The 71,732-nt window shown below is 39.9% G+C and overlaps 2 protein-coding genes and 1 long non-coding RNA gene across 7 annotated transcripts; 1 reads left to right on the forward strand and 2 right to left on the reverse strand.

The window, feature by feature from the left end:
- Positions 1-1,939: 1,939 nt before the first annotated feature.
- On the reverse strand, positions 1,940-3,858 carry LOC124243718 (uncharacterized). The gene is made up of 2 exons (XR_006889761.1): positions 3,540-3,858; positions 1,940-2,292 (listed from the first exon to the last, which is right to left on the reverse strand). It is a non-coding gene; the product is annotated as an uncharacterized LOC124243718 (long non-coding RNA).
- On the forward strand, positions 2,504-21,170 carry CBLL1 (Cbl proto-oncogene like 1). Of its 5 annotated transcripts, none has more exons than XM_046669625.1 (6): positions 2,504-3,319; positions 9,077-9,244; positions 12,954-13,054; positions 13,415-13,498; positions 14,563-14,636; positions 17,650-21,170. In XM_046669625.1, exons 1-6 carry the CDS (start codon positions 3,271-3,273, stop codon positions 18,683-18,685), a joined length of 1,512 nt encoding a protein of 503 aa, XP_046525581.1. In that variant the 5' UTR covers positions 2,504-3,270; the 3' UTR covers positions 18,686-21,170. The 5 variants fall into 5 exon arrangements, with proteins under 5 accessions (XP_046525581.1, XP_046525582.1, XP_046525583.1 ...); XM_046669626.1 differs by lacking the exon at positions 2,504-3,319 and adding an exon at positions 3,876-4,231; XM_046669627.1 differs by lacking the exon at positions 2,504-3,319 and adding an exon at positions 3,876-4,231 and having other exon boundaries at positions 12,957-13,054.
- A 6,444-nt stretch (positions 21,171-27,614) lies between these two features.
- On the reverse strand, positions 27,615-53,724 carry SLC26A3 (solute carrier family 26 member 3). The gene is made up of 20 exons (XM_046669024.1): positions 53,594-53,724; positions 52,951-53,090; positions 51,624-51,734; positions 51,199-51,371; positions 49,724-49,888; positions 47,862-48,014; positions 47,395-47,477; positions 43,826-43,973; positions 43,605-43,718; positions 43,422-43,499; positions 40,105-40,200; positions 38,755-38,861; positions 37,539-37,608; positions 37,356-37,448; positions 35,683-35,778; positions 34,866-35,099; positions 33,262-33,316; positions 29,620-29,762; positions 29,424-29,489; positions 27,615-27,638 (listed from the first exon to the last, which is right to left on the reverse strand). Exons 1-20 carry the CDS (start codon positions 53,722-53,724, stop codon positions 27,615-27,617), a joined length of 2,280 nt encoding a protein of 759 aa, XP_046524980.1.
- Between the last annotated feature and the right edge of the window lie 18,008 nt (positions 53,725-71,732).

Below are 71,732 nucleotides of genomic sequence, written 5' to 3' on the forward strand. Positions count from 1 at the left end.
TTCTCTAGACCAGGAAACAGTGTCATAGACTGCTTGCTTACAGCAGGGCAATACCTTAAGCATTCTTTCAGGAGTGAGCTGAAGACAAGAGTAAAGCGAAGAAACCGGGCAGTTGTCTCTTGGCAGAGGAGCTGTAGGGAGAAAAGCAGGCCTCTCAAGCTCAAAGGAGACCCACTGCAATATGTCCTCCTCAGAGGAGAAGGCAGGCCACATGCCCTCTCTAAAGCAAAGGACTCCTGTCTGGATGAGAGTGTATACTGACAGGCCGCAAGAATAAGAGTGGGGAAATGTCTTCAGTCTGCGATGTTCAGTCCTTGTGGTCTTTACTTCCTTCTTGTTCCCTGAATCCGTCTCTGGCCCAGTTTCTGGTGGTGTTTGGAGAGGTGGCTGCCATACTTGACAAGGCTGGGCTATGGTAACAGGTTAGGGACGTTTCCAGAGCTGGGAGGGAGAGGAGGAAGCTGGGACTGTGCGGGGCTAGTCACCCCAGGCTAACTCAGATTGAGGGCAGATCACCCAATTGACTCCAACATACAGAAGTCAAAGAGCCTTGCTTTGAGTGTGCATCAATATGGCAACAGACCAAAGCGGCCCGAGGGACCCCACCTTCAGAACCTACCTCCAATCCGTTTCCATAGGGAATAATAATGAAACTGTCGCTCACATTTAATACTCATTTAATAATGTGCCAGCTGCTACAATGTTATCTCAGTTAATTTTCACTATCACCTCAAGAAGCAATGAATACAGGAACCCCCATTTAATGCGGGCCTATTGTGTGCGAGAGGGTGCAGGTGCCTTAGACAGATGATAACATTTATTTCTCACACCAGCCTGAAGGTAGAGACCATTCTCCCCATTTTACAAACAACGTCAGCCACAGAGGTTAGGTAATCTGCCTGAAGTCTGGTAAATGGCAGTGCTGGGCTTGGAACCCACAGTCTTTAACTCCCAAGTCCGTGTATCTAATCACTGTATTCCACCGCCCTTCCCATCCATTTCTACTCCTCGAACTGTTAATGAATAGTGGACACATTCCTGATCAGTTCTTCTCTGAGTAACAGTTCATTCATACTTGCTGGTGTTTTGGCCATCACAGGGTCTCTGGCTTCTTGGTCAATTGCTCTTCTCTTAGGTTAACAGTATTGAGCCACTTTATTCCGCTGATTTAAGTTTTGCTCACTGGTTTTGAATATATCTTGCTGAATTATGTTGTTTATACGAATATATGGTGCTAGGTTTTGTTTATATGCTCTTTCTTAACTGTTACTCTGAAATCTTACTTTTCAGGGTTCTCTATAATCGTGCCTTATTTTATTTTTTAATACTCCCAAACATGGATCAACAGGACAGTCAAGCTGATCACTGTCCTTGACGGAAGCGCTACCCGTTCCCCACCCGTGCCCTTGCTGTTTCCTGTGTGACAGGCCTCTTCCCCTGCTCTCCACCTCTCCAAATCCTATCCATTCACCAAGGCTCAGCTTAAATCCCTCCGGAAAGCCCACCTAACTACTCTTAGTCCTATGGCTCTTTACTTTCTCTGAATGCAGGTAGCCCCGCATTCCCTCGGAACACTTACAACTTAATTCTATGTGTTTTTAATTATTTCTACAAATGCTAGCCCGTATGATCGTTCAGGTAGGGACCATTACTTTCCTCATAGTGTGAAGAGTGCTACGTAAATAGAAAGCTAGTAAGACATCTCGAAGACCATGAGCTTATCATTCATAGGCTAGCAGACGGTCTATGAGCAAGATGAAACTATGCACCTCAGGGCTTCAGATGACCCATTACAATGACCTTACATTTTTAGAAACCTTAAGACAGTACCATGCTATAAAATAAATACAAAAGTCGACTTTCAGTAAAGAAATTGTGACTGAGTGCAGCACACAGGTCACCGACAACGGATTATCAGAGTGCAGTAACAAAACACAAGTCTATGTCCAGGTTCATTTATCAACTAGGCAAAGGGATTAGCTTGTCACACTGCTACTGCACTGGCAAAGTGGGGCGCTACAGCTAAGGGGAAGTGAATACAGAGCACAGACGCTAAAGCAACGCTGAAAGCAAGAGGTGTCCAATCAAATAACTCAACAAATGTTTAGCTATCATTTCATCAACAGGAAATCTAAAATAAGGGTGTTTTCCCTCAGTACATTCTCAGAACTTGCACCATAAAACGCTGACAAGGGCCAGCCCTGGTGGCCTAGTGGTTAAGTGTGGAGGGCTCCTCTTCAGCAGCTCGATTCGGTTCCTGGGAGGGGACTGACACCAATCTGTTAGCAGCCTCTAAAAAACAGGAAGATTGGTATGGATGTTAGCTCAGGGCGAATCTTCCTCAAGCAAAAAAAAAAAAAAAAAAGCTGACAAAACTTGTGATTTACAGATTAAATTATGTAGAACACAGTTTGAAGAGATTTAAAATTCGAATTCTTTAAATATTAGCATCAGCAGACACCAAAAATATTATTCTGAACCTGAATTTGCATTAATCGCAAGTATGGCTGATAGACTAAATATGAGGATAGAAAGAATAAAAAGAGTACTTTCTTCCTTCTTTTACACCGCAAATTGGTGAACAAATTCCCAATGGTGTCAACACTGCCTTTAGAGAAATAGGGAGGTATGGGAGAAAGGTTAAGCTTCCCGCAACCTCCAAAACAAAAATTAAGCCCAGCAATTGAAAAGATCTTGAAAACCACTTAGTAATCCAGAAATTTACATTTTGACAAGAGCAGGGATAACTCTGGTTCACAGTTGGCCTTAGTTACGAATCTACCTAAAAACTTGTTAATAAAGCTGCAGATAGAGTGGGAAAATCTTCTAAAGGATTCCAGTAAAACATTCACCAAACAACACAGAACACTAATAGCGCTGATCACATTATTCATAGCTGTCACTCTACAACTACACAGACACAGCGCTTCGCTGCACATACTTTATTCGGAATTCAGTACCATGAAAACGCTTCTCTAAGAGGTCAATGCAATAATCTCTTATGGATCTAGGAACACTGGCACTCAAAGTGTGGATAACCCAAGGTAATGATGTCGTCACCAAGGGACGACAAGAATAGAACCCAAATCCCTTGACTCCCAAGCTCGTGTTTTCCACTAATTGTGCTCCTTTCTACTCATCCGAGAGCACCAAGTGGAAAGGGCTGGAGAAGGGAGCGGGCGCAAATGAGCCCAGTCTGCGAGCTGGAGGCTGCACGGAGGGGCCCCAGGATTCACTCTCGGCACTTTCCTTTTGTTTGGGCTGAGGACGATGACAGCAGCAGCCACCACAAACCCCTGGGACCAAGAACTGGAACTAGGTACTGCGCGCTGCGGTAACTCTCCCTTCCTGGTTTCGGGCCTCTCCCTCCCGGTAGCCCCGTGCTCCGCACCCTCCCCGCGGCCGCCCGCCCCTGCCCCTCCGTCCGGCCCCGGCACGGGGCTTCTGGGGGTCCCTAGCGCCCCACGCGTTTCCTCTAGAAGCGTTATAAACACGTTTCAACGGTGAGAAACTTCTGCGTTGGGAGCGGGGGCAGATACCAAGGCTGCGCTGCGTGGGTCTGTGCAGCTCGTCACGACAAAGCAAAGCTGAGCCTTTCTCTCGAGCGGGGAGCTCCATGCAGCTCCGCCATCCCCCGGGTAACCTCCCCCGGGAGGCCGCCCTCCGCAGCGCGCGTGTTTACACTCTTTCCACCGGCGGGGAGGAGACAGCCGCCTGCGGTCCCGGGGGATTCCAAACGGTTACTCCGCCCGCCGGGGTGGGGCCAGCCCAACGGCCGAGCCTGCGCAGTGGGCCTGGCCGGCTCCAGGGCGCCAGCGTACTACAAGTCCCAGAAGGCAACGCGCCGTGGGGGCGGGCGGCCGCCTTACCTTCCGCGAGCTTATTTCTCCGGCTACTACCGCTCTCCCCCTCCCCCGTTCCCGTCGGTCTCTCTCCATAGTTAAAGGCTGCTTTGTCTCGAAGCACGTGAAGAGAAGCCTTAGCGACCTCCGCGTCAAAGCTCTTCGCGTACTCGCTCTCTCTCCTTCTGCCCGAACTATGCGTGACTCCCTCACCGGAGTTGGGTAGCGGACGCGAAAGAAGGAAGCCCCGGGAAGCCAAAGCCCGGGCAAGCTGGTCATACTTCCGCCTCCCGGGCTCCGGAAGGTAGCGCGCACGCGCTCCCTGCGACTCCGGCGCAGTTGACTTCCGCTCCCACTGTGCCCTGCGAACCGAATCATGGATCACACTGGTAAGGAGGCGGAGGCAGTGGGGGTCTCGGTTCCATGCCCCCTTGGCCAGCCTGGGACGGGTAGTCTAGCAGGCGTGGAGGGGTTGCGCTCGCCCTACAGCACTGGGGGGTGGCGGTGAGAAAGAAACCTCACGGAGCCCTCCCCGTGCCCGGCAAGGGCCTGCTGCTTCCCGGCCTACCCTCCGGCGTGATACCGACAGCCTCGGTGCCGGCAACAGCCTCCTCTTCTCTGGTTCCGCTGAGCTCCGAGCCGGGACGGCGGGCGGCGCGGGCCCGTGGGGAGGAGAGAGCTGGCTCTTTTCGTCCCCATTCCGGGTCTCTGCCCTGCGTTGTGGGGACTGGCGGGTAGATTCCACTCTCGGAATCGGGGAAGCCTCCTCAGGCTGGGAGTCGATGCGTGAGAGTGGGTTGGAGACTTCCTGCTGTCTCAGTCAGCTTTGGGCGGGTGCAGCGCTGGTCGCCGCCGGTCTTTATTGTCTCTCCGGTCCTCTGTGGACTAGAGATGGGAGCGTGGAGTCGAATATGGTTTTCGGAATCTTTCTGCCTAAGCACAAAGCGTGCCCCGCGCTTCGGCTATGGTTCTTGCTCATTATTGGGGACATTTACAAAGGAGAGCCTAAAATCAAGATATTCTCATTCCTTTCTGCAAGTAAGAATGGCTCCGCTCTTCGTTTTGTGCTTTTTAGCTTTTGCTTTCTTGTGGTTTTTGGATATTGAGTGCGCTTGGAGTTAGAAAGTGCTCCGTACGGTTATATCAGCCATATCACAAGTAGGGAAAAAAGGCTTTTTCCTGTCTTAAGTATTTGTTAAGATGTCCTCAATCATAAAATAGCTACTAGTTGTATAATTATATCCATGTAATGAGTGCTAGTCAACATATTACATTAAAAAAATAAACGGGTGCTGTGGTAAAGACTAATAGGAGGAAGCTTAAGCGAGAGTAGTCAGGGGAGGTTTTTCTGCAAAGGTAACACTTATGACATCTGATGGATGAGAAGAATCTAGTCATGGAATAAATCAGGAGGAAAGCATTTCCAGCAAGTATAGTCATTCCTCGTTTTATCCTCGGGGGATTGGTTCCAGGACCCCCCGCAGATACCAAAATCCGCGGACACTCAAGACCCTTCGTCAGCCCTTGTTTCCTGAAATTCTGCGTCTGCCGATTCAACCAACATAAGCATGTACAGGATCCACAGTTGGTTGAATCTGCGGGTGCGGAATTCGCAGATAGGAAGGGCCGGCTGTACAAAGACTCTGAGGTAGGAAAACGTAGAAAAGACCAGTCGGCTACAGCTTTAATTAGCAAGAGGGAAAGAACCTTAAGATGAGATTGGAAAGGAAGGCAGGAATCAGGTTGTGCAAGACTTTGAAGGCCATGGTAAAGTTTCGAATGTTAAGTGCTATATGAAGCCATTGAACAGAAGTAGAGGAGGAACATAATCTCTTCAAAAAATATAATAGGTTGTTCTATGGAGAATGGTGTAAGAGAGGGAGGAAAGAATAATAGAAAATACACAGTTTTGGAGGTGATTGTGGTAGACCAGAGGGGAGGTTTGGCTTAGTGAAGGTGACTTGGTTTAGTGAAAAGGGGACTGGGCAGATTCAATAAATATTTTGGTGGTAGAACTCAAAACACATGCTGATGGGTTGGTTCAGAAGTATGTGAAAGACAGGAGAGATGCCTGAGTTTCTGGTTTGAGCAGCTAGGTTAGTGCTCTTTTCTGAGTTGGAGAAAACTTGGGGGAGAAAAAGAGACTTTTTTTTAAGGTGTAGAGGTGAGACATGGGAATTGAGGAACAAGATTTTGAACTGCCAAGTATGAGAGGTGTATTGAGACATACAAGGGGAGATGTCAAGTGGCGATCAAAGGAAAGGTCTGGCTGAAAAATACATGTTTGGGATATAGTACCACATAGCCGATATTTAAAGGCATGAGGATGGATGATGAGATCACTTAAGGAAAGGGAATACGGAAGAGAAGAGGGCCTGCAACCAGGCTCTAAGAACTCTGGTGTTTGGAAATTTTATAGATGAAACTGTGCAGTCCTGATGTTAGAGTAGCAAAGATTCAACGTTAGCGGAATATTTCTCATTTGAGCCTATTACGGAGGTGGGAGTCAGGCCCCTTCCACAGTTTAGAGGATGTTACATTAGGAAATTATAATATGGGTGGGTATGTATCTGAGTCTTTAGCATCCTACTTCTCTAAGTTAAAAGGTTGCCTAAAAGTAAAAGTCATCCTAACGTGAAAATATTCACTAATGAGCTGATCGCTTAAAAAATTAGTTCCTGCTCAGAGATCCCTGCTGCTTAATGCTAGCGTCTTTTCTATTCATAGTTAATTTCGTATGTCAGTGTCTTTCGTGTTTCATATCAGGAAATGGTATCAAATGCTGTACATTGATTGTGATTACAAACCTTACAAAAGATTCAAGATTTCATGAAATTCATAAACGTGAATTTGATAACTATTTAAATCACAAAATCATTGGCAAGTAAGGAAATTCCAGTTAGCCAGTTAGTGGAAGGTATTATGACAGGATAGGCATCTTGAAAAAGTGATTTTAATACCAAAGGATTAAGAGAGACCCTTAGGGAAATTGACAGAACCCTTGAATCTTCTGCAAAAATGACTGATTTTATGATCATGCTGAAAAAGTCAAACATGAAATGAGGGCTATCCTGTGATGTTCTAATAGAATTTTGCCAGGAAAATTACTCCAAGCAACTCCCAGTTAACACTTGATTCATTCTTTGGTGATTCTGAGAATTAGCGCTTAGTTGTAACTGTAACCTAAATTTTGTAAAATATTTCTTGGTTCCTTTAATTCAAGATAAAATTCTAAATAAGTCTTTTAAAAAACTCTCATAAAGTGTTCCTTTTTAAAGTGGATTCACCTTAAATGGCCACTTATATCCTTAGTTCTTACTTTCTGTGTAATATCCAAGGACTTTTGTTACAGGCTTTATGTTTTTAGTTGGCATATCCAAAAGGAAATTGTGCCATATGTTCTGATTTTTAATTAAAAAAAAAAAAATCCAAGACAAACCAAGAATGGTGTCACTATTCAGTGCTGTACTTTGTTTATGAACTTGCAACCCGAGGCAGGTGGCAAGGTGCTAAGGGACAGCAGGCTCTTGAAAATACTGCTGGGCTACACGAGCAACAGTAGTGAGCTCAAGTGTTCAGGGTGGTGAGAAAAGGACTTGTAGTAATGAAGTGTTGGTACTGTGATCATTCACCAAGGTAAAACTGTGGAGTCCTTTTAATATCTGAAGGACAACACTGAACGGTTAACGAACCTGTCTGCAACAACTTGCTTTTTTAAGTTCATTGGAAAATCAGGAATACCTTTTGAGCAAAAAAAAAATTTGTCGTGTCATATCTGTCTTTTGGCCTCTATGTTGCTTGTAGGTACTTTTATGTAAATAAGCAACTAGAGTGAAAGCAGATGAAATACATCATTCCGTTGGTTAATACGTTTGGTAAAGTGTTGAAAGTTGATCAGGTTGGGTTTATCCTAACTCAGGATTTTGGCTGTCCATGTAATCCTTTTTCCATGAATTTTTTAAAGGATTAGCTATTAGAAGAGTAATAGTATAAATTAGATTGAAAGATATTTAAATTAATTATTAAGGACCCATTTGAATTTTGTTCTATGTAGTGATCAGAAAGAGTGCAAATCATTGTGAGTTTAACATATATCTGTAATCCTGGTAGCCTTGGAGGTCGTTAGTACCAGGTTATTACTTTCAAATTTGGCTTTACTGATTTCATGTGGACGGTTTGGCTGTCGCTCTTGATTGTACTATCTCCTGCAGGGGTGGTTACACAGCCTTGTTCAATAACGTGACATGTTTAAAACATTACTGTTTAAAAAAATTATTTGCATTTCCTATTTTAGGGCATTTCCTTTTGTCTTTAGTTGGTAAGTGAATATTTTCTATATTGTAATATCTTGTCATAGACTTGAAAAGAGGTGACTTTTAAGCTTCAAATGGAGTCACTTCTATGAAATAATGCTCCTGTTACTCATGGAGTCAATTAATTTATTTCATAACTAATAACAAGCAGGGACTTAGAAAGTGTCAGTTCTTTAGACCTACTTGAAGTACAGAAACCTTGCATCCTCCTAAACTATAATTTTCCATTACAATGCTAAGAATCGCACACTTACGTGTGTATATCTAGAAATGTTATAGCGCTGGTACAAGATGGCATGTTTTTACTACTAAGTAATGTAATAATTTTTGCTATATTCCTGAATGCTTTTTAGAAGAACTGTTTGCACTTAAGGGAATAATTTCCTTAAAACTAAAATTATTTAGTTCTGCCATTGTTGGTGTTAGTTTTGTGTTTCCAGTGTTATTGATTGTCCTGCTATAGATTCCATTTACTAAATTAGTGAGTGCCTACTTTGCCTGCTTGATGGAGATTGGGGTAGTTTTCTTTCTTTTCTCTGCATCCTCCCTCTTACTCTTCTTTTTCTTCTTTTTCAAAAGCTCTTATAGTTACTTCAAGATATGGGTTCCTATCTCATGAAGGATTTTGTGTTTCTGTAAACCCCTCTGGAATCATATGGAAGATTTTATTGTCCCCTCTTTAAGGACAGGTTCTATAACTTCTCTCACCTTTTTAAAGGGTTCCATGTCTCTAAAAGCATTGCTTTAATGGTTTATCCACAATAGAGAAAATTAGCAAACAAACTTAAGTAACACAATATTTAAAATCAGAACCCAGATAGTCAACCTTTGATGATATTGGGTGTGTTGTTTTAATACTTGTGGCAGAATAATCCTCAAAGCGAAAAACTAAAAGAAATTACAACTTTTTTCCTAACATAGACAATGAGTTACAAGGCACTAATAGTTCCGGATCGTTGGGTGGTCTTGATGTGCGAAGACGAATTCCTATAAAACTCATCTCCAAACAAGGGGGCAAAGCCAAAGCTGCACCGCGGACTCCGAGAACTATAAACAGGATGCCTGCAAAGGCTCCACCTGGGGACGAAGGTAATTTGTTTGAACTAACAGATCCAAAAGTCTTTCTGTTGTAGCTGCTTCCACCAAATAACCCATGTGATCTTCTTTACTTATACCTACCTTTTTTTAAAAAAAATCTTACTTACGTGCTCTCTTTGTTCTTCAGTCTTTTTGTTTGACTTCTCAGTTTGGAGTGTTGTACTTTTCTCTCTCATTATAAATGGTTTTGGTTTAGTTTCTTTTGTTGTTGAAAGTAACACTGCCTGTTGTTAAAAAAAGAAAGAGTAAACAATATAGCAGAAAGCATAATATTAAAAGTAAAATTTGTCTGTCTCCCTCCACAATCCTTCTCCCCCAAAATAATCTGTTATCACTTTTTTATACTTTTTTGTGTATAACTACACTGTTGTCATGTAAGATGCATTTGAAGTTTTGCCTTATCAGTATGTACAGATGTACCTCATTTAAGAAGATAGGTTTAGGTATTTCATTTATGAATACGCCATAATTTATTTAACAGTTTTTCTGATTTTTTGCTGTTAAAAACAATGTTGCTTAGATACAGAGAACAGATTGGTGGTTACCAGAGGGGAAGGAGGTGGGAGAAGGGTGAAAGGGGTAAAGGGGCACACGTGTACGGTGACGGATGGCAACTAGACCTTGGTGGTAGTAAACACAATGTAGTCTATACAGGAGTCAAAATATAATGATATACACCTGTAATTTATATAATATTATAAACCAGTGTCACCTCAATAAAAAACAAACTCCCCCCCCAAACCCAATATTGCAGTAAATATCCTTGTACATATAGCTTAGTATGTATACTTCATAGGATTTAAACTTTGCATGAATTTGGGCATTTAAAAACTTGATGAATACACTGCATTTAGAATTTAACATACTGTCAAATGGCTCTTCAAAAAAAGTAAGTCAGTGTATACTCCCACACACCAATATTGGTACTATTAGCTGTTAAAAATTTTTCCTTTGATATACATTTCTTTAATTATAAGTAGGATTGCATATCTTTTCATAGTATTAATCATTTCTTATGCCTAAGGTCTACCTGTTCATATCCTTTTCCCTTTTTTCCTGTTTGGTTGTCTTTCTCTTGATTTTTATGAGTTTTTTGTAAATTAATAAAATTAGCCCTTTGTCATATATCGTGTGTATTCCCCATTTGTCTTTTGAATTTTATATAGAAAATTTTTCTTGTAGAGAAGCTTGAAGATTCTGTGTAGTCAAATATCCAGTCTTTTATGACTTCTGGGTTTTATGACATTCTTAGAAAGGCCTTTCCCCTATTCCCTGAGTATGAAAGTTTTCCCATCTTCCCGTTTAGTACAGGGTCAGCAAATCTGGCCCTGTTTTGTAAATCAAGTTTTATTGGAACACAGCCATGCCCATTCATGAAAGTATCGTTTATGTCTGCTTTCACACTGTGATGGCATATTTGAGTAATTGAGAGAAGCCATATGGCCTGCACAGCCTAAAATATTTACTTATCTGGCCTTTTACAGAAGAAGTTTCCTGAGCCCTATTTTGGAACATTTATGGCTTTGTATTTGGTTATTAAACAAAAAAACAGTGGAGTCTGGCTCTTATTTATTTTTTTCTCTAAGACACCTTGCTGTTTGTCCCAGCCATTGAGTAATCTGTCTTTCCCTTGTTTTCCTTGTTAAATAGGAATCCCACCATTATCTTTTTTTTTGAGGAAGATTAGCCCTGAGCTAACTACTGCCAATCCTCCTCTTTTTGCTGAGGAAGACTGGCCCTGAGCTAACATCCGTGCCCATCTTCCTCTACTTTATATGTGGGACACCTACCACAGCATGGCTTGACAAGCAGTGCATAGGTCTGCACCCGGGATCCGAACCAGTGAACCCTGGGCCCCCACAGTGGAACATGATGACTTAACCACTGCGCCACCAGGCTGGCCCCCGACCATTACCTATTTTAAAGTTCTAAAAGTATTTGTGTTTATTTCTAGATTTTCTTTCTATTCCAGCAATTTGTTTATATTTCTTTTTCAGAATCAAACTGTTTTAATTATACCGTATGTTATGGTTCCTTTTATTGTTGGGTATCTCTCTCTACCTAAACAAGTACATTTGAAGTTAAATGTTATAAATTGTGGTAGCGGCAACTTAGGGCTGCTGCAGCACTATCTGTAACCTAGGTTCCCCCTCTTTGGCCTTTTTGTTTTTTAAATAATTTTTAAACACTATACAGTCACATACAAATAAATTCTTGTTGTAAGAATCCAAACAGTGCAAAAAAGCTAAAACCCTCCTTCCATCGTTTTCCTCTGCAGTGTTCCCTCGTCTCCTCCCCAGCCCAGGCCCTTTCCTAGAGGAACTGCTGCTGCCAGCCTCTCTCTAATAGAGCAAACTAAGGCGGAGGATAATTTTCGGATACTTTACATTCACCTCTTTGGTGTAAAGAAAAAATGTTTTCTTTCCCCTTAACATTTGAGTTTTGGGTGCAGTTTGAATGAGTCTGAAAAATAGTGATCCTAATTTCCTTGGCTGCTGTTCTGATCAATAATTTTCTGAGTTTTAGATAAATAAGAAAAATTGCTTTTCATTATTTTGAGTTTTAAATGACACCAGCCTTTATAAGGTATAAATGGACCGTATAAGAGCCTAGGGTCACTCATTTGTAACTTATAAGAGCATTCTATGAACTCGGCGTTTGTATTGGAGGTGATTAGATAGCAGTACACTGGAGTATCTGTATCAGCTTCGAAAACTTCCTGCATCACCGTGTGTGTGTGTGTGTCCATGTCCATGTGTCCATCCGTACACAGGTGCTGTAATTTAGTTATGGGGGTAGAGTTAAAACTTGTGTGCTTTGGTCCTTTGTTTACCAATTCTAGGGCCAGAAATGTCTTGAGAAGCCTGGCACTGTGGAGGGGTAGATTGTCTTCTCAGCTTTACTTTAGGTAATTGGACTCTCCCTAGGCTCCCCATCAGACTTTCACAAGTTTACTTCTTTTGCGTGAGATGAGGGGATTATCATCAACTTTTTAATTAGGTCAGAGAAATTGAGCCCATTTGATCTTCTTATTGTCTTAAGTTTTTTGGGATTGATGTATGCAGTGTAGGGGGAACCCTTGTAAGTAGATTTGCTGTGGCTTCTGCTGTTTGGGTGATTAACCAGGGAGAGGTTGTAATTGAAAGGATGAACTGTGAATGTGTTGTTTCTAAACTCAGGCTCTGTTTAAGGCTGAAGGAGAGGTTACCTGATTTACTAAGTCGTAAGAAAATCTGCAGAATTCTTTATGTTTCCATTATATTCTTTCAGTAGTAAAATCAACCTCTTGCAGCATGATACCACTTTTCTAGATAGATTAGAATTAATGGTTATCAGTGTCTTAAAGATTTGTGCGAGAAGCACGTAATTAAAGTTTTATACTAGAGATTGTCTGGTGAATTAAGAGTAATTGAATGGGAGTGAAGAGGTCTGAGGTCTGTTTGTGGCTCTGCCACTGATCTGTGTGTTAGGTGATGGGTCTGCAGACTGCAGTATTCTCGGTTAGGGAGTAAGGGTTGGACTAGATGATTGCTGAGAGCAGTTCTGGTGATGTTTTAAATGAGTCTTGATTGTCTTGTTGGAAGAGCTCTGAAAGGCATCGGGGGGCTTTTCAGTGAACAGGCCTGTTTGCCGTGTATGTGTGCTCCTGAAACGAAATTGAAGATTTGAAAAGGTAATAGGTAACACTTTCTTTCCTCAGAAGGATTTGATTATAATGAAGAAGAGCGGTATGACTGTAAAGGGGGCGAGCTGTTTGGAAATCAGCGAAGATTTCCTGGACACCTTTTTTGGGACTTTCAGGTATAACTAAAAATAAAACATTTTATTAGAACAATTCAGAATACATAAAGAATGGTATGAACTTCTATTATAGCTGTGCCTTACAGCACACACGAATCATTTGTTTATTAATGTTCTATTTTCACTATTTCCAGAAATAATTTGAAGTAATTTTCAGTAAAGTCAAGTAAAATCGGTGACTCAAACAAACTAATGGTGGTACACCTGATGGGGTGGAATATGTGGAGATTATACCAAGAAAGCTTCATTTCTAATTGTTTAAACAACTTTTATAAAATACTGACCAACTCATTATGTAAAGTATAGATATAATTTTTAGAAATGCCTAAAAGTGAAATTTTAATTATATCATTTCAACAGATAAACATCATAGGTGAAAAGGATGATACACCAGTTCATTTCTGTGACAAATGTGGATTGCCTATTAAAATCTATGGGCGAATGGTAAGTATAACTAAATTAAATTCTATTTTGTAAATATAAACCTTTGCGTAGAAGTAGGATTCTGAAATTTAAGTAGATAGGTTTATTATTGTGTAATGACTAAGTTTGTGACATTTTAAATAAGTCTGAAATAGCTAAGCGAAATTTTGGGATAATATGCATTTAATATAATTATCTTGACAAATTCTTGAATTGCTTCTAAAATATGTATTAAGGAAACGAACTTCTGAAAACTAATTCTTTGGACTGTTTGCTGTTTACCTTTATTCTAGTTTATTAAGGAAAAATGTTTTTTTCTTGTTTAAGAGAATAAAATAAGTTATTTATTTCTGAAGGCTGTAATTTTTAATATAAAACTGAATTAAAAATATAATTTCTGAGAATTGAATTATAATTATTAAAAAATTACAACTCTAACTATAATTTTATAGTAATTTTGACGCATCCTCCTTTAAAAAAAGATAGTTTTGCATTTGGAAAAAATTGAATTAAATAATATATCTGCGATGGTAGAAAGCATAGATTGTGCACTATTGCTTTGCTGTGCAACATAGCTAAATAACAGTAACAGGCTATGAATTTTAAAATGGTCTAACATCATTTTACTATGTACTTCTGATTTATTTTTAGATTTTTATAAGTTTATTAACTTAAGAGTACCAGGGAAAATGCTACTTATATTGACTGTAGGAGATAGTCGTTATGTTATTGCTTTGGAGTTGTGTCAGGAGGAACAGGGTAATAAAACCTGGCTTCAGTGTTCTTTGGGAGCCTTTAACCTATAGAGACCTTGGAGGAAATTCCTAGGTTTATCCCTCCAGAATGTGCAAGCCAAGGTGCATGTATACATTTATGGGGGAAAGGGCCAGAGCTTTCCTCCCATTCTCAAAGGGCTTTGTGACAGAAAAAGGTCAACTGTTGCTTTTTTATGATTAGTACTTAATAAATGTTCATCTTAACAGTTCTCAAGTACCTTCTACATCTGGGTTTCTGTGCTTACTGTTATTTTTATGGAAATGTTTTCAATTGTTCTGTGCTTACCTGTAATATGCTTTTGTTCACAGATTCCATGCAAGCATGTTTTTTGCTATGACTGTGCTATTTTACATGAAAAAAAGGGAGATAAGATGTGTCCAGGGTAAGATCGTCATTACATTTTTAAATGAGAAGTTTGTGATGTAGTGATTTATAGTCTAGGTTAAAGGTCAGGGTGTGGTGTAAGCAGCAGGTTACCAAAAGTGTCGACACGGCTAGTCTTTCTCTGTGAGCCCAGAGTTGGCCTGAGCCTTCTCCTTGGGATAGGGCTATGTAGTGATTATCAGTCAGTTCCAATTGGCCAAAATGACAAAATATATTTGCCATCACAAAATTAGTGTTATAAACCAAAACCAGTCATTTTCTTTTTTTGATGGGACACTGGAGAGGTAGTATCATGTAGTGGTTGAGGCAGACTCTAGAATGAGAATTCCTGTGTTCAAATTCCTGTTCTGCCATTTCTTAGCTATGTGATACAGGCTGTTTCTTCATCTGTAAAATAGAGCTAATACTAGTCCCCACCTCCCTGGGTTATTATCAGAATTAAATGAGTTACTGTATACAGCTAGCATGGAGTGAGTGCTCTGTAAGTATAGGCTCTTATTTATTGCCTTCAGATCTGATTATGATGTCTTGAGTATATTTTAGAACACCATCATGGCATCAACACACAAGTTATGAAGATCTAGAGATATTGGTTGATACTGATTCATTTTGGAAGAGCCTTGAAGGATCCAGAATAAATCATTTTAGAACCCCTGAAAGTAGGCTTGAGAAAAGCTTTGAGAGAAACTTCCCTGGAACAGCTGTAGGCTTCCCGGATTCCTTATAACCCGTGTCAGCAGCTCTCCCAAGATTTGGGAGATTGGTGATAGTAAAGCTATGGATGATTGTAAGGGATGATTTCCTTTTATGGTGTAGAAGCTTGGCTCGTTGAGAGGGAAAGGATGATTCATAACAACTAATTCTCTTGGCATATTTTTATTAGCCCTTTATTTATTTATTTATTTATTTATTTATTTATTTATTTATTTATTTAAAGATTGGCACCTGAGCTAACATCTGTTGCCCGTGTTTTTTTTTCGAGGGAAAGGATGATTCATAACAACTAATTCTCTTGGCATATTTTTATTAGCCCTTTATTTATTTATTTATTTATTTATTTATTTAAAGATTGGCACCTGAGCTAACATCTGTTGCCCATGGTTTTTTTTCCCTTCTTCTTCTCCCCAACACCCCCAGTACATAGTTGTATATTCTAGTTGTGGGTCCTTCTAGTTGTGCTGTGTGGGATGCTGCCTCAGCATGGCCTGACGAGCAGTGCCATGTCCGCGCCCAGGATCTGAACCGGCGAAACCCTGGGCCACCAAAGTGGAGCACGTGAACTTAACCACTCGGCCATGGGGCCAGCCCCTATTAGCCCTTTAGAGTAACAGATTATAAAATCTGTAGTGTGTGTTTAAACAATATTTTTTCCCTAGAATTATAATTCAGAGAGTTAGGAAGTTAAAAGTGCATATTCATTTGTTTGCCTAATTTTCCCATACAGTGTACATTCACTTTAAATTATATAGTAAATTTGATTGCTTCATGGAAAAAAGGATTTTAGATGTTATAAAACACTATGTAGAGGACATTAAAAGGTTTTCTTTTTCTTTTATGTAAGTGTTCTAATGATAATATTTAAGAGGGAATTTAGTTTTGAGGTATTAAATGTAACTCCGGTAGGCACCTTACTGGTTGACCCTTAGCTGTTTTAGAATATAAGCCTATCTGGATTAGCAGACCCAGATCAGGAATGGAGAAATGGCAACCCAAGTTAATGTAAATATTATACATTACTGCCTTTAATCACCCAAAAGAAAGTGCCTCGCATCCTGTTACTGTGGAGATATTTCTGAGCTTGCAGCGAATTAGCAGAAAATGTTAGAAGTGTGCCAAATGGCCACTAAAGGGAAGCCTACTAGTATCAAGAAGGATTGCCAGCCTTACAGCAAAGATGGAAATATAGACACAACTTAAAATCAAGAATATAGAGCCATTTAAATAGTCTCAAATGATTTGACACACATATTCAATGATAATAGCTTGTATCTGTGCATAGATAGTGCTTAACTAGTGATTAAACACTGTCACTGTCAATGTTCCGTTTATCTTAAGGATACTCTTAAGTAGGGTGAAGTCCATATAAAAACATTGTGAGTTAGGTAAAGCAGGTGTTTAACCCCATTTTACAGATGAGGAAAGAATCAAAAAGAGTGAATGACTTCTTCAGGATTACAGAGCCATTACTAGATCTCAGTTCTTCTGATTCCTAGTTCAGTCCTCTTTCCACTTTTTCAAGAAGACTCTAAAGATTCTAAAGGCAAGAGTGGATTAAATATAGTGAATGAAGACTGGTTATCATTTTGACCCTGACTCATTAAGAAAATGTTGAGTTAAATTTAATGCTTACCATTTAGAAGGGCAGGAGTGTGTGATATTGTTGAGTAGTAAATTTGTCTGACAATTCACAGAGATGCCTTTCTTCAGGGATTCAAGTCAGGGATTCAGTAAGGGTTTGAATTTAAATTGATTATGTTGTTTAATGTTAGGAATCCTGACGATTAGGATGATCTTAGTCATTTTTGTAGTCCTTGCAGCATCTTCCACCTAATGTCTTCCTCTTAGTATTAAGTATTTGTTCCGCAGATACTTATTGCTGAATAAACACTGTGTAAATTTGAATTCCAGGATTGTGACAGATCCTTTTTTTTTGCCCTTCTTGGTATTTTTTGCAAATGGATGCAAAGCATAGAGGAGTTGTTTGAGAAAGTCAGATAAATTCTATGTCTTGGGAAGAAGAAGATCTTTTCCTAAAATATGTTCTGTTTCATAAACACTTAATTTTTCTTGTATTAAGAATTCTGAGGTTGGTAGAAATGCTGATGCTTAATAGCAAACAGACTACAAAGTGGGAAAGATGAAAGGTTCACTTACAGTAACTGTAACTTTTAATTGTAAACTTTGCAATATTTTCCATAACAAATTTTAAAAATAGGCATATCTTTGAAATTAAGTGTGTTATTTTTATAGTCTGTTTTTAGTAAATGAATTTTTTTCCCCTTCTGATTTAGCTGTAGTGATCCTGTGCAGCGAATTGAGCAGTGTACACGAGGTTCTCTCTTCATGTGTAGCATTGTTCAAGGGTGCAAGAGAACATACTTGTCTCAGAGAGACTTACAGGCTCACATCAACCACCGCCACATGAGAGCTGGAAAACCTGTCACCCGTGCTTCCATCGAGAATGTTCATCCTCCTATTGCCCCACCACCAGCTGAAATCCCTGAGCGTTTTATAATGCCGCCAGACAAGCACCATATGAGCCATATTCCGCCAAAGCAGCACATCATGATGCCGCCACCTCCTTTGCAACACGTGCCACATGAGCACTATAATCAGCCTCATGAGGATATTCGTGCTCCTCCAGCAGAATTGTCCATGGCTCCACCTCCACCTCGTTCGGTCAGTCAGGAAACCTTTCGTATTTCAACAAGAAAACACAGCAATTTAATAACTGTCCCTATTCAGGATGACTCAAATTCAGGTGCTAGAGAACCACCACCTCCTGCCCCAGCACCTGCTCACCATCATCCTGAATATCAGGGTCAACCAGTGGTATCGCACCCTCATCATATTATGCCTCCACAGCAACATTATGCACCACCCCCACCTCCTCCACCACCAATAAGCCATCCAATGCCACATCCTCCCCAGGCCGCAGGTACTCCTCACTTGGTTTATAGCCAAGCTCCACCTCCACCAATGACCTCTGCTCCACCACCAATAACCCCTCCCCCTGGACATATTATTGCCCAGATGCCACCTTATATGAATCATCCTCCTCCAGGACCTCCCCCACCTCAACATGGTGGTCCACCTGTAACTGCACCCCCTCCTCACCATTATAATCCTAACTCTTTACCCCAGTTCACTGAAGATCAAGGAACTCTGAGCCCTCCATTTACACAACCAGGGGGAATGAGTCCTGGTATATGGCCTGCACCAAGAGGGCCACCTCCTCCTCCACGAATGCAGGGTCCGCCTTCTCAAACCCCACTTCCTGGACCACATCATCCAGATCAGACAAGATATAGACCGTATTACCAATGATAATAGTATTTTGAACTGAAGTATGATGAGGAGAAAAACTCATGTATAGTCAATCTTTTAATTAAGCTTTGACTGTTTGGGGAAGGGAAAGCACCTCTTACTGAGGTGGCTGTAAAACACTTAGGGTCTTGGCTCTTAAAATGGTTTTAAATCCTGACCTTAGGATCGATCGCAAGTACTATACTGTAGTGCAGATAAGCGGCTCAGTTGAGCACAGCTATATTTTAACACCTTTGTTCCCTTAGTGTGGTAAATTGACCCAGAGGTGACCATTTGTAAAAAATTTGAAAAAAATTTTTCATTGTTCCACTTTCAGAAGAATTGCTTTTGTTAAACCCAATGTTTAGTTTTTCTTGTGATACATTTTGTTAACCTGTGTAAAAGGATTAAATTTCAATATGGTTGTAAAAATGCTATTTTTATGTGAATTTAAGTGCAGCCACATACTGTTTTTTAAAACCATATGTTTTACCACTAATTCCCGAAAGTTACAATAAAATCCTGAAAGTAAAAATCTACTAGAAGTTACTGTAAGGCAGACTGTTAAATGGTAGAGAATTATTTCACATTTTAGGCACTGAAATTTTGAGGTATATTAAGTAAACAATGCACTTCACTTGGATGCCTTTTCATTTTTAGGCGGCCTCAGGAGCACCAAAATACATTGGAGTTCTAGTCCTAAGATATATTTATGTTTGTGATATTAAAAGGCATTACTGAGTATTTGGAAAGATATGGCCAAGTAATCGACTCTACAGGCTCCATGCTGTTGGGGATGCTGTTACTCATTAATGCTTTTTACTGAATGGTTGGAATCACATGATGCACCACATTTATTAATCTTAAGTAGCGTTATTTTATAGAACTGTTTCAATGGTGTTATTTAGATGAAGTGTGTTCTACTCTGCTCATTGTCTTAAACTAAATATTTAGGGCTGAATAGGCTTTATATAATTCCTCATTTCATGGTAGAGCTTGATCCTGTACTTAAGTGGGTTCTTGTTTATTGGGTTTTGAACTACAATTTGAATGCCGTGGAGGAATTTGAATACTGTATTAATGAAGGACATTCTTGTAATCACAGATTTGCATTGCTCAGGTTTCATTGCTGTGTGGTAAGGGTTTTTTCTCTGACTTGAAATTTAAAGGCTATTAATCATCTCCTATTCCTTTTATTGGTTAAACAGTCTAGAACTTGCAACATTTTAGCATGGTGTCAACAGTGAAGACTACCAGATGACTTTGTATTGGAGAAGAGAAAAGTAATGACTAAATTGTGAATTTCAGTGCTTTATAAGGTGCCTTTAGAGTCAGCTTTTGCATTATAGGGGGCTTGTTACAGTCCAGCTAAGATGACCACTTACAGTTTATACAGAACTCATATGTATAAATCAGCATTCTTAGGATATTATTATATGTCCTTTGAATAAACCCCTGTGAATTATTTCCTCTCCCCTAAAATGGTGCATAATATAAACATGAAATGTGTAGAATGCAGATATCATTTATTAAATAGTTTGTAGTGTATAAATTTAGGACATATTTCTTTTTGACAAAGGGTGAACTGATTGCTAATTTACCATTTAATTCTGTCAGGTACAGGAAAGACAACTTCTCATCTTGCATAATCGGATGCAAAGTCATCTATGAACTTAGAGCTGAAGTTAGAAATATTATAAACGGCCGTTTCAACCTTGACCAGCCGAAAATAACGAATACACTTTTTTTTTAAGTTAAGTGATTTTTCACAGCTAGCAGTTTGAGAGTCAGTGTTACTGCAATATTTCTAGTGAGCAGTTCTTGTTATTAGAAGCATGGGAGTGAAATAGTGTGAGATGGTGGTGGTAAGTGCTTCTGTCATATTACTGTAGGTACTCAGACTGGCGCGAACTTGATTCCCTTTCACGCCCTCGTTTAGGAACTGTTAAAATATGACTGTTGAAAATCCAATACCGTTCTTTGTTTCATGTAATAAGAAAATAGCCAAATTCACTTTAGAGCTTCTCAACTATTTATGAAGAGCTCTCCTGTTTTTATTGAAATTCACTAGAGTTCACTGTGGTATGAAACCACTTAGTCTATGTATCAGACGAAAAAATTAGTATCATAAAATTCCACATGTTAAGAGAATTCTCGTAGGCTTTTAAAAAAATGATTTATTTTCAGTTAGGTTTAAGAAATACATGTTATGCAGGGAGGCACATCAGATGAATGTGTTGTAGCAGACAAAATTTTTAAATGGTGTTAGACTTGAATTCATCCAGTTTGAATGAGGGTGGGTGGGTAGAAAGACGGCAAAGTTCCTGTTAGTGTTTCTTTCCTTAAGGAAAAAGATGTGAATCCCAGCCTTATTTCAGGGAAGCCTTTGAAGCTATGATGGACATAAGTCTAAATTAAATGTATGTATGTTTCATTATATTGCTCTTAAGACTACTGAGGTGGCAGTTTAATTCTTAAAAACAATAAAATGGAAGCATAAATACTATTTTGCCTAGGTGAATTTTTACCTAATGGTGATACCTTTGGGAGAATACAGAATTTTCCGTGTTTATGTTGATAAAACGTTTACAGTACAATTAGATTCACTTTTTTAGACATTAAAACCAGCACGTTGAATGTTAATATTTCTTCAGTGGCATGCTTGTTCAGAGTATAATAGAGTATTTGGGGAAATATGGTTGCAAAGACCATAAAAAACTACTTTATTCTGTTTTGCTCTGTAAAAGCCACTTACTCAAAATTGTGTAAATACTGATACCACTGAAATATAAATGGAAAGATACTTGAACATATTTTTAATCTCACAGTAAGTGATTTTCCTATGAGAGGCATGCAGAGCAGCTTCAGGCTTTGTTCTGCCTCATGTACTGGGCGAGTATCATACATCTTTTTGAAAAAGCCTTCTAGTCCTATCTTTATGAAAAAGCCTTATAAGTACATGGAAAAAAACTCACAAGTACCTAAAACAAAAATATACTTTTCTAATTAGTAGATTAGCGTCAAATGAATACATTGATGTTAATTGAGGTTTGACATAGTCATACGTGAAGATACTATATTCTGAGTGGATTCATTTTTCTTTATTGGTTTGTAACTAATCTGTTAAGTTGTGGCCTAGAAACCAAGTAGAACTTACTTCCTACAATATGTGCACAATCTAATACAGCAGTATTGGATATACTAGGGCTTAAAGGGGTGAGAGAAGCCAGTTAAAGTAGTTGGTAGCGATACTAAGAAAAACAGTTGGATTGTAAAACAGTTTTTGTTTTGATTCATGCCCCTTCAATTTTCCATTATTGAGGGAAAAAGAGTTAAGGCAGAATTCTTAAAGCAACATTTTAGTGTTAAAGTTTAATTTTCCCATCTCCCTATCTTTAAGAATTATGAATTTTTAAGCATTACAGAATCACAGGATTGACATGAACAATTATAATAAGGTCATGAGTGTAGCTCTTACACTTGAGCAGGACCATGTCTTTTTAAAAATCTAGCATTTTGAAATGTTAATCTATGAATTCAGAAAATCCCATTTCTATTCTAAGTAGTTGTAAGCACCAATTTTCATATTGCATTTAAACCCATTTCCTATTAATCTACCTTTAAAATTGTTCTCCCTTTGCCTTCCTTCATATTGAAAAGTCCTGCTCCCTTTTAGTTTTTTTCTGTGTTACTTTCAAAACCTTTAATTTTTTTGTTTTAAAATTTGTACTCAATTACATAAGCAATAAATCTTGGGGAAAAAATATGATTTTACAAGTAAAGCTGAAGATCGCCTTGACCACTACCGCAATGAACATTTCCCTTCCAGAGGATAAGTACTGTATGACTTTGGTGTGTATCATTTTCATTACAGCACTCACAACTAAGTAGGCTCCGTGCTCTGGCTAAGCATCCTAACTGGTGATAAATGTAGTATTTCATGACCTATACTCGATATATACATACGGAGCACCTACCATGTGGGATAGAAAGATTCATTCTCGTATTAAGTGCTAGATACCATTCTAAGCACTTGGGATGCACAAGTCTTTAGAGATGGTCGATCAGTAAATTTAATCAAATATATAAATGTTAGAAGTGGGATAAAATCCTGTGGAATAAAGAAAAAGGATAATCAGGTGGTAGTAGGGTGGCAATCTGAAATAGAGTGGTCTGGGTAGAACTCATTGAAAAGATGACATTTGAGCAAAGATTTGAAGTAGGTGAGTGTTGGCCATGTAGATAACCCGGGGCAGAGCTTTCCAAGCAGAGGACACAGTATGTAAAGGCCTTAAAGGGGGTTGCACCTGGCATATTTGAGGACCAGCAAGGAGACTGGAGTGGAATGAGAGAGACGAGTAGTAAGAGGAGGTCAGAGAGGTACTAACAGGGAATGGGGAGGTCACAGGCCACCTAGGTCATCCGAAAGACTCTGACCTCACTCCGTCGTGGGAAGTCATTAGGGGGTTCTGAGCAATGGAGTGGAATGATTGGGCTCTTTTTAGAATGATTATTCTGGCTGTGTGTTGAGAAGAGAGGAGGGGGGCAAAGAGAGAAAGAGACCAGGTGGAAGGTGATTTTAATAATTTATACAAGACATGATGGTGGTAGCATTATTTGTATCAAGAAGTGGGTGACTTGTAGGAGGATATATACAAAATAATATAAATATGCATAATATATAAAGTATAATAAATTTATATATATATAAATTAAGCACTTATTCTATGCTAGACATGAGTAAATAAAGATGAGCAAAAGAGATATGGTCCCTGCCCTATAGGAGCTTACATTCTAACTGATCTAGGAATTGTTCTTGATAGTCATTCCAAATTTTCCTCAAAAAAATTTCTCATATTGTTTTTCAAAGTGCAGTGGCCAGTTAAAAAACATTACATTTAAAGATGTATTACTAAAACACACACACACAAACCCATAATGAGAGAGAAATATTATTTAATTCTGGATGTTAACAAATATTTCCTATTAGCTTTTCTGGGTACATTTAATTGAGCAATGCTAAGTTAGCAACTTTGGAACAAATGTGTAGAATGTACCTATACTGTTGCTGAGTTTAGTCCTGCCTTGTGCTAGATGAGTTTTCAGACAGGTTTCAATTTCTTGGGGGAGGTAATATTTCCCAATGATTAAGAGCCTGGGCTCTAGTTGAACTGTCTAGACGGAATTCTGGCTCTACTACCTGCAACTATATAAATTAGACTAATTATTTATCCTCTTTGAGCCTTGATTTATTTTGTTTTTCTAAAAGATAGGGATAAACATGGTACCTTATGGGGGCTATTTTGAGAATTAAATGAATTGCTTCTAGATATATTTTGTAGAGTCCACAGAATTTCCTGACAGATTTCTCAGCCCGAGCAGCTGGAAGGATGGAGTTGGTATTAACCAAGGTGGAGAAGATGCTGGTAGAGCAGACTAGGGGGAGATCAGTAGACCAGTTTTGACACGTAGATGTCCAGATGAAGATGGCAGAAAAATGAATTAAATATTCCTCTTCTCTGTTCTTGTTTATGCACTGTAAGGTTAAGTTTGCATTTGAAACATTTCATTTACATTTCTAAGTTACTGTGTTTAAACAAGAATATGTACTAAATGCTTAAATAATTATTAGAAAATGGCTTTTAAGACAAACTGCTCAATGTGGACTAGCTTCAACCTTTCTTCGGTAATGTGTCTGTCTCTTAGCTGTTCTGTCTCCCAGGGGCATCACTGGGTGTCCTCTGCCCTTCAGTCTTGCTCTTGTTTACACAAGTTTTGTTTTTATCTTCCAACGCAATCTCTCGGTCTCTTCCTAAATCAGGGATCAGATTTTTGTACCAGTCAACTTCCAATGTTTGCTCTGAGGCAGGCGAGTAGAGGCCCAGCCCCACGTATCCCCATTACCCAAAGCGTGTCCACCGGAGAGGCCTCGGAGAAAAACCATTCAAGGGTGAGGATAACTGAACCTCTGAGATATGAAGGTTGAGCAGATTGTGATGGGGGCACAATGACTGGAGTGCTTGTTCCCACTGTATGTTATTTTGGTTGGCAAGAAGAATGTAGAGGGCATCTTTACTTTGGAAGATGCAGATATCAGCGGCAAAATCCTGTATAAGGGTTTTGCCCCACCCCCAAACCAAATGATCAATTCAATAGGTCCATGTTTTCAATTTCTATTCCCTGTCCTCTATAAAGAAGGAGCTCTTAACCTAAGATTTGTAGGGCATCATATGTAAATGTATATGTGTTTGTATATTTTTGTTTCCTAAAGTCCGTTGGGTACGTGGGGCTCCATAAAGTGTCCATGACTAAAAACTTTAAGAAACATTGCTATGAAGAGTGCTGATATTCCACCCTTTAATTAAGAGTAGCTATATAAATAAACTTTTACCTTTCTGTAATTGGTTTTAGTCCAATAGACAAGCCCTCTCGGTAAAGACCCTAATAAAGGATGGAAGGCTACTTTGACAATAAATTTAGAGGTGAGACCTAAGATGACCGGGACAACTTTTCCCATCGACAAAGTGGTTCAATATTGAAGAGAAGGCGCTGAATCTTTTTCGGTTGGTGCTGATGCTTAATGTCTAAGTATTACATGAAATAAATACAAATTTACGTCAAGAACAGTGCCAGTGAAAAAGAGAAGCACGTGTACTGAATCTCAGTCTTCAGCTACACTGAGCTCTAGAGCTGTTCTTCTGCTCTGTGAGTTATAATGACCAGCAGTGAAGAAAGAGTCATACTTTCTTCTACTATCTTTTTTTCCCTCCCAGTAGGACTGGGGAGAACTGGCTTCCCATCATGTTTTCTCTTTACCTTTTGCCTTGTTGCTTTTTCATTTTACGTTTTCCATTAGCGTAGAAAATTTTCATACTAGGAGGTGGAAAAATTAAGGATTTGCTTCAAAATCTAGTTATAGATATGGCGCTAGAAGGATTGTGTCTAAATCTAGATTGGACGTTGGATGCTTTAAAAAGCTATAGTGATATTCATAAAATCTGGGCAAAGAAGACTCATTGCGGGCGGTTTAGAAGCTCCTCGTGTAGGTTTTCAGCCAGACCACTATAAAGGGGACCCACGGCATGCACGTTTCAGAAAGCCAACAAAACATTTAATAAAATAAGACACATCTATGTACAATCGAATTTTTAAAAATGGAGATATATTAGTATGAACAGCATAAATTACACGATTCAAAGCAGTGGTGTAAATATACTGCAAAGCGTATGCACAAAGGTGAGTGACTTTGGTGGAAATCTGTCTGTGCTATAAAAATATATATAAACAAAATAATTTTCTTCCTTTGGTAAATCTACAAGGTACAAAATTAAGAGTATTTACACAATTTTATATTAAATATGTGAAAAATACCAAGCTAGAACGATCTTGTTCCAAAGTTTGAAACATAATTCTGTCAAACAAAAATATTCTTCATACAATGTATGAATTTATCAATAACTTTCTGGGTATAATGTTGTTCTTTATGTGACAGTCAGATGAGGATCCCTCTGAATTTTATGTATATATATATATATATTTAATTTTTTAAAGTTCATAATAGTTTACATCATTGTGAAGTTTCAGTTGTACATTATTTCCTGTCTGTCCCCATATAAGTGCTCCCCTTCAGCCCCTGTGCCCACCCCCCACCCCCTTCCCCTGGTAACCACTGAGCTGTTCTCTTTGTCCGTGTGTTTATCTTCCACATATGAGTGAAATTATATGGTGTTTGTCTTTCTCTGAGTGGCTTATTTCGCTTAGCATAATACCCTCAAGGTCCATCCATGTTGTTGCAAATGGGATGATTTTTTCTTTTTTATGGCTGAGTAGTATTCCATTGTATATATATATATACCACATCTTTTTTATCCAATCATCAGTCGATGGGCACTTGGGTTGCTTCCATGTCTTGGCTATTGTGAATAGTGCTGCAGTGAACATAGGGGTACGCAGGTCACTTTGGATTGTTGATTTCAAGTTGTTTGGATAGATACCCAGTAGTGGGATAGCTAGGTCATATGGTATTTCTATTTTTAGTTTTTTGAGGAATCTCCATACTGTTTTCCATAGCGGCTGCACCAGTTTGCATTCCCACCAGTGGTGTATGAGGGTTCCCTTTTCTTCGCACCCTCTCCAACATTTGTTATTTTTAGTATTAGTGATTATAACCATTTTAACAGGCGTAAGGTGGTATCTGAGTGTAGTTTTGATTTGCATTTCCCTGATGATTAGTGATGTTGAACATCTTTTCATGTGCTTATTAGCCATCTGTATATCTTCTTTGGCAAAATGTCTGTTCATAGCCTCCACCCATTTTTTGATCTGGCTGTTTGTTTTTTTTGTTGTTCAGTTGTGTGCGTTCTTTATATATTATGGAGAATAACCTCTTGTTGGATATATGATTTGCAAATATTTCCTCCCAATTGGTGGGGTGTCTTTTTGTTTTGATCATAGTTTCTTTTGCCATGTAGAAGCTCTTTAGTCTGATGAAGTCCCACTTGTTTATTTTTTCTTCTGTTTCCCTTGTCTGAGAAGACATGGTATTTCAAAAGATTCTTTTAAGTTTGATGTCACAGAGCGTACCACCTATATTTTCTTCCAGAAGTTTTATGGTTTCAGGACTTATCTTTAAGTCTTTGATCCACTTTGAGTTTATTTTTGTGTATGGCATGAGATAATGGTCTACTTTCCTTCTTTTGCAAGTGGTTGTCCAGATTTCCCAACACCATTTGTTGAAGAGACTATCTTTTCTCCCTTGTATGTTCTTGGTGCCTTTGTCGAAGATTAGCTGTCCGTAGATGTGTGGTTTTATTTCTGGGCTTTCAGTTTTGCTCCATTGGTCTGTGTGCCTGTTTTTGTACCAGTATGATGCTGTTTTGATTACTATGGCTTTGTAGTACATTTTGAAGTCAGGAATTGTGATGCCTCCAAACTCTGAATTATATTTTGATTAGAATTTTGTTTCAAGTGGTACCTGGAAGAAGACAGAAAGTTCTTGTTTTAAGGCTTGTTAAGTTCTATCCCTTTCAGTAATCATATCTTGTATTTAAAAAGAGTATATGTGATCAGTCCAATTAACATTAGGAGCTAGAATTTACCAGAGTTGTCAACACATTTTTTGTCTTGAAGTTTAATGATCAAATACCTTCCACTGCTACTTGGTAAACATAGACCCATGTGATACCATGTTGTAATATAAGTGTACCTTTTGAAGGCCTTATTTAACTTAAGATAACAATACAATGTGTTGTAGCAATATATTTCCTTATATTTGTTTCAGAGGCCACATAAGCTCCAAAGGACTAAGTGTGCTGGTCAGGCACATTCAGCTTTTACATGGTCACCCCTGGTGGCCTATCCACAACTGCAGATTTATCTTCCTCTAAGTAATGCAAGGAGCTGATGTTAAATGTTTCTTTTCTCTTCTTTTCTTTTTAATATGCAGAAACAGGTACAGGATGGTGCTGACTATGTTCTGTTAGACAATTGGTTCTAAGCTTTGATCAGACATGAGGTTTAAATTCTGTTCCTATACTTTATCCTCTAAAACTTGGTGACAATTCTGAATCCAACTGCTGGGCAGTGGGTTTCTGGTAATTCTCTCCCTGTGGAGGACTCAGGCAAGGTGCCAGATTTGGTTTCTCTGGAATCCAGCCCTGGGAAACAGAATCACGGTGTTCTGCTAGGCTCTTGTCTCACCTCAGATCTATCTAACTTTCTGGAATGGCATTTTCATCTAACCTTTTCCTATTTGATATAACTCTTAATAATGGCCCAGGGTTATCTTATGCTATACATTTCTTCTTCATTTCTAATCTAAACTCCTTTTTTCTCTTCTTCTTGGACCTTTCTTCCAATCAGAGAAATCCCACTAGCCACCTCCCATACTTGAAGATGATCACTAGGTTCTTTCTCAAGACCCTCAATTCCATTAATCTTTCACCAAAGGATAGAGCTGGTACAGTACAGGGAACAGAGCACAGGTCTTGGCATCAGACAGATCTTGGTTCACATCCTCCTGTTGTCACTTTGGCTTGTGACCTTAAGCAAAGTTAGTTAAGCTCTCTGCGCCCTTCCTAATTTCCTCATTTGTGAAATGAGGATATCTTCTTTGCATATCGTTGTAAGGATTGAGATAATGAACATAACGTACTTATCATCCACTTGACCTACAGCAGTTACCCATGTTGATTTGTGGTTCTGCTTTTCCCAATCTAGAAACATTCCCTTAAAGGACTGAATGTTCTAGAAATGAATGTTCCAGAATGCAATGAAACTATCTATTTAAATGATGATTTGGCAACTCTTTCTAGTAAGGAAAGAAATGAACTTAAGTTTCATTGCTGGGCTAGGCACTGTGTTAGGGACTTCCCACGCACCGAGGAGTCAGGAGGCGTGTTTCAGCTTCTCAGCTCCATCACTAATTCACCCATAAATGGAAATAATAATACTTTCCCTGACTCATGGATTGTTACAAGGCCAGAATAAGATCTTGGTTGTAAGTACTTTGGAAACATAAAACGTTCTCTCTCTCTCTGCTCAATACAGTATCATTATTTTCCATCCCTTTTTGTGCTGGTCTGAGTTTATTTTCCCCCAAAGTCCCTATGAGATTGGCGTTGCTTCAGTTTTCTAGGGATGAGGCACAGAGGCTCAAACAAGTGCTGAGCTTTTTGCAGCAAGCTGGGAGAGGCCTCACCACTGTGAAGTTTTTTGTTGTCATGTCTAGATAAAGACAAGCCTGCGTAAAGAATCTTACCTGGCATTCCCGATTACGTAATCCTCCATTTGTATTTACGATAAAATCAGTTTTTACTTCTTTTTCCTGAGAAAACCAGAATGGAATTATGGATTAGGAACAATTTTTTTTTTTTTTAACGTGGAAAAATAAAGAGGAGCTTAAGCAGCACAGGTGGTTGGTTAGACAAATGTGAAAGTCACCAAAGAAGTGGTACCTGACTGGTACTAACCTTTGAAGTAATATAATCCTTCTTCATCAAAATATGCAAAACAGCATCATGGATTGTTAAGAAAAATATTGAGTCCTTGACTTCATCGTCAAAAAATTCACACCGTGTAAGCTTCTCAATGAAATCATCTGAGGAGAAAAAAGACAGAATAACAGTTAGGAAGAAGTACTTGTTTCACCCCAGTTTCTCCTTGAGGCTGGGAATTTGAACTTCCGTTGGCAAACATGCATCTCACTGATGTTGGGTTAAGTGTTTGGGGGCAGCAGCGGTACTTAATGCAGTGTACCATTAGTACAGTGTCTTCTAGAACTAAAGGAAACCTTTCCAATAAAATATCCATATAATGCCCTCACGTAAAAAGGAAGAAAGAAAAGGTGAAAATGAGAAGAACTTTTAGTAGTTCCTGGAAGAAAATCAGTCCACTTTACTTTAGGCAGGAGCCTTGTGAGTTAATCTCCTTAGTTAATGATTGGAGCATCAAGTGTGGCTTATTATTAAAAATTGGGATTCCTCTAAAATAGAACCTTTGCTCATGGACCAGTGATATGCTGTGGTTCTGGACTGCCAGACCTGTTATTTACTAGTTACTTACCATGGTCCATTTTCCCAAAGCTGGTGGGTTCCATCAGAAAACATCTTCCTTAGCACCCCACATTTTCTCTCTGGTCATCTCTGAGGAATCCCATTCTTGTAGGTGCTAACCAATACTTGTCTGCACAGAATACTCAACCAAATATTACCTCATGTCTAGTATGTGCAAAGCCCTGGCTGGGTAATATAATGGATCAAAAGATAAATTAGACCTGACTCTTGCCCTCAAGGAAGGTAGAACATTTATATATACCTGTAGTAATGAAGGGAAAAGTGTTGTAGAAGAACAAAGGCAGGAAACAATCTGATTTTTTTCTTTAATGTTTTCTTAGTTCTTAAGAGAATTCCCAGCTTATTTTAGGTCCTCACCTTTTTGTTGAATGAATGAGAGAGGCACATATCATGTGCTAGGAAAATTCAGAGAAAGTGGGGTAAAGATTGTTTCCTCTTGGTGGGTGTCTGGGAAAACTTGACCAAAACTTGACCATTTAAAAGGATGCCGAGGACTTGGAGAAAGATGGAGGAAGAGAAGTCACGGAGGTAGGAAAGTCTGTTCACAGGCAAGCTTTCAACATGAACAAGACCTAGCAGTGATGGAGGGAGAGAGAGAGGTCACCAGAACCCAGGATGGAGGCAGGTGGCGCGCCATGGGAAGGAAGGTGATCTTAGTCAAGGACTGAGAGGGATGACAGGCAGCAGGCACAGCAGGAAGAGACAGTTTCAAAAAGATCTGGGATGATGGAGAAGGAGTAAAAGTGTTCAGGAAATTAAAGGGTTACCGAGCTCAAGGGAATTTTATTTTCTTCTTCTTCTTCTTGCTAAAGCCCCCTGGCACGTAGTTGTATATTCTATTTGTGAGTGCCTCTGGTTGTGCTATATGGGATGCTGCCTCAACATGGCCTGATGAGTGGTGCCATGTCCATGCCCAGGATCTGAACCAGTGAAACCCTGGGCCGCTGAAGCGGAGTGCTTGAGCTTAACCACTCTGCCACAGGGCCGGCCCCAAGAGAATATTTTTAATTATAAGGAACCCTTGAAATGAAACTATATCTGTAGGTTTTAGGGATAGGACCCAGTAGAGATGACAAATTAAAGATGCCAATTTCATGCCTCCCTCGGGACCTGTGCACTTCTCATCCCCTCTCCCCAAAATGCTTTCCCCCAAGATCCTGTGAGGGTTGACTCCCTCACTTCATTCCAGTGTCTGCTCAAATGGCACATTATCGGACATCCTTGATTGCCCATCTAAAATAGTGCCCTCCCTGTTGCTCTGTCTGTTAACCCTGCTTTTTTCTTTGCAGCACTTATCATTACCTGAAATGCGTGGGGTTTTTTTTCCTGAGGAAGATTCATCCTGACCTAAGATCTGTTCTGATTCCTTTTTTTTTTTTTTTGGCTTCAGGAAGATTCGCCCTGAGCTGACATCTGTGTTATTCTTCCTCTAATTTGTATGTGGGTTGCCACCACAGCATGGCTGAGGAGCGGTATAGGTCCACTCCCGGGATCTGAACCCATGAACTCAGGCCGCCGAAGTGGAGAATGCCAAACTCAACCACTACACCATGGGGCTGGCCCCTGAAATGTGTTTTTATTTGCTTGTTATCTGGCTTTCCCACTAGACTATAAGCTTCACGAGGGCAAGGGCTTGTCTTATTCACGGCTGTATCCCAGCACCCAGAACAGAGCCTGACAAATAGGAGGTGATCAGTTAGTCTTTACTGAATGTCTGTCATGTCCTGGGAATTAGGTAAGAGACAAGGAATAAGAAGGTAGACAAGACCAATACCTCCCTGGAAGAGGGTATTGCCTACGGGGACACAAGCACAGAAGTGTAGAATAAAGTTATCTGTGTGTACTCTACAGATGCAAACAGTCTGAAGACCACAGTGCTTTCTCTGGGGACGCAAGGAAGTTCTTATAGTTACTGAAGAATAAATTCTTGAAGGAGCTTTCTAGTCAGAAATTGGGATGGGAGAGCATTCTAGCAATGGACAAGGACACTAGTTAGAAAGTTCTTCTCGGGGGCCTAGATGAGAAATGATAAGGGTCTAGATTAAGGCTGTGGAAGTGGAGAGGAAGAGACTGACTCAAGAGGAGACTCACTGAATGTAGAGGAAGGGCAAGAAGGAGAAATTAAAGGTGGCTCCGGAGTTTCTGCTCTGGGTAACTGGTGAGTGGTGATGTAGCGACTGAGGAAAGAAGAACGAGTAGTTTTGGGAGGGAGGGGAATGTGTTTAGTTTTGAACAACGTGTATCTGAGGTGCCTGGGGGACATTCAGAGAGTTGAATACATGGGTCTGCAGCTCAGAAGAAAGGTCTGGACTGAAGGTGTAGTTTGGGGATTCATTAACATGTAGACATACTTGAAGCCATCAGCACGTAGGAGATTGACTAGAAAGAGTATGTGGAATGAAAACTATAGGGTTTAGTGTTAAAGCTTGAGGAAGATACACTGTCAAGGCATCTTGACAAGAGGAGCCAATGTCAGACATTGAGGACCTGCTAAGGTGGTGGGAGGTGAATCAGAATAGTCTTGCAGAAGTCAAGGAGGAGGAGAGCTTCAAAGACAAATGATAAAGAAAGGGCCAAATGCTAAAGTGAGTGCCATGAGAATGAGGCTGGGATGGAGGCGGGTGATCCTGACAATCTGGACTTCACTAACGACCTTGGCAAAGGCAGCCTTCTCAGTGAGGTGGAGCAGAAACCAGCTTGTTATGGGCTGAAGAATCCAGGGAGGCAAGGAGGAGAGAAAACAAGCCTACTTTTTCAAGAAGATTAGAGTAAAATATGGTTATATATCCACTCTTTTGCTGCCTGTTAAACTTGTTTTCAAATTGTAAAGTTAATTAAATTACATATTGACACAACTAAAATATAAAGATGCTATTTCTATAGAAATTTCTATCGGCTTGGCTACAAATTAGATTTTCTTCTTGGTTATCACACCAAATACCTGTTCTTTGGAGAGGCTGTCTAGATTGAGAGTTGGCAAAGAGCCTGAAGTGACTGGCAGAACAAAAAAACAAAACCACTTACCATCAGTTCCAACAATATACACATCTACCTCGATCCTGATAAATTCTTGGAAAATCTGTTAAAAAGAAAGTACAGCCTCCTTAGACGACAGTTTCACTTGTCAGAAATGGAAAGAAAGCTATCATAATTTATGCCTTATGGGTGATATATTGCCTTCAGAACATTTTACATTTTGAAAAGAGATAATAGTGTAAAGAGACACTAAAGTTAAAAACAAGGCTTTGTGACAGAAAGAAATAAATGCAAAGGAAAGAAACTCTTTTCTTCAGTAAGAAGTTAAAAATGAGCACTCTTCAGGGAAGTATAATGGGAACATGTTCTGCCTCAACTCACAAGATGGACTGTGACAATTTTAAAACAGTTTCTTCAGTGGGACAATCTTGACTACAGCTTGCTAGCTACATAAAAGTGAAAGAACCCTATAACCCAGAAGTTGTTCATTATTCCTGTCCACAGTGACTGAATGTGTGTAACACCAACAAATCTTTATCCATTTTCCTGGGCTCTAATAAGAACACACACCAGTAGTGACATGAGTAAGGTCACAAAAGGGAAGAAAAGTAGCTTGTACTGTTGATCAATTTAGATGATCATTAATATCATTATTATCATCAATAAACACTTGTAAAACCTCTACTAGGCACTGAACTCAGAATTAGGCCTTTAAAGAAATGGAATGCAGAGTCCCTGTCCTTTGTGCTCTACTCCTGGGATCAACAAGTAAATTTTATGTATGTCTGATTATTTTTTTCTCCAAAACTAAAACCAACCAACCAACACATGCAAAAACAGAGAAAAGAAAAAGCAAGCAGTCTTGAGAGTTATGTGATGTTAAGATTTTTTTTTAAAGATAAGTTTGAAGGAAATGAAATTGATGCTATTTTCTAAGTTCGTATCCAGTTCACCCACACTTAATGGATCTTATCTTAGCTCAGCGCTTGGTAAGCAGATTTCTGTGAAAAACCAAGCAAAAGAGGGGGAGATGTGGAATTTCTTCGATTTTCTGTACATCTCTTTCTGCAATTATTTTAGAAACTAATTTATTCTAGAAAAAATACAACAAAACTAGAAAGAAAATAGACTGCCACCCGACTGTTTCAGTCTAGTTTTTAAATCGCATGTGATATTTCTCCTTTTGTGTGTCCACTTTATTTTTTTTTTGAAACAGATTGTTGCATAACCAAGAGAAGTTTCATCAGGTTATAATTGATGAAGATAGAAACAAAAAGACCCACTCTTCCACTTTCTCCCAAGACCTTTCCAAATCGTCTTGATTTTAGGACAATTTAGATACAACGCCCACAAGGATTTGAAGGTATCATAGAACTGGAGTTGATAGGAGGGTGAACATTTGTCTACTTACAGGGTCAGCACACATTAGAAAGGTAGGTTTGGTTGCCTTCAAAATTAATGTGCAGTCTCAAAGGAAACAAACTTTTAAAGAGTTCACTGAATACGCCCCACACACACTCTCACTCCCTCCATAGAATATTCTAAGATTATAATTTACTTAAGTGTGTATTGTCTAAAGGAACAGCCTCCCACAAATAGTTTCTTGCCTTCAGTCACGGATTGGTTGTTTCCATTAAGAAAAAAGAAATTACCTTCTTGAGACCCCTCATTGAAGAAACGTCAAGAAATGACACTGCTGAAAAGTCGAGAATAAGGCTATGCAGGCTGATCTTAGGGACCACGATGTTGAGAGGAAGATCAGCATTCCAGTCTATCTGGAAGGGCAGGTCCGTGGTATTGATTGGCTGATCTAGCTCTTCTATCTCATGGTTGTCCAGCTCTTCGTCGGAATCTTTGAAGTTATCAACGGTACATATACATCCTTTCTGCAAGAGAGGATAATAACGTGCATGATAACTCTGACCAAGAAAACATCGTGTATGTCAAGGCTAACTGGTGAGTTTCTGAAGCACAGATTCAAAGTTGGGTCAAGCAATGGGATTGTTTACTCTTTTCTTTGGAGAACAAAAATTTTCCCAGGACAATAAAAATTTTAAGGAGACCATCAAAGATGCCACTTAAAAATATGACATTAATTGACACATGAAATACCTTATTTATCTGGCATTTCATTTAAAGGAATGGAATCGACAACTTGAACTAGATTTTACAAAGCTTTTAGCTATAATACACAGAAACGTGGTCAAGAAACTTACTGGTTGCATTCCAAAGAAAATGATCTGAGTCTCACAGGATTAAAGAGGTCCTTAGGAAAATCAAGGAGGCCTAGAAGACTTTTGCCAAATGCTCTAAATTGGTCAGACAAATTGTCAGACATACACCGAGTCAACATGGGTTAAAATTTTGTTCGTTCTAGGAATCAACGCAATATTGAAATTATAGTCCAACTTTTGTTACATTCTTATATTTTTATATATACTTTTCCCCTCATGAAAAAACCCAACTTACTGGTGTTACTTGTATCAGGCCTTTCTTCTGCATTTTTCGGATTTTCTTCAAAGCTTTCTTGCGCTTGCATAGAATTCGTAGTGGACTGAAACCAACCTGAAAAAGCCATTGCTCTGTTAAAAGGGCACTGAGTGTTCTGCTAGTTACATGGCAGAATTCTGATGACTTTAAGTAGGATGGGTTGAGGACTTGGGGCAAACAATAAAGATATCTGTAATAAAATTTAAAGGTGGTTCAAGCAACATTACTGTGTCAGACCCGTGGTCTGCTCAGCCTGTGTGCAGTCATCGACATTCAAAACCATCCGGGACTTATCCATGAATCATCCACGAATCAGTCTAAACTCTATTTGAATCTGTTGGGGCTTTTGGCCTACATGACTCTCGGGGGATTTTATTTATTTTCTATTAGTTGAATACGGTAGCATTTAGTTAGTATTCTGATTCCATATAATTTTTTTCTATTTAACTTTATATAATTATATTTTATAATATCTATTATTATATGATTTTATTTTGTAATTTTAGTATTAGATATGAGGGGAAGCATCATTTTCCCCTTTCCAAAACAAATGTATTCTTATTGTGGCAATATTTAGCTCCAGAGTAATAAGAAAGGAGCATCAAATTAGGTAATTAAAAACCTTTGACAAAAAAATGTCATTAGATGGAAAGACACTAGAAGTGAAAAGGACAGTATACAAAGCCATATGTACAATATGATCCAATTTTTGTAAAAAAAATAATTGGGTAGAAAAATATTTGATGCGTACCAAACTAATAATCATAGTTAGGGCTTAAGGCAGAAGCCCTATGCAAGGTACAGAGTAGACCAAAAGGTGTGTTCATGAGTAAGGCCTGAGCTTTTGTTTCTTTGTTTCTTTTCTTTTTTTTGGTGAGGAAGATTTGCCTTGAGCTAACTAACATCTGTTGTCAATCTTTCTCTTTTTGCTTGAGGAAGATTTTCCCTGAGCTAACATCTGTGCCAGTTTTCCTCTATTTTGTATGTGGGATGCCACCACAGCATGGCTTGATGAGTGATGCGCAGGTCCACACCTGAGATCTGAACCCACAAATCCTAGGCCATTGAAGTGGAGGGCTCCAACCCAGATGCTATGCCACAATGCCGGCCCTGGAGCTTTTGTTTCTTAACCTTAAAGATTGCTTCTTTGTCATCTCTCTAGTCTACCAGGGATGCTCAGTTGTTATTTAGTGTTAAATATTCATTTGTATTATATTTATTCATTATCATTTATATCATAAACAGGCTTTGCTATCTTGTGCTTCTTTAGAGATGCAGTCAAATATTAAATACCCTCTTGTTTCTGAAGTTGATGCCCAAAGAAAATCTGTGGGACTCTATCTATTAAAAATCAGCCCAAAATCTTGCAGTAAATCTTTTTACTCTGCAGCAGAATTTGATAAAAGGCGACTCTATATTGGACCTCATCCAAAGAGACTTATTTCCCAATACATTAATGGACTCCTTATAAAGTAGTTTCATCTGCTCTGGGACACGGGCCACAAAAACACTCACATAATCCAGCCTCAACATATGTGAAATCAATGACCCTCTTTAAACCCTTGTTACCGAACAAACATTTCATTCCCAGACGATCAGTGCAATTACCAAAAAATAAAAAAATATAAAGAAGAATAACCCCAAAACCTTACAGCATCGAAAAGTTTCTGCCTAAAGAAACCAATGTTGGCAAAGTAGATAGGAGATGGGCATCTGAAAATTTTTATTCCTTCCGGTTCGTACATCTGTAAGGCAGAGAAGTGATATTAGACGGTGCCCATCAGACTCGTATTAGTATAATTTGGCAAGTCAAAGTAAAAAAGGAATCTCCTTACGTCAGAGTAATCTTTTCTGTTCTTGTAGATGTTGCTCCTTCCGACATTAGCCAGCGTGCTGCATTTTGGACTGGAAGGAAAGCAACACCAGGTGAATCCTTCATGCATATTAGTTAGGCCTGTAAGGCTGACACTGATTTTTTCCTAGGACACCAAGGCAGGCTCACTTTTCAAAATTTATAAGGTTGGGGAATCATCATGCCCTCACAGACCCTGGAGGGCAAACACCTTGTTTTGCTCACCCTCCCTCAGCTCCCAGAACAATAGTGCCTCCCATCTACCGCATTCCAGTTCATAAAGCGCTTCCATACGCCTTAGCTGTTTTCAGTCTGAGCATCACAGTTATTTGGTGAAAAAAGGCAGATATGAGTGCCCAGTTGTATAGACGAGGACATGGAGAAGTATAGTGATTTACCTATGGCCACTCAGTTTGTCTCTATGGTTGATGGGTCCCCAAGAAATTAATGAAAATATAAATGAATAAAAGAGTGCGGGAACATTTCAATACAAACGTATCCTGTCAGTCAAGGATTAACTTTTAACTATGACAACAACTTCTGTTCTAAAACTTTCTAGCTCTCAAGAAGCCTTATTTCTCTGGCACACCGTGTAATCGAACATAGGCTGAGTGATCACATGGGATGACATATGGCAGAGGTTTAAGAGTCAAAAGATGTTTGGAATGGATGACTGTTAAGAATCCAGAATTCTAAGCAAGTTTCCTGGAATTTTAGGATGGGAGGGGTCTGTGAGAAATTCTCTAATCCAGCTCCATGCTTTTCAGGTGGGAATACAATCTAACAACCTCTAAAAAGGAACAACTCCCCCAGACACGCGGACTCTCACAGTCTTCGCAATAACACATCCTCAGGTTTAACGAGTTTAGGGCAAAGACATGAAACCCGCTTAAAATATAATGACTTCCAGTTTACAACTGGGCAAACAGATGCAGAGATTTTTATGATTTCTTTGAATGGCTGTCAAAGGAGGAAGCAGACTAAGAACTGGTGGGAGCTGGGCTGATGCTGTTAGGTCTGGCCGTTCTCTTGCCCTTTAGGCCTTGGGGTGAGCACTCTGAGGAAGAACAGACTGGCCAGTCTTAATAGACATGCATGCCCATGCCTATCCCCCAAACTACTTTCCCTTAAAAGTAGACTTTCTCTTCCGACATGGGCAGGTGAAAGGCTGCAAAGACGAAAGCATGAGGAGCACTCACAATTGGGTTCTGAACACGATGGTTAAGAGCTGGAATGCTACGCTGGCTGCCAGGCCTAAGCCGAGGCCCAGGACAATGGCAAAGATGAAGGTCATGATCCAAATTAGCTGTAAAAAGAAGGCAACACATACACTACAATTTACTCTGATCGAAGTACAGGGTCTTAGTTCCAGAGCTATGAGACAGCATGAACTTCTAGGGCCAACAGAAGAGGTTGCAAGCTTATGGGAGAAGGGACCAGCTTGAGGTTCTGAGGCACGAAAACACAAGCAAATACAAAAAAAAAAACCCCATAGAGAGTGTATCCATTTCTAATCCCATCCCTGAACCAGTTAAGGAAATGATTGAGTATTCATCACTGCTAAAATTCCAGAGCCAGTTGCTCTTTGTTAAAATCAACGAACGAAGTAACTGGTAGAACCTACACTAATCTCTTACTTTTGGTCTGCTGATTTAATTAATGGCTTCTATCTTGACAAGATTTTTAGCATACCAAAAGGGTGTTAAAATCCCCAATGATTATCTACCAGGAATAAAAGTCAACCAAGTGTAGCTTATTACTTCATGCTCGTTAAGTACCAAGGGCTGTGGTAAGAAGCATTTTTATGCCACAGACTTTGACCCTGATATAATCAGGGCCGTTGCTTCTCACAGCAAGGCATGTTGAGAGCGAGGCGAGCCTTGATAGAGTATTTCCGAAAGGAACGTTCAGAAGTTAATTTCTTCACTGATTCTCTGGAAACTAACATATGATGTCATGAAGAACAGAAGCAACACAGACCCTAAAATTCAGAGTTTCTGTGGCATTCGGGATGACTGTGAGAACTTTTTGCACAGACCTCAGGAAGTTCCCTGCTAGTGTTTCACGGAGCATTTCCTACCTGCAAGTGGTTCATCCTTTTAAGTTAAAATCCCAGAGAATGATCATTAGAGTACGCAGTTTAAAGACAGCAAATAAAACAAACTAAGGTTATCTGAACAGATATATAAAAACAAAATTTCACTTAGTCTACAATATAAATAGGCACTTTTTTTTTTTGAGGAAGATTAGCCCTGAGCTAACATCTGCTGCCCATCCTCTTCTTTTTGCTGAGGAAGACTGGCCCTGATGACATCCGTGCCCATCTTCCTCTACTTTACATGTGGGAACGCCTGCCACAGCATGGCTTGACAAGCAGTGCCTTGTCCACACCCAGGATCCGAACTGACGAACCCCAGGCCACCAAGAAGTGGAACATACGCACTTAACCGCTGCGCCAACAGGCCAGCCCCTAAATAGACACTTTTTATGATGGCATTAAAATGCCATCCTGATTTCTCTCTCTCTCAAATTCCGTTGCCTCTACTTACACAATCATACTTGTCCTTTCGCCACAGTCTTCCTATTTCGGCAAACTGCATCAGCATTCCCTTTAGGTTTCCAAGGGCTAAGGCAGCCAGGACAGACTGTGAAAAACATAAACAGCAGATGCACTTGAAGATAATCAAATAACCCATCTAGAAGCAAAGGTGAAGGTTTAGATAAGCGAGTCCTTAAAGGCCTCAAAGTATATCAAAGGATACGTGCTTTTCCTGTGTGCAACGCCATGCAACACACTCCAGATCTGGGACTCTGACCTGACCCCAGGTACGACTTTGTCTCCACTACAGTGACAGTGACCGGCCATAGATGGTCTGATAGCACTTACCATGCCGTGCCTTGAGACAGAGAAAGGCAGATCTTAAGATCTATGACTAATAAATTCTTCCTGATTAGAGACAGTCTACGGTGTGTTTATTTATTGGAAGTGGGTAGAGGGCAGTTGCTCTTTGTAAAAAAAACAAATGAAAGAAAAAAGCCCGGGGAACTTGGGGTCCTGAAATCAGAATTCAGACCTTTGATGATGATCAGCCATCATGCCATTTTGTAAGAGGGAGCTGAAGAGGTTGCCACAGACTTGAGGCAGACTCTCTGGGACCACGTGAGCCATATCTGTCCTGTTGCCTGCAATATCCCGGAAGCCACCACGGTAAATGTATACAGGATGGGCTTAATTATTCAATGCATGTGTGGAGGAGCTAATGAATTACTATCTCCGAAGCCAGTACTAAGCACCCAGTAGGGTAGCCTCTTTGAAGAAGCCCTGATGTTGATACCCCTGAACAGCAGATTCACCAAGAGTGGCCTGGGAGGTAAACCAGCTCTGCCACAGCAATACGTCAGCCTCTGTGTCTTCACGTGCCAAAGCGAGATAACTTGTCTTCTAGGAATTGTGATAGTTATAGTGAAAAACGCTGAATAGCCAGGTATGCTCTCTTCCCTCTTTGAATTTTAACACAACGGTAGGAACGTGTCCCCAACCCCCGCCCCCAATTCAAGCTGTTCCATTCTGAATGGACTATGGAATTTGTATACTGATTACTTTCCTACCATAAAAGCATAGCATACAAAGAAAAACCAAACATAGTTTTATATTCTTATGTTAAAGATAATTTAACTGATCTGGGCATTTTTGATTTTCACAAGTAAGATTTATGATTTAATACCTAACCAGTTCATTTTACCCACTACTGTACATTGTTTAGAAGACTGAATATGGTCTTAAGTGACTTTAAAAGGGAAATTGCACACAAATGAATGTCAGTTAAAAACTATGAAAACTGAATGACGTCTGTAACCTAGTTAACAGCATTGTATCACCGTCAGTGTATTGGTTTTGATAATGGACTATTGCTATATAAGATGTCACCACTGTGGTAGCCGGGCCAGGGCTCCACAGGACTCTGTACAAGAAGCCTCCCGCTTTGGGGGACTCTAGTATCAAACATGTCACCTGCAGAGGAGACATCATTTTTCTTTTTAATAGGCATTATTTCTCACCTGGATGGTATTCCACAGAAAAACAATTTTTAAATATTTACATCGAAATATGTACACAATAAAGCCCTTTAGAAAATAAACATTACAGGGCACGGGGAAGCTACAGAAAGGAAATGGGGGATAATTTTACCGGGAACCAGGATCCATTCTGCAACTGACGTCAAGGATTAAATACATATGAAATGCTTAGAACTTGGCTGATGCTTAGTCAGCACTCAAGAAACATCCATTATTAGCTATTATTATGGGCTATTTTGCTCTCATATGGTAAAAGAAGCGAACCAGCTCTTCTGGTCAAACAGACATTCCAGACCCAATGGTCTGCAAAGAACTGGTCACGTGGATCCTTCATAGCAGGAGCTTTGATTAACATCCGAGACAACGTCACTGGATGTGGGTTACTCACGAGAAAGATAGGACTTTAAGTGACAACTGTTTCTTTAGTTGACATGGGTGAGGTAGCACCCAAGTGTACAACTGGGCAGAAGCACACTAGAGCAGAATCTTCTTTCTAGGGGGGGTCTTGTGTGCATTTTATTTTTATTGAGACATACATTCTTCCATTTCTTTGGTGGTGACTTCTTGACTCCTTTTATGCCATTCCTTTGCGAATCAGTAGGTTAGCGCATGGAGAATGCGTATTTTTGGCAAACAGCGCTCTGCACCGCTTGAAGACAGATATGGCCAGTGAGGTCCTTTGGGATGACCGCACTGAGAGTCCGGAAACCTGGGATCAAATTCACATTCCAGCCACTAACCCACAAGGAAGAAGGCCTGGATATTGACCAATAGACATTGGTGGGCCGTGTCATATCTCTATGTCCTTTTCAGTCAGAAGTGTAATAGAATGTTTGTAGAATAATAAAAATAATAATAATATTAACAATAATGACTCGTTTACTGCGTGTATCTTATGCCATGCCCTGGGCTAAGCCTTTCACGTGCCTTATTTCATTTGAATTTCACAGCAACCCTGTGAGGTGGAGACTATTTCTCTCCCTATTTTACGAATGGGGAACTTGAGGTTCAGAGAGGTTAAATGATTTGCCCAAAAGCAAACAGATAAGAAGTTTCAGAGCCAGGATTAGAAGTAGGTCTGTAGGACTCTAGAGCCAGCGCTCCATGGACTACCTCAAAATCATATTAACACCACAGAGAACCGCGTATTTGCTATCATCTGGTTTCGTAGAAATCTTGTTTTCCAGGGTCTGCAGCTCTGTTTTCAAATCTGGGCGCTGTAGCCGTTTACAAAGCATTAACCTAACCCCATAAAGGACGGTTCAGGAGAGACGGACAGAGCAGTAGGAGCTGGAGGTGTGAGGGCTGCGTCCAGCTGCTCGCTCCCATCCTGCCATCTGACAGCTGAGGTCTTGGAGTCAAACCAAACTCTGGGCGCTGCAGGGCGTGTTCCTGAGCACAGGCTGTGTGACTGGTAGCACCATTCTCTGAATTAGATAGAGGCCCTGATTACCTCATCCTCAAAGAAAATCTTCGCTTCAGCCAATCTGTACTGAAGCCACAGCGCCAGGTGCCTTGCTGTCTAAACATTAATTGTATGCAAGGCTACAAACAGGAGAAGAGTAGCAGATAAGGTAGTTTGGGCATCTGCATTCTTCACATTCATAAAATGCTGCCAGGGGAAAAATAAATATTTTTGGCCCATAGAGTTTTGGTTGAGAAGAACACGTTCGTTTGTAGCTGCCTCATTTTTCCTTAGTTTAGTTTGTGCTTCTAGAGTTTAAGAACCAGAGCTCTTCATTCCCCACCCGAAGGAGAGAGAGAGTAGCCGAAGAGAGAGGAGTCTCACCTTTTGTAGTGGCTCCAGGAGAAATCCAATGGCCACAATCACAATCAGGACAATGACAGCAGAGAGAATGCCAGCGATCTGTGAAGAAGAAAACATTCTCATCACAAAGTCAACCTGCCCCCTGGCTCGGATCGTCCAGCGACGAATGCCAGGATGGCCTTGGCAGCAAAGATCCTGAAATACCTGCGTTTTGCCTCCGGTGCTCTCCTGAACCCCAGATCTGGAGAGGGCGGTACTCGAGGCAAATCCTCTGAATGATCCGCCAAAGATGTTCCCCAATCCCAAGGCTATTAACTCCTGACAAGAGAACAAGGAAGAATCTTTTTCAGAAGTGGCACCATTGATATTATGTACACAAAATATTAAAGTTGCCTAATTAGACCCGGCGTAGGTTGTAAACTTACCTGATTGCCATTAATTGGATAATCATATTTGAGGGAATAGACACGGGCGACCGAAAAGGCCACCGCAAAGCCAACGATTGCAATGCCAAAGCTGTCGCCGATAGTGTCTTGGAAAATCTTCGGGTCTGGTTGGATCGGGGGCTGAAATCTGAAATTGAAATTAAGCAAGTCTGAATATCACCAGTCTGCTTTTGAACCTTCTATGGCATCCATCCGCTCTCGGGAAAAGTCCAAATTCCTTAGCAAGGCCCCGATCTACCCCCCTCCCCTTCTTCTGCTTAATTACTACTATTTCCCAGAATGCTCCAGCCACACCAAGATTTTTTTGTTTGTTTCTCAGAGGCGTCACCTTTTCTCTCACCTTGGAAGCTTCTACTTTGCTGTTCCCTCCGCCTGAACCATTCATTTCCCTCATCCTCATCCTTCCTTGCAGAAAGTCTTACCTCACCACAAAACTCAAAGTTAGGTGAGATTCTCGTGTTTCCCCAGCTCTTGACACCTCTCTTCCCCAGCTCCCCACCTCCACTCCCCCAACTCTCCTCCCAGACACAGAGCAGGGACTGTGACTTGTTCGCTATCCTGTGACCAGGACCGAACACTCTTCATGGTGTGTATCAGGTGGTCAATAATTGTTGGGCAAATCAATGAATGAATGCTATCTAGGCTGAGTTGTGTTTCACTTCAGAGTTTAATTAGCAAGAATTTGGCTACCAGTGAATACTTTGGAAGCTATTATCTTATTATTGAAAAGCAATGTTGCCTGAATTTGATACGAGAATGTATATCCAGCCCAATGATAGTGGTACATCTGATACGATTTTGCTAGTATAACCACATTATAATGTACACTTATATCCCCATAAGCTTCACGCAAAAGGTCTTAGATCCCACTTGTATTGTTAGGTTGGGCTGCAAAGCATCAACCACAATGCCTCCAATAGTTATCCATGGATGAAGGCTCTCAGAGCAAACAACTCTGAGCCAAGGAAAGCAGGAAAGTCTTCCCTCCACTGATAACAATAACCTTTCATGGAAAACCCTTCGCAAACAGACAGGCCTTGGACTCTGCCCTGCGCTTGACAGAACGCAGGGCCACCTGTGGCCCTGATGGGGAGCGGGTTTGCATTTAAAGAGATACCTTGTCAGGGAAACGTTCAAACCGCAGAGGACCCTTCTGTGCTTACACCTCATGAACTTAAATATCCTTTAGAGCAGTTAAGTGATATTTACTAACAGTATTATAAAAGACACAAGTATCTCAAACTCAACATCAATTTACTAAAACACTCAGCTCCTATAAACGTCTATCTCTGACAAAATTTATTGGAAGTGGGTTAATCGGATCCACTCAACTCGTAATTGCTGTTCATGTTTTGTGAATATCTATGTTAATAAATTTTCAGCTATAATTTTGAAGAAGTACTGTTATCTCGTATTCTGCAGCTACCATGAATCAGAAAGTTAGCTTGGAATATTGTTTTTTTTTAAAAAAAAACTAAAATAGGTGATACAATTAAAATTCTCATTTTATACCAAAATAACCAGAAGCCGGCTATTATTCTTTTCTCCTAGACTCTAAACACCATGGATGATGCGATGGACGCTTACAGTCTGAAAACTGGGTTTCACGCCCTAGCTCTGCTCCTTACCCTCCCTGAGCCAGTTTCCTCGTTTGTAAAGTGAGGATGGTAACACTTGTTCTCTTTTCGTCATAGTTTTTGTGGGAGGGTCAAATAAAATAATGAATGTGAATACTAGTTACACACTGTAAAGTACAAAGAACCTGTTAGCTATTTTTATGGGATCCCTCTGGAAACTGAATATATCCTTTGTGTTTCCTTTACTGTTTCAATGATCACTTTCCTTCAGCCAAATTACTCGCATCCAACGTTTGACTTCACTGAATCGCTTCTAAGGTGTCATCCGCATTAATAGCATATTAACAAGAATTAATAATCATTATCTTCCAGTTATATTCTATTTGCAATTATCGGAAATTTAAAATGTCCACTCAATCAACACCCAGAAAAAATCGGAGGGTAAAAAGCTTGTAAAGCACCTACTCCGTAATTAAGGTGCTAAATTACTAATAGTAGTCATGCAGAATGAACGCTGGCTGCAGGCCAGGCACTTAGGCACGTCACATGTGCTAACTCAATCCTTACAAGAGTCCTGTGTGATAGCCACTGTTCTTGGCCCCGTTTTTATAGCCAAGGCCATTGAGGCACAGAGTTTAGTTATTTGCCCAGGTCAAGAAATGAGTCAGAAGTAAATCCCAGGCACTCTGCTTCTAGAACACGTGAGCTTGCCTACTAGGCCACACTGTCTCTCTGTAGAGTGTAATGATTAATAAATGTGAGTTAACTCCTTCCCCCACCCCATACACACTGTGGAGAGAGGTCCATCGACATTTAAAATATATTTACTAAGTAAAGTCTCTAAGATTATAACTCAGTGACCTAAAGCTTATCTTTTGTCTCCAGAATGCTTTCTGACAGATCTGCTTGAAGTTTGTTTGCATCTATCTCTATCAATCTATCTCTTTATCTGGTTTATGTCTCCCAAGACGTTTAAATAAAATGTAATCACTTGAAAGTTGCAGAGTGGAGAGAAACCCTAGAAATAACCCTTCAGCTTCAGCCTAATTCCTACCTAAAAACCTTTTCAATTAAGAGTGATGTTTGAGATTCAATAAGTGTAGCACATACCTAGCGACAAAAATATTGGTTTTGCCTTAAAAATATATATACATTTGATTGTAAAAGAATTTTGCTATTTTTAAGTCAACAATACATATAAATGCTAATTCCTGGAATTCTCAAATACTCCTTAAGCATGAGGAGGGAGGGAGCGAGGTCTTTTTTCTTTTCTTTTTTTTTTTAATAGGAACATAACCTTTCCTTATTAGTAAGCAAGTTGGAAGAAATTCATGCTACGGTCAGAGGGCAGGGGCAGAGAGAGGAAAGAGCACAAAACGTCTCCCGTGTCAATCCAATAAATGCAACAGAGCACATTTTCAAATTCCTCCTACTGAAGGGACCTCCATTCTTTTGTGGCTGTGGGAGCTGTCCTGGCCTTGTGAATCTGATCATGAGGAAGGACAGAGTGTGCCTGTCTGGCTGGCTCCGGCCATGTGCCACAGGTATCTTTCAGCGTCTCCTTTGAACGGTCAGAACCTGGCTCCAGCAACCTCAAACAAAACATGGCATACTGTTTATAGTAATTTATGGACAAGGAAATCTGGTTTCGCTTGGTTCCTTCTTATAAGGAGAAGCAGGTTTCATTTGCCTATTTTTCCATTTTCACGATTTCACTTCTACTTGCGGCTCGTTAGTCCCTGCTTGTCTGGTTTGTGAATTCTTCCGCCAAGAGAAACTTTCTGATATTGAGAAGGGCAAACTCACGTCTTGGTGGCTCCTTCCTAGAAGGAGGGTGGCGAGCCTTCCTCAGGGATGCTAGACCCAGGAACGGGTCTGACCTGGATTAATGCACTTCAGCTGTGGTCTTCCGTAACTACGGCTTAGTCCCTAATGGGTGCTTGGAGATGCCATCAGAAAAGACGCACTTACCCACTGTTCATCTTCCCAACCACGGCCACGTTAAACCTGGTTTTGAAGTCAAAGCCATAGGATACACCTGCCGCGATCACAGTCTGCAAAGTTTCAAATTGCCCAAGTTAGAAATGTAATACCACTGCCAAAAAACACCACTCGACCTATTAGATTAAAAAAAAAAAATGTCCTGAGGCATTTCTAATGTGCCACCGTTGAGAACCACAGCTCTAATCTATTGACTTCTCAGAAGTCTTGTTCTCGGCACCATCCTTGTCTTAAATGGAAGAAAATCAACCCAAAATCAGAAAAAAAAGTTATTAAATTCTGAATGAGGAGAAAAACCATACACATATTATACCCAGAAACTGCAGAGATGGCACCTGCCCTGAAAAAGCCTCCTGATCTACAGATGGTAAAGGGCTTTTGACATAGAAACATGAGACGCATGAATTACGAAAGGAAGTCTTCAAACAATCTGTTACCATGATGAGTTCGATTGGGATGGGCACTGGAAGTTTGGCTTTGAAGCGTTGGTTAACTTCCTTAACTGCAGATACAACCACGAGGATAATTAAGGCCGTCACAAGGTCTGCAATATTAGTCTTCTGTATTTGTGTGAACACAGATTCAAGTACCTAAAATTACAAGCACAAAAAAACACCCAAGTGCTATATTAATGTATAATTTAGATACCACACTTCGTTATTTCCAAATAGATAAAAATGAATGTTGAAGCAGAAGAACTGACATAGGTCAATAGAGATTCTCTGTTCTGCTCATGCGAATCATGAGTAACTGTAGAAACTAGCGTGGAGATATGAGAAGGGTAAGATCAACATAGAGTTGGCACCACCCTGGGTTAGGGATGCTCCTAGAATTTTTTCTGGAAATCTCTTTGGCTAGTGTCAAATATTCTTGGATACTTTTCACAGTTTTATAACCAGTCTCTTCTGCTCTTAGGTGTCTTCGGCCATTGTTTTGTATTTTGCAATCATCACTATTGCTCTGTCCAGGAAATAACTGCTGATTCCTGATAGCTTTTCTTAGCGTGTGTCCCCTTAATTCTTGGCCTTTTTAAGGTTAAGAACCTTCACATGTCTTAGTTTACTCTCTGCGTCACTTTTGGAAATTAGTTCCCTGGCTAACTGTGAACTGTGCATAATCTTAATTCTCGAAGCCAGCGGGATCCTGTATCCGTGGGATCCAGACGGCTCAAGCAGGCCCAAACGAGATCCCAAACTGCTCCTAGAACTCTCTACTTCTGGAATAGCTCTGGATGAGAGTGAGAGAGTGTTAATTCCCGTTTGGAGCAAGTTCTGTCTCAGGCTCCCAGACACGTCGTGATAGAAGCACTAATAATCCCAAAGTCAGTAAAAGGAAGGAAATAACAAAAATCAGAGTGGAAACAAATTAAATAGAGACTAAAAAGACAATAGAAAAGATCAGTGAAACTAAGAGCTGTTTTTTTTTTTTTGAAAAGACAAAGTAGACAAAGCTTTAGTTAGACTCACCGAGAAAAAAAGAGAGAGGACTCAAATAAATAAAATCAGAGGCACTAAGAACACTGTTCTAGAGTACATGCTCTGGAGGAGGAAAGAACCACTGTCCTATTTACATATTGGCCAATTTCCTCTTGCTTTATAAACAGGGATATGTAAAAGAGTCGGAAGAACTTCAATTCTAAAAGAACAAGATCTGCTTTTTAGAAATAAGGAAGCATTATCACTCAATGAGCACATTTCTTCCAAAATAAGATTTTGAGGGGCTGGCCTGGTGGCGTAGGAGTTAAGTTTGTGCATTCTGTTTCAGTGGCCTGGGGTTCACCGGTTCGGATACCGGGCATGGACCTACGCACAGTTATCAAGCCATGTTCTGGCAGTGTCCCACATATAAAGTAGAGGAAGATGGGCACAGATGTTAGCTCAGGGCCAATCTTCCTCAGCAAAAAGAAGAGGATTGGCGGTGGATGTTAGCTCAGGGTTAATCTTCCTCAAAAAGAAAAAAAAAAGATTTTGAGAAAATTTTAAAAACTTGGGAGAAAATATTAAAGCTTTTAATAAAGTACTAAGTTTTTTTTTTCTTTTAAGTAATACTTGAGTCCAATCTAAGAGAAGTGGCACTTAATTTCTGCTGTGTACATTAGCTATATGGTAGATGTGGTTGATTTTCAGTGTTGTTCTCTCGGCCACTAACTTTTTCTTAATGTGAATTCATTTCATAACCCATCGATTTCCTGGAAGTTGTAGGTAAGCGCCACAGCAAAGACATGGAAGGAGAGTTCTCCCAGAAACATCATCATGAATTTTGTGTATTTTGATATTTTTTAAGCACAAGAGATACTTACTTTGAAAATTGAAAATGGATCTGTGTGTGCCGGGACAGTCAGCTGAAGAATAAATTTGAGTTGGGAAACCAACACGTGAATAGCAGCAGCTGTGGTGAAGCCACTGATTAGGGACTCAGACAGATATATCACCACGAATCCGATTTGCAGAACCCCCAGGAGCAACTGGAAAGAGAAGGGCATAGGCCTCTGTCAGCGTATGTAGACTAGGAACGCAGCTCAGCAGCCTACAGGACCAGCTATTGAAAGGATTCAAAATGTGCAGGCTCAGCCTGTGCGTGTATGTCTTGAAGAAGCAGGTGTCCCTGCTTCCTGGAACACATCCTCTTCAGGATTCCTCCTTCTCTTTCCCTCCTCCATCCCACCCCCCAAGGTGAAATGTTCCATGGTGTTCAAATAGCGTCTAAGGCTAGTACACCCCCAAGAAGTCACAGGCTCTCCCTGCCTTTTCTAAGGTGCTGCATCTTTAGAAGACTTACCCATAAGCCTTTCATAGCAGAATCTTATTGAGCATAAGCCCTCAAATTTTCCCATGTCTCTTTAGGTTACGCTGTCCAGCGGCTATAGCACACATGGGTGAGCATCCATTCGTATCCCCTCAAACAAGTTGCTCGACTTTTGTAAGAAATACATAACTATGTAGTGGACATAGAAGTGTTCGGTTTTAACTGGGGGCAAAAGTGGATAATTCCCCTACAGCATCAGTATTTTTCAATAAAGTGAATAGACAGATTCTCCTTCCCCTTGGGTACCTCGGCTGCCTTTCCACTCCCATCTCTGGATGCAGCCAGAGCTGTAGACAGGCAAAGGCACTAGGTTCAGAAATGTATTCGAAAGACCTGACCATGCTGTTTGTCAACAGGACACACTACTAATGTCCTTGTATATATTGATTTTTTCTTTCTTTAAGGAATGGTCCTAACCAATAATATCACTAACCGTAAACTTAGACAACACCTTGAGGAGTCTGTGACATTTTCACTACTCAGCAATGGTGTCAGAGGTGTGGCCTCAGTGTGAGGCTTTAGGTCCCTCCATAATCATCCTCTGCTTTCCCCAAATCTTTGATATGCCCAAATCCCTTCCAACTAGATTACAGTCCCTGAAGAATTAGAAAGAAAAAGTTCCAAAGCTGCCAGTGTCCCTATTATTTGCGTATAGTTGTATCTAGTGACTATATCATTTCCAGGTGTTTTATTGAATTGAGCGTTTCACTCCTCACCACGTGTGCCTCCCTGTTCCCATTTCTTCTTCTCTCTAGACCCACATTCACTTGTCTTTGCAAGGTGGATCTGCCCCTCCACTTCTGGTTGTGATGAGTGATGCTTCATCAGTTATTTCCTATGGGCCACTAAAGGAGGGATACAAACCAAAGGGAAGAGTGGGGAGGGTTGGCAGAAGGAGGAGAAACAGAAAGATTGTACCCATCAGGACAAGCAGTTCAGGGAGGGCAGATTACATGAGAAAGTGCTCACCTGGATGATTCCAGAAAGGATTGTGACCATTGCAGCCACCATCACTTTCTGTTCATCTGAGGATGAATCCAAATCATTACTTATTGAGGTGTTATTCCCACCAGTTGGACTGGTTGTTGAAGTGACTCTCACAACTACTGCTCCCACCATCATACTCAGAACTGGAAATGGACCTAATTAACAAGATGGATTGTAGTCAATATACGGCTCCCTGGGCACAATTGTCTTTCAACCATAACATAGCATATAAAAAGACTACCGTCTGTAGCTCTGGTCTCCTTTCCCAAGTCCCAGTCCTAATTCTTACAAGAAACTATGACTCCTCTCCTGGATTCTGCACAATTTGGAATTGATACATTGTGTGACAAATAGAATTAATAAAGAAAAAGCAATGTGAGTATTAATAAGCCCAATAATTCACTTACCCACAGATATGTGTCTAGAAGTGCCCAAGAAAAAGTAGATTATGACTGGGAAAAAGGCTGCATACAACCCATAGCTTGGGGGCACGTTGACGAGCAGAGCAAATGCTAAACCTGTAAATACACAAGAATCAGGGTCCTTATTTCGTACAAGGGGAAGCAGAAATTCTCATTAGTTTCAAGTAATTAAGATGGCACCTTAAAAATAAATTACTTTATTAACTGAAATGTATCAAAGATGTAAATATAAGAGCTGAAACTACAAAACTCTTAAGAGAAAACATGGGTGTCAATCTTCATGACCTTGGATTAGGCAGTGGTTTCTTAGAAATGACACCTACAGCAGAAGCAACCAAATTAAAAGCAGGCAAATTGGGCTCCATCAAAATGAAAAAATATGTTCTTCAAAGGATATTGTCAAAAAAGTGAAATGACAACCCACAGAATGGGAGGAATAATTTACAAATCGTATCTTGGATAAGGGTCTAGTATTTAGAATACAGAAAAGACGCTTGTAACTCAACAATAAAAAGACAAATAACCTAATTTTAAAATGTGCAAAAGATTTAAATAGATATTTCTCCAAAGATATACAAATGGCCAGTAAGCACATGAAAAGACGCTCAACATCATTAGTCATTAGGGAAATATAAATGGAAATCATAATGAGATACCATTTCATACTCACTAGGATAGCTAATCTAAAAAAGGCAGACAATACCACATCTCCAGGAGGATGTGAAGAAATCTGCACCTTCATACATTGCTAGTGTGTTACCATGTGAGGCAGCAATTACTCTCCTAGGTATGTACCCAAGAGAATTCAAACACGTTTTCACAAAAACTTGTACACAAGTGTTCATAATAGAATTATTCATAATAGCCACAGAGTGGAAACAATCCACATGTCCATCAACTGACGCAAGGATAGACAAATGTGGTATATCCACACAATAGAATATTATTCATCCATGAAAAGGAATAAGGTACCCAGACATGCTACAACATGGATGAACCTTGAAAACATTATGTTAAGTGAAAGAAACCATACACAAAGGCCACAGATTCTGTAATTCTCTTTATATGAAATGTTCAGAATAAGCAAATCCATAGAGATAGAAAGTTGTTGCCAGGGGGATGGATGGAGGGGAGAATGGAAAGCGACTGCCAGTGGGCAGGAAATTTTGGGGGTAGTGGTGGTGAAAACGTTTTGGAATTAGATAGTGATGATGGTTGCACAACCTTGTGAACATACCAAAAAACTCTGAATTGTACACATTAAAATGACGAATTTTATGAGATATGAACTGCATCTTGAAAAAAAAGTTACCTTGCAGTACGGCCACCAGCCCAGTGCTGATTCCAGAAACAATGTCACTGAGTAGCCATTCCTTTATCTGATATGCTGGCAACCAAGATGCTATGGGGAACAAAGAGAGGGCAATTCTCTTGGCCTTTTTAGTGGAACAGCTGAAAACATTAAAAGCCGCAGGTCAGTTAATTAATATAACAATTTAAGCTTAGTACCTAACTGTGGGTGAAAAATTGACATAGATGATAATCTATTAAAGAATAAACTAGTACTTTCACTAACTTTCCCACCAACACTCACCTCCTTACCCATATCAACTGCCCCCTGCCACCATCAAAGGATTTTTTTAAACGAAAAATGCTGCTTTTCTTTAGCCTTAATAGATCTTATTTATCATCCTCAGCTTGAATTGTACAACATTTCAACTGCGAATTTTCCTCTCTCCTCATCTGTTAGTCCTCTGTGATAGAAAGATTTGTAGAGGCTACCTTTCCAGCTTTGGCAGGGAGTAGGAGGTTTGGAAACCAAAGATAAAGAGACACGAAAGGCTATGGGCTAGAGCCAGAAAGGAGAGCTTGAAAGCTTGACAGTTTAGGAGAAAGGAATAAAAATAAATTTGCTTCATTTACTCCTAATGGCAGTACCTTAAAAAATATCTTACCTACAACACTGTTTGAGATGATCCAGAGGTGTCTTATGACGTCTTTCTTTCTTCTTATGTTCTTCCCCAAAAGCATTTGCAGAATACACTCGCCTGGCCACAACATACTGATTCCCAAAGGGCTCGATCATTTTGCTTCCTCTGACGGCTGTGGCAAGTGGAAGACCTTTGGAACTATGTGGCAAACCCTTCTTCTTGTCTTTAGCAGGTTAAAATGCCTGAAACCAAACAGAGCTGGCTTCTTAAATAACTCAGAGATAATGTGATGCAATTTACAGATGAGTGAGCTCCGAACTGAATGTTACCACCTTTTGAGATCAAAAGAGGCAGGATTAAGGGACCTAGATTGCGTTTTGCGACAGCGATATCACTTTTTATTCCAATGAGCTGGACACGACTCCTTTGGGTAAGCAAACAAGGGCTTTTATCTATTTCTAAAAGATGGCCAAAAAGCAAGAGAAACGGACTCAGTTTATTAATCGGTGAGTGCATTTTTTACTTGTAAGGTGAGGTCTCATCAAGAACAGGAATTTACTTTAAAATTTTTTCCTAGAAACATTTCCAAAGTTAAGGTGTTGAAGTACTGGGCAGGTCAGATTTAAAGTCTGTTCATTGCCCCTAACTCCAGTCAAGGCTGTTGCATTTTACTCATCAGAATTTTTGTGATACCTTGTAAAATGCTTTTAACTCGTGAAATTCAAAGACATTGCTCATTTAAGTAATTTCCCCTTGTTTCTGGGAGTTAAATAGAGTTTTACAATTTCTAGTTGAGGAAACTATGGCAAAAAAGTAACTATTACTTGGTTACTTAGTTCACTAGTGATGAGACCTTTTTAAGGAAAGATCTTGGGCAATTTATTTAATCTCTCTGAATCTCATCCGTATAATGAGGATCATAGCGCTCAAGTTTCAAGGTGATTGTGAAGATTAAATCAGAGTGTTTTCAAAGCACCTAGCAGCGTGCGTAGCACACTATAGGCATCCACTAAATGGTATTTATTATTCTAACTATTTGCATTTTCTGCACAAGATGTTTACATTTTTTGTTTTTCTCTCAATCCTGTTTCTACTAAAAAGATAAATTTTGCAAAACCTTATTATGCACGTTACCTATTCAGCCCTCACAATTCTTTAAGAAACAGCTGGTAGCGTGTCAAAAATGCGACTTCTGTTTTCAGACTTCTTTGCTCTCTCTTCTACAACATGCAGCTTCTCTATTGTCCAGTGTGAACAGAATTGAAGAACGTTCCAGCTCACTGTTAGCATTTTTCCCTCTAATCACGGTTCTGTATTATTACCCATACCACCCAGAGTTTTGATCTCTACTTCAATCACAATTATTGACGGAATCATCTCGGGCTACACTGTACCTTGCATGGTGCTCTCTCATACTCGAGGGATTTCCAGCAAGTTTGCAGAGCTCAAGTTATAACGAGGAATAAGATGCTGGCATCCGCTTCTGGTCCCATCTGACCTCTCTTTGACCACTCCCTTCTCTCTCCCACCCCATTCCCCAGCCTCCTCTGAAGTCCTCTCTACTGACCTTCTCTGACACGACATAGTGCTTCTGTCCACTGCTGTGGCTTGACCTGCAGATTCGGAGTCCCTTCAAGCTTTGTTATGCCTATTAAAGCCCCTTTGCTATTCTTTCTGAGGCTCCTCCCACCCCAAGCTGCTTGCCCTCTGTGCTTCTCATCTTTATTTCCCTCTCCTATCCTTCTACCCCCAGTTCCAGGTGTCATATGTCACTAATAGTGTCATATCTCATACAGTACTCCCCATTGTCAGAAGAACTTGTATACAAAGTGGAGTTGGCTTACTCATCGCTGTACATACCTCAGATTTTTGTCCTTATTTGCCAACTACCAGCAATATGGTTGGGGCATTAATACTTAAGATCTAATCCACGTCAATGACTCTCGACACCTTAGATCTCTTGCAAAGGCTGTCTGGAGTATCTTTCAAGAACAGCTTTAATCCAGTAAGTAGCTAACCTTAGGAGGAAGAAGACTCAACTAATGTGCATTTTATTTCTATCAGATGCTACTGCAGACAGAAAAAAAGATTCCACTATTTTGTTGCTTTACTCCTATTTTCACCAAGTTGTTCACGTAATCTCATCAGTCCTCTTCCTTAAGAAAGATCCTGAAAGTACTTCTCTTCTTCCTTTTGCTGCTGTGTGTTTTCTCCTGTGAAGTCGTGGTCTCATTTATTTGCCAGTGCCAATGATGGCAGAAATAACTTCACTTCTATTAAGCTTCCTTCCCTGAGGGTGACCATGACTGGCTCTTTAGAGGGCTCCATCATACCTCCAGCTGGATCAAAGGCCTGAGCTCTGGCCCTCCTGCCACAGCCTGGAAAATGCTTCCTCCTCAAACCCAAGCACAAGGGCAGGAGTTAGGGAAGCTTCAGAAATCTTTCCAGAATTTAGAGCAAGAGATCTCGGGGCCACATTTCCGTTGTGGGGGGTTTTCCCCCTTGCTGCCACTCCTGATCCCAAAATGCTGCCTCATATTCCATGTGTAACCAATAATCTGAGCCACCGAATCAACCACCCAGTGGTGCCCCTGCTGAGAAAACCTCCAGATAGTCGTAAATTCGTGTCATTCTCCATCTTATCATTTCTGGGATTCTTGAGAATGACTTAGTTTAGTTAGGAATTCAAAAGTGATTTTTCTTAACTTTTAAAAAAAACCTGAACAAGTTACCTTTTCCCCAGAAATTCTTGGAAAAATTTTTCTGGGTTCCTAGAATCGCAATTCCAGTTTCAAATATTACACCCATATTAACATATGCCTTTTCCTGTTCTATCTTCATGCCTTAAATTTCTCTCTGGGTTCCTTGGGGTATCAGTGGCTTTTGGGCGACTGAAATTCATTCTCAGGGACCTTTCCTCCTAATAATTTTAGAACTCTGACTTGTTTATATGCATTTCCACTTTTATTTCCTTTATAGGATGTGTTCTTTTGAATTTTTTGGACTTATGAGATATTTATTACATACATAGACATACGTAAATACATATACATACATATACCTACACATCTCGGTCCTGGGGCTTAGTCATACACATTTGTCTTTCTCTGCTTTTTTTTTTTTTTTTCTGAGCAGAAATTTAATCCTGGGATTATTTTCTGAAGTTCAGTTTTTTCAATTTAACTATCTTGGCTTATTAATAAATTTTTGATATTTCTAGTGATTAAGGTTGGTCATTGCATACCCCTCCCCCTACTCCCCCACTAGTTTTATCCATCTTCAACCTGCAGCCAAGCCCTGGGTGTCAGTGCCTGGCTTCCGGTTGCCTGAGTACCTCCACTCTGCCTGCCCCATTCCACCGAGAAGTGTCTTATGGATCCGATTCAGCATTTATCTATTCAGTGTTCTAGTATTTCAGCCGTCTGCCCTTTCTGCTGGGAAACAACTAATATGAACCAAGATGCTCAGAAGCAACGCTAGTATTTTTCTTTAATTAGTGGTAATTTGAAACAGGAGGCAAGTAGGTGTGCCGAGCGTGTCTCGGCCCCTCCCCAGTCACAGTCGATAGCTCCACCACTCTTGCACAAGGTGGGCTCTCGATGACCCCACCCCTCAGTAGGACCTCAAAATACCCCTGTGGCATTCTGGAAAACTGGAGGTAAGCCAGCCCTATTTCATGAATTGGTCCTTGGACAATAGGAAATAGAGCCGTGTCTTGATAGCTATACTTGGGCGAGAGATGGGGGAACCAGCAGAATAATTGCTCCAGTGAGCACCTTGAGAGAAACCTCACCCAGTAGCCCAAGAGGGACCAGAAGTCAGGGGCATGTAAATCCCACATTCTGGTTGGTGTCAAGCTCACTGGAAGCAGGGAGATGATGGCCTCTGAATCGCGGAGGGCCAGAGTGGTGATCAGGGACAACTGGGCGGGGGTGGCACGGGGAAGTGGGAAGGAGACCAGCACAGATATTGATGAAGAGAGGTCAGAAGGAATCAGAGGCTGGGGCAGGCAACACTTTCTAGTTAAATGCCGTGATTCCTGTGTGCTTCCGTCACTTCCGAAACACAGCAGGGTAATTAATTAATTAAACTACATTGTCAAGGTGCCCCTGAACCTAATAGCTCTTTCTTTGAGAGAAATAAATGGGTTCATTATCATTTAGAATGGGAAAAACACTCCTGTTTTTCCCTATCCTTTAGTGATGATCCTTTAAGGCTATCAGCCTCTCACAAACCCACACTGTTTTTGAAGCGAGCATCTTTCCCCGGAAAGAGGGGAGAAGCTGACGTAGAAGGTGATTCAAGGTGATGAGAGTGGGGCGAGGGTCTGAGGGTGTGGGGGCAGTTCCTCCAGGCAGTCCCAACGAAGGCTGGCTAAAGGAAAAGGTTTTGGATTTTTTTCTTTTTGCCAAAATAATTTAGTTAATTCACACAGCTCTAGTTTAGTGTCCATAGAGGCAAGAACATCACATATGTCTTACACTGCTTGTTCAAGAAGTCTATGTGACTTATTTAATTTATAGTGGTCTTACGACATCTTCCAGGAACTTAGCTCAGTTCTATCTTAATCTTAGTTCAGACACTAAATTTATTATGATTATTGACAACTCTTTCTTGGCAATTATTATAAGCCATACGGCTGAAAAGCTAAGTCAAACTTAATTTAGTTAGAACGTGCAGCAGAAAAGAGGGAGAATTTGGCAGCTAAATAGACTTGGCTTCACACCCTTGCTTTGACATTGTATTGCTCTGGGCAAGTGCTTCAAGCCCTACTTTATCTAATGGTAAAAGGGGATGCTGTTACCTTCCTTGTAGGGCTCTTATTAAGTCAGCTGGAACCTGTCTGAAAATCTTAGCGCTGCCATCTTTTCTGTGACTTCATGTTTAGTCTGAGCTTAGCAGAATTAGCGATTTTCCATTCTTACCCCTTTATTTTAACATAATTTTAAAGCATCTACCTATCTCAGCTTCTTTGCATGGCATACAAGGTCCTTCATATTTGGGCTCCAGCTTATGTCGTAAGCTTCTCCACTCCTCCTTCACAATTATAGCAGCTGCCTAACACATCATGGTATTTACCATCTCTATGTCTTTGCACGCATTGTTTTCATTATCTGGCTTCTTCTCCTCCAACACCTGGTAGATTCCAATTCATCCTTAAAAATACTCAGCTGTCCCTGATCGTTGATTTGTTCCTTCACCAAGCATTAATCGGCCTATTGTTTGTCAGGAACTCTGCTCCTCACATAATTGTGTAAGATAAGAAGATGCTAGAAAGCTGTCCTGGAATCCCCCAGAAAAAGTTAATAATTTCCTTCTTGTAAAAACCTTGTATATGTTCTTATCGTGTACAGATTATATCGTCGTTATTTGTTTACAAGTTCTTCTCCCCAGTAAGACTCAGTCCCCCAAGGGCAAGGCCCAAATCGTAATCGTTTTTTTCCCCATTTGAGTAGTACCTCTAAAATGGTAATTGCTCAGAAAGGTTTGTTGAAATAAACTGAACTACAAACAAATGATATATAAATGATAAATGATATGGTCCTAAAACCCAAAGTTTACATATGTGGGAGTGACGTCCAAAATGATTGGTACAGACAATAAATTGGAAGAAGGGACATGAATGTGGGTTGGTGTTGAGGAAGCTTTCGTGAAGGAACTGTGGGTCTCGAGTTAGACCCTAAAGAACAGATAAATTTGGGAGAGGTGATGAGAAAGCAGTGGGGAATGAGCAAATCATGTTCAAGGGATAGTGATCCAAAAAGTGGAACAGAAGACTTTGTTGGTCAAAAGGTTAAACCTTTAGAGAAACATTAAGATACACCATAGCAAGGAGTTTCAGATCCAGTAGGCTCACGCAAGAAAAAAGAGAAGCCCTGGACTTTCTATAAGGCTTTGAGGTTTTCTAAGCACTTCCATTTTTTCCCCTTCAGCATTATCCTGTGAAGTAGAGAGAAGGTAGGCATTATTATCATCAACTTACAGGTGAAGAAATTGAGATCAGAGAAGATAAATGACTTTCCCAACTCTCACAACTAGCAAGTGACAGACCGGGTCTTATGAGTGATCCTCTCTAATATACACTCTTCTCTGCCATGTTGATGTTGGGGGGCCCATTAGCCCTGATCCCCAAGAGAGACAAAGCAAGAGAACAGGGCTTCAGGTGAGGCACCATCAGTGCTCCCTTGCCCTTGAGCATAAGAGTCCCTCCCTTCATGCCCTTACTGTCAACATCACCTACACAAAACGTGAGTCTGGGTAGATTGGAGCTCAATTTCCTTGAAATGAACTTGTTTATTCTCCCCCTTTGTTTCCCAACACAGTGAAACGGAGGCTAGAGGAGGCTCTTCTGTTCTCTTTGTTTGGAGAAGCAAAGACCTTCGTTATGAAGAGAAGCAGGCCTAAGTTATTACTTAGTTATTCTAGCAATTAAAAAAAAATCATTCTCATTTTGCAAGGTGTTTTGTTTCTAAGTTGAATATGAGCTATTTAGTAGATATTGACACATTTGTTCATTTATTTATATATTTACTTATTAGTTTATCCACATGGAGGAGGCAAGATATGCATTAACCCACTGTAAACTACTTGTTTCTGAAATCAAGTAGTTTCCTCCTAATTTCTGGGTAGGAATGATCTTTATGTGGCCAACTTTCATTACACTGTTTCTCTGAATGACAAATTTACTTTGGAAAAGAGAATTATTTAGTCCAACGATTTAAAAAGTTGTTTCTTACTCACACGTTTAAAGAATGTTACATGATCTTTTCTTGACATTTAAAGAATGAAACAAATTCTATCTTGTTAGGTTTGGTAATCTATGAGATAAATACCCCGCATGGTTTAATATTACTCGTGGCACATGGCCCCCTGTGACTTCCCGATGACAATTTTTCTCTAACTCTCTTCCTTTTTCAGTGTCTATCCTACTTGCTTTTATTCCCCTTTCTCTTCCTCTCTTTTCCTTTCTTGGACTTTCTGGGTCCAAGATAACTCCCTTACTTCTGGACCAAAAGGCCTTTCTCAACACCTTCCAACAGATGATTCTATCTCCTGGAAGAATCTTTCCTAAAATCTTGCCTTGTTTGCCAAACTTCAGAACAGATGGTCTACTTATAAAGTCAGATTTAGGTGCAGAATTAAAGGAATTATGTGGATAATTAAGGTAAAAACCTCTGCTAGCTTTAAAAAGGCTATTTAAGCCTTAATACATATAACCATTTACTAGGTCAAATCAAAGTCTACTTAAATATTTACTTCACGTCGCTGGAGCTCCAGACATACATTTTTAGCCTATTGTTAGTGGAATCATTCAAAATATTCCTGCACATGGAATGAACTCAAGAACACAACACTAACTTCTAAATAGGTTTTGGTCAGAAAATATACCATTTTTAAGAAACAGAAAGCCAGTTTGAGTAAAAAGATCATAAATTTGGTTCCTACCTGATACACACTCAGTGAGACATCTCAGCAACAGTGAAACATTTCTGAAATAAAGGAGTCCAGTTCTAAGAGACAGTCTCCATCCATTTAGGTCTATAGGCTCTGAATGCATCCATATGTATAGAGATGTATATATACAGCTTACGTAAGTCAGTGAAGAAATTACCGCTCTTTCAACTTTAATAATTAACTTTCATTAACTTTTACAACAATGGAAAGACTCCAATGTGGTCTTGACCTTTGAGACTCCGACCGGCAGAAGGGATGATGAAAACAGCTTCCTCAAGTTCCTTGTGAGATTATACCAGTCATTGTACTTGTGTATGTACGTGGATTTCATTGGTTTGAAGAGATTTGTACAGCAGATGTGTACATGGAAGCAAAAGAAAAAATATCTCAGCAAGGGTTATCTCCCTGACATTTTGTGTACCAGCTTACATGGAGGTTGGGAGGTGTTGCTTCTTGGCTGAGTGACACATGGAACTCTCCGGAACTGCAGGAGAGTGGTGTCTACGTTATCTCATGGTATGATAAAGGCCCTGGTTAGGAAGCTCTCCCAACTCCAGGCCACAGGCCTCTGTTTGCACTCTAATTTCTGCCCCCACCGTGATTCCTGCTAAGAGCGGTAAACCCTATGTTGCTAAAGCCAATGAATACTTTAAATCCTCATCTTACTTAACCTCTTAGCATTTGACCCGCTGACCACCCTTCCTGGAAATCCCCTCTTTTTAAAATAGTTAAATTTTTTTTTTTTACCACACTTCTCTTTATGTTTCATCTCATACTTCTTCACCAACCCCTCCTCTATTCAACTCTTTCTTTGGCATTCCCCATGGTTCTGTCCTGGACTCCCTTCTCTTTTCTCTCTCTACCCGCCTGCCCTAAATAAGAGTCCCATGGCTCACAGTGACTTTTAGGTTTCTATTTCCAGCCCTCTACATCCATGTATTTAACCGCCTACCCCACATCTCTGCTTGGATGCCCCACAGGCATCTCAAACGTGACACATTCAAATCTGAACTCTTGATCTTTCCTCCCAAATCTGCTTCATCTCCAGTCTTCCTTATTCCAGTAAAGAAACATCCGCCTCTACTCATGTCAGAAACCTGAGAATCATCCGTGCCACTTCCTCTGGCAAACACTCTCCCCAACCTCAGCCCACCCATCCATCACCAAGGGACTTGGTGACTTAAATCATCACCATGTCTTGTTGAATCTTCCTCCAAAATATATCACCAAGCCATTGTTTCTCATCTGCACTCTTGTCTCCCTCGGCTAAGCCACCACCATCTCGCACAAGAGTCTTTTGTTGCACTGCTCGCTTCCTCTCTTAGCCCTCCTGGTCTCTTCACCACCCTGTAGTCAGAACGATCTTTTCATGCTAGTCCTCTTCATGGAGATAAGGATTATATTTAGGATAAAAGGCCTCCAAAGTCTTGCATGAAACCCCCCTGCCAAGCTCTTGGACCTCATCTGGCCCCTCTCTCACCATTGTTTTCTCCACTCCAGCCACAGTGACATATTTTAGTCCTCTGAATTTGCCAGCTCCTGTCAGGCGTTGTTTCCTTTGCTTCAGTGCTCTCGTCCTCCCTCTTGTTGCTTAGCTTCAACGTCGCTTCCTTAGAGAGAATCCCTTTGATTCTCCAGTCTAAATTAGCTCCTCTTGTGGTATTCTCTCATAGCATCCTGTACTTTTCTAACATAACATCTTAATTTTAAAGTAAACAATGATTTTTGCGACTACTTGTTTAACAGTTGGCTCCCTCATTAGAATGAAAGCTGCAGAAACACGGGAATCTTGACTGTCTTATTCACTTACGTAGTCCCAGGACCTAGAATGAATCTATCACAGAACTGGTTGAATGACAGTTAAATGAATGAATTTTATTTGACACAACACAATGCCAAAAGAATTTATACAAGTCATTAGAGTTTGTTCTAAACTAACGTTCTAAATTAAATTAGTGTTCTAACTTGTATTTTTAATTTGGCTTAAACACGTACTAACCGTGTAACTGAATTAGCTGTAGCATCATTTAAAGCATATAATACTGCTTTTTATTGTTTTAATAAATGTATGGCATCTATTCAGAACTCCTGTGTATTGATGAAATTGTGTTTTTAGGTTTGGTCGCTGAAAGAACTGGAGAATAATGTATGTAAAGATAGAATCTCAGAACCATGGATCACATTAACAATGATTAATTTTAGGCTAAATATGAGAATTTTGCCATGTTGATAGGATACAAGCTGAACAAAGACAAATAAAAAACATTTCTATATACTACCAATAACCAAATGGAAAATTTAATGGGAAGAAAGATACAACTGATAATAGCGACAAAATCTTCAAAGCTAAGTTGGGACAAATCTTATCCAAAGATATGTAAGAACTTTATGGAGGAAAGTGCAAAACATCATTAAGGGATGAAAAAGAACCCTGAGAAACATATACAGTCATACACCTTCATAGACGTGAAGGCTCATTATCATAAAGAAGTTTTCCCCAAATTAATCTATTACATTAAATGCTATTGCTATAAAAATCTAAACTTTTTTTCATAGATCTGGATAAACTTGTCCTAGAGCTCGAACAGAAGCAGAAAGGACCAAGAAAGTCAAGACAATTTTGAAGAAGAAAGAGTAAGGAGACTCCCAGATATAAAGACATATTACAAAGCTTTAGTAATTATGTGCCTATTTGTGCTATGGGAGACAAATATACCAATGGACAGAACAGAAGGCCTGGAAACATATATTGAAACTTGACATATGATTTGATTGTGCCATAGTAGAGAAAGAATGGGCTACTCGATAAACGGTGCTAAGACAACTGGCTATCCACATGGAACAAATAAAATTTAGAACCCAATTTCACACTATACATACAAAAAAGTTTTCAAGTTGACTAAAGATCTAAACGTAAAAAGCAAAATTTTTGAACTTTTAGAAGAAAGAAGAATACCATTATAACCCTGGGATAACAGTATTTCTTAAACAAGTCACAAAAATATGCACATCGTAAAAGAAAATATTGATAAATCCTAGCTTATTAAAATTAAAACATGAAAGACACTATAGCAAAAGTGAAGACAAACTCCAGACTTGACGAGATATTTGCCCCAATTAAGTCTTAAAAAGGATTGATGTCCAGAATATATAAAGAACTCCTACAAATCAATAAGACGAAAGGGGAAAACTCAATACGAACTGTCAATTTACAGAAAACTTGAAGCGCCAATTAACATATGAAAAAACGTTCAATTTCACTGGTAATTAGGGAAAAGTAAATTAAAACCACGAGATACATTTCACGCTATCATCAAGAGGAGTGGAACTAGATTTGGTGAAGCCTGAAGCCTAGGCAATTTATGGTGCTCATTTTAAGAAAAAGAATCCAAAATTACACATACAAAATTAGCTATGGGGCTTTTGAAGGGGACCGAGCAAATGAAGGGTCCTGAAACCTAAGCTTCATTTCTTTCAAGGTAAATCTCTTTTGCCCTGAAATGCCTGAAAATGCCAACAGTCACAGAGGATGTGGAGAAATAGGAACTCTTACACTACCATTGTGAGTATAAATTGGGGCAATCACTTCAGAGGGAAGCTTGGCACTGTCTGTCAAGTTGTCACATCTTCTTGTCACATATTCTAAGCCTCAGCCATTCTAATCTTAATTATATATCCTTAAGAAACGTTGACGGGATTTTAAAAATGTTCATAGCAGCAATGTTTGTATGTAATAGTGGGGAAAGAAAAGAGAATATCCTAAATGACCATTTATAAGACAATGGGTAAAGAAGTTACGCTTTGTTCCTAAAGTGGAATTCCATACAATGATAAAAATTAACTTCTTAGAGTTGCACATAACAACACGAACTCATCTGATAAGCACAAATCAAGAGAAAAAAAACTGTGAAAGAATAAATACAATATGATTCTGTTTATATAAAGTTTAAAAGTATGTAAAAATGATTATGATTCACAGATATATAGCAAATGTATAAAAACAAGCAACGGAATGATAAACAAGAAATTAAGGAGAGTAGTTAACCTCTGCGGGAGAGGAAGGAAATTTACTGGGGAGGACTATGAAAAGGACTTCAGCTGTATCTGTAATATTTGATTTCTTCTTCTTCCTGCAGATTTTTTTTCTTTCTTTTTTTATTTGGGGTATGCATTAGTTTCCAAGGGCTGTCTTAATAAAGTGACACAATCTAGGTGGCTTCAAGCAACAGAAATTTATTCTCCCACAGTTCTGGAGGCCGAAAGTCCAAAATCAAGGTGTCCCAGGCCTGTGCTCCCTTTGAGACATTGGGGAGAATCCTTCCTTGCCTCTTCCAGCTTCTGGTGGTGGCTGTCAATCCTTGACATTCTTTGTCTTGCAGCTCTGTCGCTCCAACCCCTGCCTCTGTTACCATATGGTGCTGTCACTGTGTGTCTGACATCCCCTCTTTTCATAAGGATGCTAGTCATTTTGGATTAAGGGCCCATCCTCCTTCAGTTGACCTCATCTTAACTAATGAAATCTTCAATGACCCTATTTCCAAATAAGGTCATTCTGAAGTACTGGGAATTAGGACTTTAATGTATCGTTTGGCGGGGGGGGGGGGGGGGGGGGACACAACTCAATCCACAACATGGAGTAATTTACATGCAGTGAAAATAAACAGATCTTAAATGTATATTTTGATGAGTTTTGTCAAATGCATATACCCATTTGTATTAGTTTTCTTTTGATCCTGGAACAAATTACTGCAAACTTAGTGGCTTAAAACGACATGAATTTATTATCTTATCCTTCTATAGGTCAGAAGTCTGAGACGGGTTTCACTGGACTAAAATGAAGGTGTTAATTGGGCTGTGTTCCTTTCTGGGAGCTTTAGAGGAGAAGCTATTTCCTTAGCTTTTCTAACTTCTGAAGACCACCACATTCCTTGGCTCATAACCCCTTCCTTCATCTTCAAAGCCAGCGATGTTACATCTCTCTGCCCTTTCTTCTCTTGTCAGTCTCACTCTCTGACCACAGCCGGGGAGAGTTCCCTGCTTTTAAGGGCCCGTATGATTAGATTGGGCCCACCCAGATACTCTCCCCATCTCAAGGCCCTTATTCTTAATCGGATCTGCAACGTCCTTTTTGCCGTATAAAATAACATAGTCACAGGTTTGGAGCATTAGAACACAGATGTCTTTGGGGGACAGTAGTCTACCCAACACCCCATGTAGCACCCATCCCATCAAAGTATAGAATACTTCTAGTCCTCTAGAAAATTCCTTCGTGCCCTCTTCTCGGTCAATCCCAGCCAACCCCCAGAGGCAACCTCTGTTCTGATTTTATCATCTTCAATTAGTTTGGCCTGTTCTAGAACTTCATATAAATGGGACATACGGTGTGCTCTCTTTTGTGTGTAGCTTCTGTCCCACTACATAATATTTTGGAGTTTCATCTGTGTTAATGTGTGTCAGTTGCTGTTCTTTTTTATTGTTGAATAGTATTCCATTGTATGAATATACCAAAATTTGTACATTTTCTTTTGGATGAACATTTGCATTGTTTCCAGTCTGGAGTGATTATAAACTTTTTTGTCCAAGTCTTTTTTGGACACATGTTTTAATTTCTATTGGGTAAAATCCTAGGAGAATGGCTGTGTCATGGGATAGAAATATGTTTAACTTTATATGAAACCACCAAATTGTTTGCCAGAATTGGTTTTACCAATTTAAATTCCCACTATCGATGTATGAGAATTCCACTTACTCCTCGTCTTTACCCGCATTTGGTGTTACTGATCTTTTCAGTGTTAGCCATCAGGTGAATATTTGTTTTATTAAAAAAAAAAAAGCAAAAAGTTTTTCCTCAAATAACAAGATAAGGAAGATTCTTCAAAAGGTTAGCTCAAGTCTCATGGAGTAAAGCTTTGCTGGTACACATTAGCAAACTATTTTTTTCCTTCTTTGTCTTTTTTTTGTGAGTAAGTTTGGCCCTGAGCTAACATCTGTCGCCAATCTTTCTCTTTTTGCTTGAGGAAGATTGTCACTGAGCTAACATCTGTGCCAACCTTCTTCTATTTTAATGTGGGATGCTGCCACAGCATGGCTTGGTGAGCAGTGCTAGGTCCGTGCCCTGGACCGGGCCTGTGAACCCCAGGCCGCCAAAGCAGAGCACGCGAACTTAACCACTACACCACCAGGTTGGCCCTAGCACTCTTAGAAATATCAATAACAGTTGAGCCTTAATATAACAAATTTATTGATTGACACACAAATGCTAGAAAATCAATCTTTTTCTCTCCTGTCAATTTTTTTTTTAGTGATAAAGATTGTCCCTGAGCTAACATCTGTACTAATCTTCCTCTATTTTGTTTGTGGGATGCCACCACAGTGTGGCTTGATGAGGAGTATGTAGGTCCATGCCCAGGATTTGAACCAGGGAATCCTGGGCCGCGGAAGCGGAGGATGCGAAGGATGCGAACTTAACTGCTAGGCCACGGGGTGGCCCCCTCACCTGTCAAATTGTATCCTTATAATTGACATGATGGCTTGAATTAAATACTTCTCTTGGTTTTTCAATGTTCTCCCACTTCCTGAAGATAGCCGTGTTTATTCACAGTTACAGACTGCTAAACAACAGGGACACGTTCTGAGAAATGCGTCGTTAGGCAGTTTCTTCGTTGTTCGAACATCATAGCGTGTACTTACACAAACCTAGATGGTATAGCCTACTACATACCTAGGCTGTATGCTACTAATCTTATGGGCCCACCATTGGGTACGGGATCTGTTGTTGACCAATTGTCATTATGTGATGCATGATTTGTATCTCTCTTTCTCCCATCGTGCCTACCACAGTGCTGGGAATGTAGCCAGTGCTCAAGAAGGCTGTGGGGTAAATAAACAAATACATAAACACATTGATTTAAGGCATGAATATGAAAGACTAGAATTACCTCTCTCTCTTTTAATAGAAAATCACAGTTTTGGGGCCGGCCTGGTGGTGCAGTGGTTAAGTTTGCATGTTCCGTTTTTGACAGCCTGAGGTTCGCTGGTTTGGACCCCGGATGCGGACCTACGCACCGCTTGTCAAGCCATGCTGTGGCAGGTGTCCCACATATAAAGTAAAGGAAGATGGGCACGACATTAGCTCAGGGCCTGTCTTCCTCAGCAAAAAAAGAGGAGGATTGGCAGCAGATATTAGCTCAGGGCTAATCTTCCTAAAAAAAAAGAAAATCACAGTTTCAAATTTGTGCTGAAATCTTAACCTGACCCCAGTTACAAATTTGGCTTGAGATAAAATCCTTTTTTGTTCTATTCTTCATTTATGGTGGAAGAAATTTGCTTAATTTAAGAAGAAAGTTAGCATTTGTAAAAAAAGAAAAGTCAGGGATTTTTGATGTCCATGTTCTTCTAAACAACCAAGTTTTCCATCCACAAGCTTGTTTCAGAGGCAAGGTCATAACTCAAGTGTGTTGTGACTCATAACACTTTTGAGATGGGTGTTTTTAGTTTTAGTAGCCTGGGATCGCCCTATTCTACAACACTAAAAGGCATGGCCTCCCAACTGTACTGAATTCTACTGTAAATAAGAGCCTCTGGATAAAATTGTTGTGAGTCAAACTCAATTTAAAAATAACAGAAGTGTGTATCTGGGTATCCCCAGGGATCTGTGCTTAGTATTCAGGGCCTCTGTTAAAGCTCTGCGAAAATGGATGTGTGTGAGCCTGCAAGTGTGAATTTTTCAGAGTATATGGTCCGTTGTTTTCATCAAATTCTCAAAAGCCAGGAAATATGAAAAATTATAAAGCAGATTTGGCAGGCTTTATATTGTAGCTACATTGACTTGTTAGTTATGTCAATCTGTGTATAACAATTAGTGGACTCATTTAAATAATTAATTTGATTTTTCTTCTTCTGAGTTGACCATTCGAGTGTTTGGCTGAATTGATCAAAACAAATTTCCTGGTATAATGCATCTCTAGACATCATTGACAAAACGGGCAGAAATTACATCAGGAGGCAAATTTCTCGGTCGTGGAGAGAACAACAAAACTTTGCCTACCCTAGATTTACTGTTATGTCTAGATTTCAGACTATACCGATTTCTCTAGTAGACCCCAGACTGCGTTTTCAAAAGTCCGATTTTCCCATACAGAGCATTTTTTCTGTCTCCTTGAGGAGTTAGGAAATGAGACAATTATTCTTTTGCGCTTCATAAAGACTGACCCAAAAAGGATTCCAATCCATCAAAGAAAATAATTCCCAGTTTAATATGAATTTCTCTTAATCCGCCTTAGTGTCACGATGAGACCAGACACCAGACAGACACTCAAATTTCAGAATGGAGAGAAAAGAGTAAAGCAAATCAGTAATCACCAAGCAGAAGCAAATTAAACTTTCTAGTGCCTTTTATTTTGGTCAAAGTTGAGTCTTGATTTAGAAAAGAGTGCAAAGGGAAAAGAAGAAACAATTCTGTAGACTACAATCCAGTAGCAACTCTTTCTGGAATAGTTTGGATTAGAGCCACTTAGGGGAGTCGAGTCATCCTCAGATGGATATGGGGGTGTCGGGGATGGTTGAAGAAGGGAGTGGGAGGTGATAATGAAACACTGCAGGAAGTACACTTTGTACAAATGTGAAAATAGTGACCTGGGGTTCATGACTCTCTTTCCAAACATAGGCCACATTTCCTTTATTGCGTATCGTTATTTCAACTCGTTTTATTATGTAGCAGGATAAGACTTCTCCCTCAATATAACCTTTTGTCCTCATCATTCCAGGCCTCCCTCCCATTGCAAGTTTCATCTTAGAGGTGGGACTCCCAGTAAAATAATGGGTGTGCAGAGTACACTGGGATAGGATGGCCAGCCTGGTCATTTTGACACTACCTTTCACTTTATTGCCAATGTTACTTAACGTTTTGGAAGTGAGCCAACTTCATCTTTGGGGGAGTTGAAAGAGCTGGCAGGGTTTTGCACCAGCCTCATCATGGTAGAATTTTCCAGTAAACAGTAAAGGTTTCTAACATGGATGTTGTCCACAAGAGTCCCAACATCCGAATTGTAAGATTGAATTAATCTGTTTTCATTTATCTGCCAAATCAAAGGGCTCCTTTTTGGCCATTTTTCCAAGTTCTTGATGCAACATATTACACTTTTCACTTCCTTTCTGGAACTCTCCTCTGCTGTGTGTATAATGTTAAGTTCTCTTGATCCTCTCGTCTCTTAGCAGTCTCCTTACGGCTGATTCTTCTTCCATTGGCCATCACCTCTGGTCCCCAGGGCTTAGTTTTCTTCCCCTGCTTTTCTAACTCTACTTTCAGTCCTCCAGAGAACTTTTTTCTCAGCATCTGTACTCCTCCCTACTCATTCAAATGTGAATCCTGCCCTAGCTGCCTACATGAATGCTCCCTTTGAGCGCCCTTGGACCTCCTCAAACTCAGAAAGTCTAAAATTTCGCGCAGGAACTTAAAACTATAATGCAGTCACATTTTCAGGTGTCATTCTGGCAAGACAGAAAAGTTCGAAAATTTTCATTCTAAGGAGAACGTGGAGAACCAGGGCCTCTTGTGTTCTGTGAGTACACGTGTTTATTAGTACACGCTATTTACTTGACAATATTTATCAACATTTGAAAGACATTTATTAAAATGTAAAATTACATATTATTTGACCCAACTCTTCCACTTCTAAGAATTTATCTTAGAGCTATATGTTCAGAAATATGTAAAAAAAATGGCGCACAAGAATTTGCGTTACAGCAATGTTTTGTAATTGCAAACAGTAATAAGAGCAACAACACACTACAAAAACAACCCCATTCAACTCAGCCACAATACTTATCAGGACAGACTGGTTAAATTCAGTGCATCCATACAATGAAACACTAAATAGTTTTAAAAGAGTAAGGCATATCTGGAAAGCTCTATCTTAAAAATATACTATTAAAGGCAATGTAAATAAGAGTTGGTAGAGGATGAACATATTTGTGCAGAAGAAGCTTTTGAGAAAGAATACACAAGAAGCAGTTAACAGTGACTAGGTTTTGAGAGTGGGATTGGGAAAAGGAGGAGGAGGATGTGTACCACACTGTATTGCTTGATATGTGAAAATCCTTACAGTTGTATTGATAACATTAAAAAGAAAATGGACTTTCTTACAAATTCATCTCCTGGTTTCCCCAACTTTGTCCACATCACTCTCCTATCAAACCTGCCTTGAGGGTTTGGAACGAGCCTTGATTCCTCTTTCATTTTTGACTTTCTTATAGAGTCACCAAATCCCCTTTCTCCTCCTCAGTGTCTCCTGGCTTCATCCTTCCCTCTCCTGTTAGGCTACCTCAGCCCTGGTTCTGATTCTTCATCGCTTATTTCCTGTGAGAATCACTTAATCCTTCTTTATTTCCTTCTATGTAAAACAGGAATAATAACTCCTATCCTGGAGGGGAGGGGATGTTTTAGGATTAAATTAAGTAAGAAATTTAAGTTTTTGGCACATAGTATGTGCTCAATAAATGCTATTTTCCACCTTTTCTCCTGAGATTTTCCCTATTACTACTGTAGCCTCTAATTCATATTATATGCAGCTACCAAGTTAACTTTCTGAAAATACTGTTTTCATCATTGAATCCCTGTGTTAACTTCCTTTTGTGCTATGACCTTACCCTGGAACCACAGATTGGAACCACAAGTGGTCAGCATCATTACAGCTGATGAGCTGTTGAG

This window comes from Equus quagga, chromosome 8 (assembly GCF_021613505.1).
Source record: "Equus quagga isolate Etosha38 chromosome 8, UCLA_HA_Equagga_1.0, whole genome shotgun sequence".
NCBI classification, from domain to species: domain Eukaryota; kingdom Metazoa; phylum Chordata; class Mammalia; order Perissodactyla; family Equidae; genus Equus; species Equus quagga.

Bases quoted from the DNA above. Each gene is read 5' to 3' on its own strand.
- CBLL1 (XM_046669628.1), top strand. From the start codon at position 4,625: ATGCGTGAGAGTGGGTTGGAGACTTCCTGCTGTCTCAGTCAGCTTTGG. The intron at 4,881-9,076 runs GTAAGAATGGCT...TTCCTAACATAG, and splicing joins ATTCTCATTCCTTTCTGCAA to ACAATGAGTTACAAGGCACT. The intron at 13,499-14,562 runs GTAAGTATAACT...TTTTGTTCACAG, and splicing joins TTAAAATCTATGGGCGAATG to ATTCCATGCAAGCATGTTTT.
- SLC26A3 (XM_046669024.1), bottom strand. From the start codon at position 53,724: ATGATCGAGCCCTTTGGGAATCAGTATGTTGTGGCCAGGCGAGTGTAT. The intron at 35,100-35,682 runs GTAAGTTGGGTT...CCTCTCTTGCAG, and splicing joins GCCTGATACAAGTAACACCA to AAAGGATGTATATGTACCGT. The intron at 33,317-34,865 runs GTAATTTCTTTT...TCTTTTTAACAG, and splicing joins CAATGAGGGGTCTCAAGAAG to ATTTTCCAAGAATTTATCAG.